This window comes from Ursus maritimus, unplaced genomic scaffold, assembly GCF_017311325.1.
Source record: "Ursus maritimus isolate PB19 unplaced genomic scaffold, ASM1731132v1 scaffold_17, whole genome shotgun sequence".
Classification (NCBI taxonomy): domain Eukaryota; kingdom Metazoa; phylum Chordata; class Mammalia; order Carnivora; family Ursidae; genus Ursus; species Ursus maritimus.
Genome location: NW_024424119.1, coordinates 40898250 through 40967386, shown reverse-complemented (window position 1 = coordinate 40967386; position 69137 = coordinate 40898250). Strand labels below are relative to the sequence as shown.

At 55.4% G+C, this 69137-nt stretch overlaps 3 protein-coding genes across 3 annotated transcripts in view; 2 read left to right on the top strand and 1 right to left on the bottom strand.

The window, feature by feature from the left end:
- The window catches only part of COL27A1 (collagen type XXVII alpha 1 chain), a 131373-nt gene extending 128230 nt beyond the window's left edge, over positions 1-3143 (bottom strand). Inside the window, exons 1-2 of the mRNA XM_040631345.1 lie at positions 2985-3143; positions 869-1019 (exon numbers count right to left, since the gene is read on the bottom strand). Coding sequence (XP_040487279.1) covers positions 869-1019; positions 2985-3143 — 310 coding nt within the window. The remainder of the gene's footprint in view (positions 1-868; positions 1020-2984) is intronic.
- Positions 3144-44975: 41832 nt separating this feature from the next.
- On the top strand, positions 44976-51865 carry KIF12 (kinesin family member 12). The gene is made up of 19 exons (XM_040631343.1): positions 44976-45001; positions 45072-45137; positions 45225-45303; positions 45482-45609; positions 45717-45792; positions 46145-46279; positions 46426-46561; positions 47395-47486; positions 47634-47814; positions 48491-48609; positions 48692-48796; positions 49331-49439; positions 49523-49613; positions 49821-49907; positions 50283-50373; positions 50447-50545; positions 51108-51208; positions 51303-51421; positions 51726-51865. The coding sequence occupies exons 1-19, from the start codon at positions 44976-44978 to the stop codon at positions 51863-51865; spliced, it is 1980 nt and encodes a 659-aa protein (XP_040487277.1).
- Positions 51866-61932: 10067 nt separating this feature from the next.
- LOC103678663 (alpha-1-microglobulin/bikunin precursor) overlaps positions 61933-69137 on the top strand; it is a 12206-nt gene continuing 5001 nt past the window's right edge. Inside the window, exons 1-6 of the mRNA XM_008708054.1 lie at positions 61933-62077; positions 63297-63439; positions 64938-65014; positions 65835-65951; positions 66424-66525; positions 67228-67274. Coding sequence (XP_008706276.1) covers positions 61961-62077; positions 63297-63439; positions 64938-65014; positions 65835-65951; positions 66424-66525; positions 67228-67274 — 603 coding nt within the window. The 5' untranslated portion in view covers positions 61933-61960. The remainder of the gene's footprint in view (positions 62078-63296; positions 63440-64937; positions 65015-65834; positions 65952-66423; positions 66526-67227; positions 67275-69137) is intronic.

The window sequence follows — 69137 nt, the reverse complement described above, 5'->3', positions numbered from 1 at the left end:
AATTTCAGCCCTGAAGGCCTGTTACCAACATATTTGCCCCTCCATTCGTTCACCTTGACAAATGCAACTGACCTCTCCGACCTGAATTCTGTGTGCACTCGACTCACACCCCGCCGAGGTAGGGGTGGGAATATAGAGCAGGAGAAGGTCCTCTGAGATCATCTAGAGGCCAGATTCTAGTCCCATCCCCTCACTGTGGAGATGGGCAACTGAGGTCCAGAGAGGGGAAGTGATTTGTCTAAAGCCACACAGCATGTCAGTGACCCCCATCATCTGACTCAACTACTTAGCAAACAGTCCTTTCCACTTGACTTGTCTCTCGTGGAGAAGAAATTGGACACTTACAGGGACTTCCTATTTGCCAGAGACCAGAGTCCAGCCTTTACCAACAGGAATGGAGATACAGTCCAGGGAGCCAACAAGCCCTCTAAGCAAGCTCCAGGCCTGGAAAGTTGGCTCCCGGAGGGAGGCCCTGCCGGTTCTTTTGCTCCCGTTCCAACGCTGTTTAGGCTACTGCTAATAATGTTTAGTGCCTGTGTTGGCTCAGCACTTTGTTCTTCCCGACTTCTGTTTTCACCACTGACTCGTGGGTCTTGGCTCGGTGAACCCAGGGCTCCAGAATGTCGGGACAACCAGAGCCCAGGGACCACAGCAGGCAGGAGGCAGCTGAGATGACTGCAACCTACGTATGCGTCAGGGAACCTGACCCTGGAGGCACAGCCTGGCCACACAGCCCTCCAGGAAGGGAACCCAGGTGTTCCTACCCCTGAAAAGGGCCCTCTGCCAGCACACCAAATGTGGCTACTGCGGGACCCCTAGGCTGCCAGACTACAGCTGGTATGCTTGGAGTTTCCTTCACCCTGGTTACCTGGGAACACATAGGATCCTAAGACACCCATACCAACTTGAACATCCACCAAGAACTCGGAGCTGAGACCCAGGGCACACACCAGGGAAGCAGCCCTGTGGACTCCAGGCTTGGCTGTGCACTCACGGGACAAGCTGGGCAGGCAGCTGGCCTGAGAACAGCAGAACAGCAAAGGGGGATGGACCTGTCCCACCTGACCAGCCAGGCCACCGTGTGCCCAGACAGCCGCACCCAGGCTCCTCTCTTCACACCTGATACCTCTTCCCTGGGAACACAGACAGGTCATCTGTCTGGACAGGATGCAGCCCAGAATTTTCCAGTTGACTCACACGTCCATTCAAGATGAAGTGAATAATAATACAAATAACAGCGGCCCTTTATTGACCACTTACTACACGCCAGGCACTGTTCTAAGCCCTATACGAGCATGGTCCTCCGTGAGTCCTCACTAAACTTTGCGAGCTGAGAATGAAGCTGCCCGTTTTGTGGATCAGAAAGAAGGGAAGCACAGAGGCAAGGGGCCTGCCCAAGCTCCCACGGCAATCAGGAGTCACACTGATCGCGGGGCTCCCCCCGCCCTCCAACCTGCCGCCCGCCTAGGAGTGCCCTGCCTCCCCCAGAAGTGGTCAGTCCTCCACCACAACGGGTGATGCGCTCCAGTGCACCGGGCCAGGCTGTGGCGTACCGAGAGGATCCCCTGGACACAGAGCGGGGGAAGGAGAATATGCCACCAAAGTAACAGGCAGAATGTGCTCAGGGACGGGGAGTGGGTGACAGAGGGAGGGCAGCCCACCAGCCAGTGCACCCCACCAGGGGAGCTGATGGCCGTGGAGGTGAGACCTGAGGGGCAGCAGGGCACGTGAAAGCACCAGGAAGGGGAGCATCCAAAGGCCAGGGAGGACAGGGAAGGAGCGAAGAGGCCAGCAATGTGCTCCGTAGCATCACGGAGCCTGGTCTGGGAGACGTAAAGAAGAGCAAGGCTGGTAGGCACACCAGGACCGGAGGGCACAGGACCTGGGCAGTGCTGTGGTGAGGGAGGCAGCGAGACAGGACAAGGCAGAGGCTGGGCCTCAAAGTGGCTTGACTGCCCATTTGCCCAAAGCTCGGGCCCCACTGTGGGGTGCTCGCCTGGCACCACTTTTCTGCCCAACCACTGGCATCTGCCTTGCCTGGCACAGGGTCTTCTGGAGAAAATGAGTCAGCAGTGTGCTTACTGGTGCTGTGTGTGTGTGTGTGTGTGTGTGTGTGTGTGTGTGTGTGTTGTGGTGGGGGGTGGGGGAATCTCAGCCAGCCAGCTTTTTCCAAGACATGGGAAAGAAGGGGGGGCATCATCCCCCTAATTCCAGCTCAGAGGGGGCAGGGCATGGTGGCGTAGGGCGGAGCTACAGCCCTGACCAGCGTCTGGGGAATGTCCTCTGCTTCTGGGGGCAGGATGCAAAGGGAGCAAGTTCTGTGCTTCTCTGGGCAGCAAGCATGAGCCACAGTGCCGAGGGCCCTCAGGGCTGCTCCCGTCCTTGCTCACTCCCACACACACCCACACTCAGTGACTCGCTCTTGCACACACTCACTCTTTACAACTACTCCACCAGCCCCTGGGTCCCAGCTCTGCCACAGTCCCTCCTCGGAGATTCCCTGCCCCTCCCTGGCCCCCAGTCTCTGCCTCTGTGCCATGACTTGGTGATCTTCTGGGCCCTTTCTATTCTGACATGCTGGCTCTCACTTTTTCTCTCACACACGAAAAATGACAGGAACTGAGACCTCCCCCCCACCCAAGGCCCCAGAAAAGCAGGGAAACACTGAAAGACGCACAGACCCAAACAGACTGACACACACGCGGAGACTTCCAGAAGCAGGGGACGTGCAAAGCCACACAAACGCTGAGACAGGGGCAGAAGCCGAGACCCGGAGACCTAGACGCTTGCGGATAGTTTAACAAGAACAGACTGACTTACAAGCTCGGGACCTGTAGACACCGACACCGGAACACACCGAGACAGGCAGAAACGGAGCCCCTTCCTCCCCCAAGCATCCCCAAAGCCCCGTCCGCCCCCAACCCGCCGCCCCAGGCGCCACCACCCACCCCCAACCCCGACCCCAGGGCTGGCTCTGCACAGACCCTCCCCAGCGCGGCCCCCGCCCCAACGCGATCGCGGAGCCGGGCCAGCGCGGCAGGGCAGGCAGCGCTCGCCAAGCCTCGCCGGGCCGGGGGCGCAGCCCGCGTTAACCCTTGGCGGCCCGCCTTAAAGGGGCGCAGGAAGGGGCAGGAAGCCGACATTCCGGGGAAGCGTCCGGCGCGGCAGGGAACCCCAGCCCTCCCCCGGGCTGGAGCAGCAGGAAGCTGGGGAGGGGGCGTCCCCGAGCTCGTACTCACCCCCCGCGCGCCGCCGCCGCCGCCGCTGTGCCTCGGGCCCCCCGCGCCGATCCCGCTCCCATGGCGGGCCCCTACTTCATGCTCCCGAGCCCGGGGGGCAAGTGTGGGCGCGCCCCATGGGGCCGCCAGCCCCCCGCCCCGCCGCGCCAGGCCGGCTCAGAGCGCGCGGCCCCCACGCCCCCAGCGCAGCCCCGCGTCCAGGGGCGCCCGAGCAGGCAGGCAGCGGGGCCGGGGCCCCGCGGGCGCCCGCGCCAGGCCCATGGTCCCAGGAGTCCCGGCGCCGCGCTCGCCCCTGCCTCGCTCTTTTTCTGCTTCCACCGAAAAGGAAGAAGAAGCAGGCAAAAAGAGAGATGATCAAACTTTTGGAGGCGGGCTGCTGGCGGTCCCCGGAGGCAGAGCGAGGCCGGGCGAGGGCGCGCGGAAGGCGGTGGAAGCTGCCTCCCCGCCGGCCTGGGGGAGGAGAGGAAAAGGAAGGATTTGGGGGAAATGAAGGCGATTTAAAGTCTCGGCCCGCGGTGGCTCTCCACCTTCTCTCCTCCCCGCGCCGAGCCGCCCTCTGCTGCCCCATGCTGCCCCCTGCCGGCCGCAGCCGGTCACACAGCCTCGGCCGGCCCACCGCAGCCCCGCAGAGACACCCCCACCTCCGCTCCCCCCCCCCGGTAAAAATGGGGAAACTGAGATCCACAAAGAGGAAAGAGACGGCCAAAGCTGCACAGCAGGGCGACCACAGTTCGGAGATTTGGGACTTCTGGCTTGTGAGACTGGGGGGTGGGGGAGTGGGGGGAGGTCCCCGAGCTGGGGGGGGGGCGAGATAGGAGAAAGGGGACAGATACTACTACTGAAAGGAATCCAGTGTTCCGGGGACAGATCTGGGACCAGCACTCAGTATCTAGACTCCGACAACAGCGACAATCAGTGTCCTACCACACATAGACACACACACTCACCCCTTTTCCCAGATTCAGAGCGCCCTGGAGAACAGACTTCCCTGAGCACATAGTGGGTGGACTTGCTAAACGTTGGTCACCCTCTTCCCTTTCCTGTCCATTCAGTAAGAAATGGTAGCTTAACACCCCCTAAACACACACACCCTCAGGAGGCGACCAAAGCCTCCCTCGGATCCCCGGCTGGAGCGCACAACTGCACACACCTTGACCCTGTCGCAAACGCCCAGCAAATTCGCACAACCACAACCCCAGTCCGAGCCCAGGCATTAGAAGTCCCCTCCACCTCCGCCTCCGCGATTTGTTCACTGGTGCATACACATTCCCACACACATCCACCCTTACCCCAAACTCAGACATACACTCACACTCATTCACATGCAAGTTCGGCCACGCACTCCTCCTGAGCTCACACAAACACACCCTGGGGTTTCTGGACTCGAATGCAACTCGGACTCCACACACGCAGACGCATGCACACTGGTACTTACACGCACACAAATGCACACTAGCCTCTCCATATCCCCCCCAACGCACACTCCCACATACACACCTCACACACCCTCACGTTCACACACACCCCACATACACACCCCAAGTGCACACGCGCGGGCGCACCCCTACTTGCACACAGCTCTCCGCTACTGCCCACCGCAAGCGAGCACAAACGCATTCACTCCCCACACGTGCACCCCCCTCCCCGTACGCGCGCAACTTTACGCACACACACCGCTACCCCCAGAGCTCCAGGAGCCCCAAGGCACTTACTGGGTCCCTAGCTGCGAGGCTGGACGGTCGGTCCTTCCTCGGGCGCCTAACGGCATTTGTATTCATGGGTCCCCGCAGCCCCGGGCGCGGGCGCGGGGGCGGGGGTGCGGGGTCCCCTTCCCTAAACTGGGCGCGGGCGCTCGGAGCGCAGCGGCACCGGGAGGGGCATGGGCGCGCGGGGCTGCGCCGCCGGCCCGGTCCGCCTGCGCTCGAACGTCGTCCGCTCTGCGTCCTCGGGCTCCGGCGCGGGCTCCGGGCGCGGGCGCGGGGGGCGGCTCATAGGTGCTGGGGCCGCGGCGCCCGCCGGGCCTTTTGAAGTCTCCGCTGGGGGCGGGGAGGGGGCGCTGAAGGCGGCCTTTTAAACCGTGGCTGCACGCGGGCTCGGTGGAGCAAGGTGTCTGGTTTCAGCAAACTTTAGGAAAAGTCCCAAGCCGGAGCGGAGGGGAGGGGGGGCGGTGGAGGTAGCGGGGGAGCCAAGCCAGAAAGAAAAAGAAGCGGCATAGCTCTGCACTGCTTCCTGCAGGGGGCAGAGCACCCATGGCGGCCAGGAGGGCCTCCCGGCCCGGTGCTGGGGAACCCGCAGATGGCTGGGTGGCGCGTGGAACCTCCCCATTCCCGCACCCCCACGTGGAACTGGAGTTCTTAACCTCCACGTGGACGAGTCCCAGGGGGTGCAGGAACACCCCAAAAGTGCACAGAGGATGCATGTTTGAGCATTCTTCTGGGTGAGAGGGGCCACGGGTTCTCCTCAGGGTTTCGGAAGTCCCTAGCCCGGGAAGGTGGAGAACTCCCAGTTCAATCGCAGCTCGCGGTTTTTGGAGCCGCATACCTTGTGCTAGGTAGATCCTGTTCTTATTGATGGGTTTTGGGGAGGATTTGTTTTGTTTTGTTTTTGATATATTGTTCATGATGGATTTTTTTGCATTCGTTTTGACATTTTAAAAGTATTGCATTATACACAACTAATGAATCGCTGAACACTACATCAAAAACTATATGTTGGCTAATTGAACATAATAAATATATATATATATATATTTTAAGTATTGCATTAAAATATTATGTATCTTGATTAGTTAGGGGTCTTTTGGCACCCCCTTAATTCTAAAACTCTACTACTTAGAGTTATTTGGGGTCCCAAAATCCCAAAAGGATTTTGCAACCTTTCTCACCTCCCCCTAGCCAGGTGCCGCATGTGCTAAGGGTCACCGCTATTGGCAGGCCTGCTATCAACATTTACAGACAAGAAAGCTGAGATTTCTGCCTTCCTGACATCACCAAGCTGGTAGCTAGTGGAGGTGGGATTTGAACCCAGGTGGTCTGATTCCTGTCTTCTGCAGCGAAGCATAATGATCCAAACGTTAGCCTTCAACGGGTTCTGAGCAGACCCTTGTCAGCACCCCCAGCTCCGTGGTCTGGCCCAAAGCCCCAATGTCTCTGATGCCTGGACCCAGGCTCTGGACAAGCTGGGCTACTTCCAGGCCTTGTCCGGGCTGCTTCCTCCCAGGTTCCCTCCCCGCCCCCCTTCGCTGCCTGTCTTTCTAGAGCAGCTCAAGCCCTGCCCCACACCCAAGTTATAGCGCACATCACATGGTGTTGTCATTGTCAGATGCATCTCTGTGTCCCCACACCCAGCATGGAGCCTGGGACACAATAGAGGCTCAAACCATTAATAATTATAAATGAGTTCCTTTAACTTCTCCAGTGTGCAAACCCCTGTACAAAACTGAGGGAAGAGGGTCTGCGGCTCTGGGAGGGAAGACAAAGAACTTGGCACACGATCCCGCTCCCTGGGCTCACACACGTTTGTAACGTGGGCAGAAGGCATGCTCAGCAGCTTGGGGCAGGGACGAGAGCCTGCACGGGAGACGTCAGACACTGCCATGCAGTCACATGAAGATAAGACAAGGGGAATGTGATAATTGCTACCGATGAATTGAATTGTCGAACAGAACTAAGGGATGGAGAGAAACCAGAGAATCCTCCCAGGAGGAGGTGGCCTTTGGCTCCTGAAGGGTATGTTGAATTATCATGGAGCCATGGGGAAAGACAATTCAAATGGAAGAGTTGCCAAAAGGCCAGGAGCGTGGGAATGGATTTCAGGCAGGTTTTGAACGGGGGAGGGGGGTGCAGAGTGGAGAAGTTATCCAACTCCTTCCCCTGCACTGTGTGGGTGTTGTCCCGTGACACACTGGCCACGAAGCCATTTCCAGGCAAGGGGATGCATTTCCTCAAAGGTCAGGCAGGGGGTCAGTGGCTGAGCACCAAGGCCTTTCCAAATCTCACTTCCAAATCCTAGTGTACAATGTTGAGCCCCAGGGACCCCTGCTCCTCGAAGGGCTGCTGCAAAGACCCATGGGAAACCCCTTAGGGCCCATAGAGATTGATAGTATCTTCTTCCACAGCCTCACTCTGTGTGTAAACTTGGTGCATCACACATGATCATCTGCGTGGGTCCTTGAGCTTGTGAGTGTGAGAGTGGTGTTCAACGCTAATCCAATTCGGGAAGTAATTCTTGAGGGCTAACTGTGCTTTGCTAGGTTGGGAGGGAAAGGAGACTCGCGGTCTTCCAGGAGCTCATGGTCAGCTGGAAAGAGAAGTCATAGACATCGATAAGAATTCTTGGGAGGGGACCTTGCTTCCTGCCTCTGCTGCCACGTCACACCCAGTCTCTCTGCCAAGTAGGTTCCCGGCACCACACCAGTGACTGGGGAAACAGTTCTGTTCGAGGTTGGGTCCAGAAGGCACTGAGATATTGCCTAGTCTGTGAACAGGAAAGGGCACTCCCCAGCCAGCCAGAACTGGGTCATCTCTGTGGGGCAGAAGGCAATGAGACTAGGAACTGGGTGGATAGTGACTGCCAGGCCCAGGTGACATTTCAGGCACAAGTAAAGGAATAGGAATTCCTGGCCTGGTGGGGACCCAGGGACCACATAGTCTACCCCCTGCCCAAGCAGGTCAGCCAGGGACCCATTGCTCTCCAAAGCGCATCTGCCTTGAGACAGGCAGCTCAGACCATCTCCGGGCCTTTCTTCCCCAACCTCAGTCTGACTTTATTTCCTCATGCCTGGGCCAGTGGGGGAGGCCAGTGAGATACCCAAATTCCACTTCGTAGTGCTGATACTGACCCACATGTGGGGGGCCCAAAAGAAATTCAAGCCTGGAAGAGCCCCGAGAGCTGCCTAGCCTAAATTCCCCATTTTACAGGTGGGGAAACTGAGGCTCATAGACAGGATGTGCGACTTTCTATGGGGGAGTTGGGGTGAGAAGTCAGGCCTCCCACGTGGATGTCTACCCATGGAGAGTCAAAACTATCTTCTCCTTCAATCCATTCAGCCAACCTTGAAAGAATTAGACCTATTTTCCAGATGTGAGAGCTATGGCAAGTTAAGAGCTCTGGACTCTCCCTGAGAATGTGTCTGGAACCATTGACTTTACCAAACAGGCTACTAGTGACGGGTTCTGGGCCACCCCCGTAGCTGAGAGTGAAAACAAAGCCGCTAACGAGTTCAGAGAGCTCTGGGCCTTCATTCCTGTGACATCCTCTCCCTGGAACGTCCTTCTTCACTGCCCCTCTTGTCTCCCCAGGCTGTATCATGGCCTTCCCCTCCTCCTGCCTGGCACTTAGAGTGCCAGGTCCCATCAGGGTATATATCTATCTGCCTTGTACGCCTACGCAACTGGACCGCCTCAAGGTCATGGCTGTATATTATCTTTGTAGAATCCCCAGGGGCACACTGAGTGCTCGCCCACAGTAGGCTCTCAGTAAGTGTGGGATGAATGAGGAAGGAAAAAAAGGAGGGCCAAGGGAAGGAGGGAAGAAGGGAGGGCGTAGAGGCAGAGCTGAGAGCTGGTCGACCTTCATCCCAGGACATCCCCATGATGTGGCGGACACCGTTGCTTCGTCCTTGCTTCAACCACCATCCAAGCAGCCTCATCCCTCAGTGAAGACTGTGTCCTCCCAAGCCTCAAGGACTGACTCCTGCTTAGACTAAGCCCACCATGAGGGGCTCCTGGCCAGGGAGTGGTTTGGGTGTGGACACAGATACAGACCAGCCACTGAGGCATGAGAGGAATTAGATAAGCTTGGGCCTTCTGGGAAAATTTTGCTCACTTTTTCAAGTAGACACACTCCAGCGATATACCCCATTTTTCTTTCTGAACATTGTGGAGTGAGGACGTGCTGTTGGAGAGGCTGCAGTCATCTTGCCACAATGAGGTGACAATGAGGTCCACGGCCAATGGACTGAGGATGACAGAGAGAAGAGGAACCAGGGCCTTCAAGACATTATTGAGATGCTCGATCACTTGGGGTCCCCCCTTTCTCAAAACGAGAGTGTGTCTCCTTGGCAAGGCCATTTTTAGCCCCTGAAGGTGTCCTAGCTGATGTAGCAGAGGAACAGGAACTCTGGTCTGTACCAGACAAACCAGGGGATGGCAATGACATGACAGCAATAACCCCCTCCTCCCACACAGCCCCAAACAACTCCACTGCTAGTTTCAACACAACAGCCCCATGAGACAGGGCAGATATCTGCACCTCTAGTTTGGAGATGAAGAACCAAATCCCAAAGGGGAAGGGACTTGCCCAAGCTCACCCAGAAGTAAGGACAGAATCAGGGTTACCGCATGGGGGGGGCGGAGTCAGGGGGAGGTCTCTTCCTAGCCCAGGGAGTGGCCAGTCAGAGCCAGCTGGTGAGGGGAACCCCTCCTCCCCCATCCCCCTACCACTCCCTCAACCCCCCACCCCCGCCAAGTCAATTTCAACAAGCTAGAAATTTGTCCAGTCCAACCCCAGTTCCACGATGTCTTCAGGCGGCACACCAGCCATCAGACCCAGACAGCTGTGATGGAGGGTCATCATTTCCCCGCCACCAGCTAAAATCTGCACTCTAAGAGCCTAGCTCTCTCGGTACCCCATGCCCAGACCACGTGATGTGGTCCATTCCTGCTCGCATGTAGTTCCAGGGCAAGTGGGCTAATGCAATATCTTCGGATGATCTTCCTTGTCCCAAAGTGAGGACAGAGGAGCAGCACACACGCACCACTCCCCCGTCCAAAAAAAAAAAAAAAAAAACCAAAAACCAAAAAAAAAAAAAACCCAGTTCTGTAAAGAGCTCTTTACATGTATCTCCAAGGACCATCACGTCAAAGCCCCTTTTATAATGGCTATTGAGAACAACAATTCTGAAGTCAGCTAAAGCCTGACGCTATGGCTGAAATCACTCTGAAAGGAAGAGCCCCACCCCCTAAGGCATCCTTTCTCCAGACTTAGCCGTCTTATTTCCTCTAACCACTGCTCATCTGGTACCTATTTCATATCTTCCAGCATTGTCTTTTCCAAAAGCATTTCAGTTTTTCAGTTACCTAACTCCTGCCAGTGACTGCAGCAAAGCTCAATGGTTCAGGTGGCATCTGACTAGCACAGAGTTAAGCACAACTATCACCTCCCTCCATATATATTCTATGCTCCTGTTAATACAACCTGTGTGCATGTTCACTCTTTCGGCAATTATACCACAATGTTCGCACTAAGCTGATGACCATCAAGAACCTCTAAGATTTTCTCATGTGCCTCCTCCGGGGCAATAAACTTTTTTTCCTACTGAGTGGAGCCCTGGATAAGTATGGTCCATTTTTTCAGCTTATCTGAATTGTTGCTTGTTAGATACGCTTCTCTCGTCTTTGATGAAGGATCTGTGACTGCAGGACATTGACCACTAGTCATACCGATGGCCATAATGATTCGTGGTGTTGCTCTGTACCCGTGGGTCTAAGGCACTTCCGCGTGGTTAGTACCAAACTGTCAGCATTGTTTATGGATAGCAGTGAGTCTAATACCTGGTCTTGGTGAGACCCTCAGAAGGCTCTGCCGTCGGCACTGGTTTCGCAGCAGGAATATGCCTGTGTGACCAACCAGGGATAAGAAAGCCCGGCTAAGTCTCGATTTTGAGCTCCCTGGCTTTGAGGTGTTCTGTGGTCGGTCCCTGATCCGAGAGCAGAAGTGCAGCCTGATATCACCCTTGGAAGAGGTGACAGCTGGAGTTCATAGTTGGCCTCTCCAGATCCCTTGCTTTGAAGCAGCCTTTGGCTGAGAAGAACATTCTTACTTTAGTGAATTCACTCTGTAACCCTGCAGAGAACAGATAGGAGTCCTGTGATTCTTCTTCAGCCATCAAACCCTGTCTAACTGCTGTCATTCGTGCAGGACCCCACTGTAGGCACAGACCTTTGCTCAGGGACAAGGGACACAGTGGTAGTAGTAGGTCTGCTCTAGCGGGTCATCAGAGATGGGTAAGTACCACTCTTCTCTCCTAGGGACACGCAATTTTGTCATGGAGGGTTATTTTTCCATATTTTCTGTAGGTTTTCAATCAGATTCTTATGTGGGGGTCTTGCCTAGCTAGATATCTGGGGATGGTTGAGATTTGATATGAACCCTAGGCCCCCCCAGCACCGGAAGCTGGCTGCACACTGTGGCCATGTTGAAACCCTGGGGCTCGTGTCAGAGCGCTGCCTTATGGTAGCCCTGTGGGACCTCGTGGACTTCCTTTTCCCTTCTGTGAACTCATCTGTGAACTTGGGGGTGATGAGCACGTGCCTCTGTGGTGACGCCCTTTCTCCCGACCGCATCAGTCCTTGTGAGGTGAGCCATCCGGTTAAATTCAGCTGGTCTTGGCTTCATGCTCCCCACAAGCTCATGGGGTGTTCTGCAGTTGCATTGGGCTGCACGAGCCTGCCCCTTCTTTCTTGCTGCCCTTGCTCACAGCAAATTCCAGTTCAAATCCCTAGCTGGGTGGTTTGGGGTATACCAGTTAACCTCTTTGTAACCACTTTTCTTTTTTTTTTTAATTATTTTTTTTAAAGATTTTATTTATTTATTTGACAGAGAGAGAGACAGCCAGCGAGAGAGGGAACACAAGCAGGGGGAGTGGGAGAGAAAGAAGCAGGCTCCCAGCGGAGCAGGGAGCCCGATGTGGGGCTCGATCCCAGGACCCTGGGATCACGCCCTGGGCTGAAGGCAGACGCTTAACAACTGAGCCACCCAGGCGCCCCTGTAACCACTTTTCTCCACCTGCTGCATTGTGATAACAGCAGCATCCTCGTCTTTTATGTTGGTACAAAACTACTACCTACCTTGTGCTTCTGATCTGAGAATTGAATGAACTTATGTGTATAAAGCACTTAGGACAGTATCTGGCACACAGTAAAGGTACAAGCCATGTAAGTTGCATTTATTACTATAATTATTTTTTTATATTCTCAGATAGTTTGGGTGCCAGTGACTTGGTAATAAAACACACTCTTGAAATGAGAAGGATGTGGAACTGTGGCCTCGGGCTTTTCTTTTCCCAGCGCAAGAATCGCTCTGAGAATCGTGTTTGCTGTTGACGCTCTCGTGTCCCAGCGAATTCCGGGAGGTCACCCGGAGGCTTGGATCCCTGTCCCTGCGCACAGAGGACCAGGGCAAAGAGCACCTCGCGATAAGCAGGTTTGGTCTCCCAGGTTGGGAATGTGAGGCCCAGGGAATCAGGCAGCCCCCATCCACGCAGCGAGTCAGGACCAAAATCTCTTCTCCCCGGGGACACATGCGAGCAGCTCCTACCTCCTCCTACTGGCTCGTGAGAGCAGATGGTTCAATTTTCAGGAAATTCTGTGTGCCATTAAGCCATCATTAAGAATTAAATTGCATAAACTTATAATTGAATAAATTATATTGAAAATACAAGTAATAAATACACAAAACTCATCTCTTTCTAGTTATCTTACTCCATGTTACTATTACCTGTGGTCTTGAGGTTATTTATTTCTATTTTAAGTAGGTGGTCGAGGGGCCATACAATGGTGCGTTATGGAACATCTCTCCTCAACTCAGCGTTCAGTAACATCACATAAATAGCTTGCAGTCGGCCATGGTGCTTTGCAACAACGGGGATGGGTCTAGAGGGTATCATGTCAATCAGAGGAAGACAATTACCCTAGGATCTCACTCCTCTGTGGAATTTAAGAAACAAAACAGAGGAACATAGACGAAGGGAGGGAAAACTAAAGCAAGGCGAAATCAGAGAGGGAGACAAACCATAAGAGACTCTAAATCATAGGAAACAAACTGAGGGTTGCTGGAGGGGAGGTGGGTGGGAGGAGGGGGTAACTGGATGATGGACATTAGGAGGGCACTTGAGGTAATGAGCCCTGGGCGTTAGAGAAGACTGATGAATCACTGAACTCTCCCTCTGAAACTGATAATACACTGTATGTTAATTAACTGAATTTAAAGAAATTAAATAAAAAGAGGACATTGGCCGTGGTGGAATATTTGGCAAATGGCTGTACATCAGAGCTCTTACTGCGTAGAGATCCCGTTAGGAAGCATTTACTAGCTCACCATGGCCGTCTCTGGCCTGGTCTGGTAGGCAGGACACTGCAGAAGTAGGGAGCACGGCCATCTTATAGGTCTACAGTCGTGTCCCAGAGCAAAGACCCCGATCTGGCTCCATCTCAGGACACCACGCGGTGCTGCAACTTTCTCTGCCTTCTTGAACCTTCCTTCTCCTGCAACATCTCCCATTCCAGCTACACTCAGCTCCTCGTAGTTCCTTGAAAACAATGCACACCCCCCCCCATTCCTCTGGTGTTTTGCATACTGAGTTTCTTATTTGCAGGGACGTTCTTTCTCTCCTTTTCTAGATTCTTATTCTGGAAAACGCAGAAGGTGTCTCCTCTGGGAAACCTTTCCTGAAGGTCCTCCCACTGCCAGTGCAGGCTGGATATAATGATGTGTTGATAGATATTTAACAACCAGCTCTCAGAAAGGGTGGGGGAAAGCCTTGATTTTTAGTGTCTGCCAGTTACCATGGTGTAAATATTCCCATCACGACCAATGTCAACCGACCAACACGCAGTCCCGAGCAAGAAGCTGGGAAGAGACATGCAAGCCGATAGGAGTCCAGTCCAGCACACCGCCAGCTGGCTGAGATGCTTGCCTTGTCTGTCCACGGCAGCCCACATACATCCCCCAGAACACGGTGCCAAGCCAAGCGATATTGGAGCCCGAGGCAAAAGGAAAAATCACTAATATTGATCCTGGCTTCATTGAAAAGTTTTATCTTTTGTTCGTCCATGCTTTTCTGGCATTAATTTTGAGTTTTAAGAAGTACTGCGATACATTACTAATAATCTTGATAACTGAGTTCTCTTGGCACTGCATTAAATTTTGTTCCCACAGTGCGTACCTCACTCATCCTTCCCTAGTGCCGGCCCTGACGTAATAACCCATACCACACTGCTATAATTACTGTGGGCACGGACGTCTCCTCTACCAGACTGTGAGCCTGGGGCACAGGAATTCATTTCTGTGTTCCTAAAACTTGGCACACCGTGGGTGCTCGATGACTATTGTCCAGCAAGGCCGAGGACGGATAGATGGATAGATCGATCTCTTAGTTCCTTTGCCCACAAAATAAGACAAGAGGATGAAAGACAACTTCTGCTCTTCCCTAGGGGCAGGTTTTGAGTTTTTAAGTTTCCGTTCTCCCCCCTCAATAAAGATGACCCCTACCCTTGACCTGGTGAGCCAGTCCCTGGGCCAGGCATTTCCACCAAGACCAATCTGCAGATGTCTCCAGCCTGGGGCAGCAAGAGAAGGAAGTTGAATCTGAAAAAGCAGAGACTGTACTGAGACCAAGGGTGGGAAGTCAGAGAGAGACAGCTGTCTTAGATCCCAGGAGGGACCTTCTATTGGTTTGTGTCAGCTCCAGAGTTCCTGCCTCTGGACACATCCCAGAAGACTGTCATTTGGCCGGGTCAACAGAAAGGAGATCCAAGCAGTAAATACTTCAGGATGACTTCCAGCTCTACAGTTTGATGGGTCATCTGCCATCTGAGGGCACCAGGGCTTGTTCCCATGCCTAGTCCCTTCCTTACCCCGAGGAGCACCGGAAAGGTTTTCCAGACGTACCCCCACGCTGGCTTCTCAGGCATCTCACTGGACCCCAGTCGGGGTGGAGATGGGAATTAAATGGTTCTATTTCCATAAGATTGGCCATAGCCTTCCGTTTTTTCAGCACTTTATATGTGCTGGGCCCACAACAAGGGGCTTCGTGCACGTGAACACATTGATGACCCACAAACCCCAAAGGCAGGCATCATTCTACCCATTTTACAGGCACAAAACAGAGAGGTTGGCAACCTGCCCAAGGAGACACAATTGGTAAGTGATGGAACTGAAATTTTAACCTAGAACCATCTGATTCTAACAGTCCATGATCTTTTTTTTTTTTAAGATTTTTTATTTATTTATTTGACAGAGAGAGACAGCCAGTGAGAGAGGGAACACAAGCAGGGGGAGTGGGAGAGGAAGAAGCAGGCTCCCTGCGGAGGAGCCCGATGTGGGGCTCGATCCCGCAACGCCGGGATCACGCCCTGAGCCGGAGGCAGACGCTTAACGACTGCGCTACCCAGGCGCCCCTAAGAGTCCATGATCTTAACCACATCCAGGCAAAGAAAGGAAGTTTCTAAGATAGACCCCTTTGGAGCACTGGTGCCTATGAAAGTAAAAAGGTGGGAGGTGGGGGAATGGGCAGTTGTAGCCAGTTTCGTCCTTCCTCTGACCTGGTCTTGTTAGGCTTCAGACATGCTCCCTGATCTTCCAGCCCACCCATCACAGAAGCCCCCATGGCCTTCTACCCACCACCATATCCCCCCTTTCCTCCAGTCTCCAAGGAGGAGCTATGTGTTCCCAAAAGAGGATTCCCCAGCTCAAGGACTCATATATTCACATTTCCACAGGGCAGGAGGGGGCGGGGGGAGTGGAACTAGTGGTGAGCGTCTCTCATCAGGCTCCATACACACATTATCCATTCTTCCCACCCCGCGTCTAGGGGCAGGTGCTTTCCCATCTTCAGTTTTAATGGCCCGCATTGCCCAATATGGCAGTCACTGGCCGCATGTGGCTCTTCAATAAATTTAAGTTCCATAAAATAGAAGATTTATATTCAATTCCTCAGTCATACGAGCCAACTCTCAAGCATTCATGGCCACATGCAGCCGGGGGCTACTGTATTGGACGGGGTGGATATAGAACATTCCCAGCCTCAAAGAAAGTTCTATTGGACAGCACTGTATCGAGGGAAATGGGGACTCTGAGAATGACTCGCTGAAGCCACACAGCGAGTTGTAAACAGAACTGGGATGGGACCCATATTTCTTGCTTCCCAAGCCTCTACTCCCAGAGCCTGGAATATATTTGCCACCGCCTGGCCCCAGAACAAGGAGGATTGTTTGCCTGGGATGGTAGGTCGGCTTGGGAAACCAAATAAGACATCAGAAGACTGTGGGTGAATACCAAAGTGGAGAAAAGGAGCCAGCTGTTCTTGAGGGCTATTTTTATCCTGCCCAGATATCCTGGGGAGCTGCCCCCCCTCCCCTTAAAGCTATTTTTATCTGAGAGCTGGAATCAGAATGCTGTCTCCTTGGATGGATGGAGGGTTCCACTGACACATCAAAATTTCTAGCATCGGGACTTCCCTCTTGCTTGACCATTTCCAAGCAGGGCCATACCCCTTCTCTAATGCCATTCTCATACCAGTTGGGGAGGCCTGCACAACAGACGGCGAGTGCAAGCCCCAAATCACAGATGGGGATAACCGAGGCCTGGATGGGCACAGTGAGCTGTTTCAGCCGCTGTGCATGGGAGAGCTGGGATTTAAACACAGGCAGAGACAGGTCCCTCCTTTTGAGTGGGTGGTGGATTTTACGCGAGGGGTATCTGCTGAGTGAAGGAAAAACAGCCCAAATTTGTTGCTGAACCCCACAACACCCCTTGATGGATGAATGGGCAAGTTGCTCAATGTCTTTGAGCTTCTCTTCCCTGGGCCATGATACAGGGAATCTAATCTTTTTCTTGCCTCCTCCGTGGTCTTGCTGGGAATCTGGCCAATGAGAAAGCTTTTGTTAAATGGGAAAACACCCAGTGCCCAGAAAAGATGATTTATTACCATTATCATCACCAGCAGCAGCAGCAATGAAATCTGTAATTGTGTGCAGCCTCCTTCCCTTCCCCTTCCTTAGGCCTCAGTTTCCCCGCCTTGAAACCTGAGCAGTTTGGCCCGGAGGATGTCCATGGGGCCTTCCTTCCAGCTCCGGCTTGCCATTTCTATGACCCATTCATTCAGTCAACAAGTGTTTATTGAGTTTGAGCAGCCTGACACGGTGGGGAAATGAAGGACTGGCTTCTCCAGAAGGCTCTCTGCCCAGGCTGTGTCAGCCACATACGCAAATTTCCTTGTGTTTTCAAAAGGCAAATTATGGGAAACATGTTATTCACTCTAACACACTCGCCCCATCTCTCAGGGAAAAAAAAAAAAATCCCTCCAACCCCACCAAGAACTAAGCTAACAGAGGACAGAAACCCACCCTTGTTCCTCTGGGCACCTTTCCAGAAGCTCACGTCCCTGTTGAGAAAGGGGAAACTGTATGCGGCCGTGTCTCTCTGGGGCTGCTGCAGGCCTTGTAAACAACCTGTGTTTGCCCCAGCTCCCTCCATCCTAAGAGCATAGCTATAGCCAAGGAAAAAAACAGCCCTGTTCTATGCCTGCCTGTCCCCAGAGTGAGGAAAATTGTCCATAAATATTTTTATCTTCATGGTCACCAAGGGAGCTGAGAGGAAAGCTTTGATTCTTCAAGCCCCGGGACCACTCCCTTCCTCTAGGGACCCCGTGGTCAAAGCTGACTTGGGTGTCCCTCTCCCACCCCCAAATTACAGGCTGCTGCCCATGCTGCCTGCCCCAAGGAGGTGGTGGGATTAGAAGCAGGACCACACTGGACACCATGGCCAGCCCCAGAGCTGTTGGAATCGCCTCTCCCAGCCAGCTGGTTTCCTGCCAGGAGCCGGGCGGTTAAGGCACAGGAAGGCATGGAGGGTGGGGAGAGGGTCCCAGGGCTGGGGCAGAGAGAGGCCCAAGGTTGACATCTGGATTTTCAGTGGCCTTGCTCGTCTCAGGGCTCTTATAGAGGAGGCCCCGCGAGGACCACTGACCTGGGAAGTCGTTTACAGCAAAGTAGATCCTTGGAGGTCAGAGGACTTTAAAGACCCAAAGAAAGAATGGCTAATGGTTGATTTTCAAACTCTGATAGTCACTGACAAAAGACATTCAGGGTCAGGAAGTACAACCCAGAACTCCTAAAAGCATCCCACACAGAAGCCTCCTGTGTTCTGCTGCCTCGCTCTAAAACTCGTTGCCTATCTGAAGCAGAATGCTACCTTCTGGAACTTTCGAAAAGGGAACACTGTACCAGGGAATACATCAGATTCCCTTAAGGGTCTAAGGGTCATCCGAGTGCAAGGTTCTATGATTCTGAGGTTCTAGATCGCCTGAGCCATAAAATGTTGTGCCGAAAGCGCCAGACTTTTAATGTGTTTTGATGCCAGGGCTTGAGGCTCTAAAATCCTGGAATCCTACCTGGCACTGACTTTTGGCTTCTATGATTCTACGTTTCTGAGGCGAGGATTTCTGTGATCCTTCAGTTCTGTGACCTACTTCGGGACACACAAGGACCTCACACAAGGGGCCCTTCATTCCCAGCGGTGATTACATTCCCAACAGTGATGGCCTGTGGGGCGAGCTGACCATTCCTCCATCTGGGAAGGACAGCATTCCATGGCCGGAGCCTCCTGGAGCTTAGCTTGCCTTCTGACCTTTTCCTGACCATATGCTCACTTGGACCCCTCTTCCTCCCACATAGCCCCGCCCAGTCCCTCTCGGTCCCCGTCACCAGGTGCAGGCAAGGATGCTGAGGCCAGGGAGCCCGTACCCTGCTTCCCCATCAGCGCCCACTCCCATAGGTTGAGAGAAAGGGAGGCAGTGAATATGTTTGCTCACGTAGTATGAGCCCCAGGGACTCATAATTGGAGAAACCAGAGAAGGTGGGTTTGTCTCCGGACCCAGTGCGAACCAGCACCAGAGTGGCCATATCTGGGTGACTGAAAATTCCCATCAGCCTCAATATATGGCCTGCCATGGGCTTCCTTTGCTGGAAGGCACATCTGTCGGAGATGTTCCTTTAGCATGAAGGTCTCCTGAAAGACCTCGCTAGCTGGGGGGGCGGGGAGGGAGGCTTGGCTCCTCTCTCATTGTCCTACTCATTTATTCAACATGCACGAAGGCTAAATCTCTGTCCGCAACTCAGGGCATAAGAAAGAGGACCTTCTTTTGTTTTCTTTGAATAAACTAAAACCCAACTTCAAGTCTACGTGCCATCACGTTGGCAGGAAATTCAGTGTTTGTCATTACTGAGGCTCCCTTACATCCCCATGGATCCATGGTTCTGGTCATGCAAAGGTCTTGGGGTCCTATGAAGAATAACACATTCTCTGAGGTCTCTCTGTCCTGCTCTCATCTGTGGCCACTCAGGTACTCATTGTCTCATAGTACCAGATGTCCCTTTACAACCAATGACCTGGTGTCATGCTTTGAACATATGAAGCTGAGACACCAATGTGTTGGGCCCAGCCTCCCTAAAGATACCCTGGAGCAAACCTCTTGGGGGCTTTAGCTGTCTCCCACCAACTTGAGGACTCACTAATACCAACGTTCACCTCCTCCTTGCCTTCAGAGACACTCGCCTCTTCCCTTTCCCTCTGGGGCCCACGGCCTCATCCCCTCTCTAAGCTCACACAGGACTTAACATCAAGCACCTTGGCTTTCAGCTTTTCCAAAACTCCGGCGACCAGAACATCCTGAGGGCCGACCACGCCCTTGAACCGGGGACAGGGGAGGAAGTACACAGACCAGAGCGCAGATTAGCACCTCACAAGCCCGTTGTCCCACACACACTTACTTGTCCCGATCTTGGGAGATTCACTGGAGCAGCTGGCTGACTCTTGGCTGACAAAGCCAAGTAACACCCTGGGGGAACGGGGCACGGCATGGTTATGGCTGTGGGGTCAGTGAGGAAGTTCCCTGTGGGAAGTGAAAGCTGGGTGTGGCAGGTTGGGGGGGTGGGGTTCGGAGAGGAGTACTTGGGGAGGACTGATTGCTTCAGTGCAGTGCTTCCTGGGTCCTGGAAAGGGTCCTGAGAACCTCTGAGGGGAGAGAACAGCTACACCTTACAAGGAGGCATCTGGGAGCCGCGTAAAAAGTACCCGGCTTGGAATCTGGAGCCCTGACCCTGCCCTGGATCTTGTGAGACTTTGAATGAGTCTGTCTACCACCCCTCCACCCACACCTTGGCTCTCCATCGGAAAACATGAGCATTGGTTTTCCCCTCCTGTAGGGCCAGGTCCTGAGTAGCTTGTGCTGATGACTGCGTATCTCCAGCTGGGGGTCCAGAAGCATCCCCGACCTTGGTCTCCATTGAACCCCTCCTGCCATCTTGAATCCAGCTGGCCGAGGGCCGCTATCTAAGTGGAGCCTGGTCTGGGATCACGGCTCCAGGACGGTGGGGGACGGCGTGGGGCACAAGCCCGTTAGAAGCGGCTGCATCTCTGCATACACAACAGAATATTACTTAACAGTGAGAAAGAAGGAAATCCCGCCATTTGTGACCATGTGAATGAATCTGGAGGGCGTTGTGCTGAGTGAAGTAAGTCAGGGAAAGACAATACTGTATTATCTCACTTATACGTAGAAGCCAGCGCTCAGAACTCGTAGAAAGAGAGAACAGATTGGTGGTTGCCAGAGGGGAGAGGGAGGGGGTGGTGGAAATGAGTGCAGGTGGTCAAAAGGTATAAACTTCGAACTAGAAGATGAGTAAGTCTGGGGAGGTCATGTCAGTGCGGAGACTGTAGTTAAAATGCTCTACTGTATATTTGAAAGTTGAAAAGAGTAAATCTTAAGAGTTCTCATCACACACACACGCACACACACACACACACACAAATTGTAGCTGTGGGAGGTGATGAGTATGTTTACTGAGCTTATCGTGGTCATCGATTTGCAACATATACGGACAGCAAATCATGACTCTCTACACCTTAACCTTATAGAACGCTGTGTGTTGATCGTATCTCAGTAAGATTGGGGAAGAAAAAGTGGCTGCATCTCCTGGCTCCTTTTTCCCCCGATGCAAGGGCCAGGCAGTACACCCCTGCTCTCCACACACGCATGCGTGCACACACACACGCGCGCACACACACACACACACACACACGCATCCACACGCACACGTAGCCTGGCCCTCTGGGGGGAACGTGCATGCCTAGCAAGGAGGTCAGCTAAGGAGGCGATGCTCCCGAGCCCAGAAGGCCGGCATCAGGTGTCTTGGCCCCCACGGGCAGCGAGCCCTTGGGAGCCCGATCACCCGTCCCTGCCTGTGCTCCCAGCGGCCGGGCCACGCGGGGTCAGGCCCAGCTGGGGCACTAACGGGAAAGGAGAGAAAGAGGGAGAGAGACCGAGAAATGGAGGCAGAACAAGATAGAGAGAGGCGGAATTCGAGAGATTCTGAGACAGAAAGGAAACCGGAAGCAAGAAGAGAGGCAGAGAGAAGCCAGAGTCAGACAGAAGAAGAGAGAGGAACACGAACAAAGATAGAAAGTGAGCAAGACAGATGGCCCTGAGAGAAAGATGTGCTGGAAGGGGAAGAGAGGGAGAGACCGCAAGAGGAGAGCAAGACGGGGGCACAGAAACTGACACAGGCAGGGAGACTGGAAGGGAAAGGGAGAGAGAGGTGGACAAGGAGAGGCAGGAGGACACAGTCACAGATGGGCACCTACGCACCGTACCGGCCCAGCCGCGTGTGTGCACACACGTGCACACAGTCACGCACGCACCATCACACCCTCGGCTACAAGCGCACAGTCACACCCAGTGACACACACACGCACGTGCACGCACACAGAGCCACGCATACCCAGTCCCACAGTATAGTCACACACACCAAGGACAGGCCAGGAGAGGAGCCAGAAGACGCGGGGACTGAACCTCTAGCCAGGGGCGCCCTTCACACTCACCAAACCCCCGCGGCTCCCAGAAGCCCCTCGGAAGCCCCCAGATGCTGCAGACCCAGGAGGCCCAGATCACCTCACTGCAGTGGGCCCCCATTACCTGCGGCGCAGTCTCAAAGTCACCAAGTCTGCTGGCCTGCTCCAGAGTAGTGCCCTCGGAGGCCAGGGTCTGATATGCGGGTCCCCAAGGCTGCTGGGGGCCGTGCACCCGAGCCGCAGAGCCCACAGCCTCTCACTTCGCCCTCCCTCTCCCACTGCCCTCACGGCCCCGCTCCCCTCCATGCTTTCTCAGTAAACCACACACAGCCACACACCTGACTCTCTCTCTCTCTCTCTCAGACTCCGCCTCTCAAGACCCTGGCCAAAGGCGCTCACCTCTCAGCTTCAGTTCTTTCTGAAAATAGGGATAATCAGACTTACTCCTGAGATTTGTTCTGATAAGTAAATGAAAGGAGATATGCAAATCACTTGATATTTGCCTATCGGGGGCCTGCCTCGTGTGAGCCCTTGATAAATGCTTTTTGTTGTTGCCAGTACCACCATCACCATCACCCACACGGTCACCACCACCATCGCCACCACAGAGGGGTGTGGGGAAGTGGGGAGACAGGCCAGGCGGGTCCCTCTGGCTCCGGCTGTCTCCCACCAACTTCCTGACCGTCTGTGCAACTCCCCGTAGGTCTTCCCAGCTGCCCCAGGGACACCACAAACGCAAGCCGTGCGAAACGGAACTGTCGCCGGCCTTACCCCCACTTACTCCCCTGCCAGTGTTCCTCTCCTACCTCCAGCCCCCACAGAGGAGAAACGTTTTGTCATTTATTGACATTTCTGAGGACGTGGACAGGGCCTGGAGAAGAGGTGATACTCAGTGCATGTGCACTGAATGAATGAATGAATGAATGAATGAATGGAGCACGTACACGGGACACATCAACAAGGAAGGACATAACCTGCCCAAGAACACACCAAACACGGTGAAAAGGAACCCAGACCCAGGCTTCCTTTTCTCCCAGCCTTCCACAGGTAAAGCAGGCAGAAGGAGGGCCGATGGGCCAGCCTCAGGCAGAGTCTCGGGGCCCTTCAGTCTCCTCCTGCCAAGTGCCCAGCCTCCCAGTGATGGAAATAGTGAGCCGCACCAGCGGAGGCCCGTGGACGCTCCCGGGCTCTCCTAGGAAGCTGCTGGGACGTTTCCAGCCACCGCCCGCATAGTCAGCCCCAGCAGGCGTAGGGAGGCTCCCTGCGGGAGGGGAGGCGTCTCCTGCGGTCCTTGGGGCCGCCTGCTGCTGGACCTCACCCTGCTGGGTTCCAGGACTGGGGCTCTGGGCCACTTCCCATGGCGCAGGCGGGAAGACGGGGGCCCATGGGCTCTCCCAAGGTCACCCCATGGGTTGGCGCAGTGCTTGGTCGACCACATGTCCTCAAGTCAGAAATGGGGGCTGCAGTAGCTGCGAATATTCCCTCAGCCCCTTCTCCACCCCCAGCACCGCGCTCGGCCCAGGGAGCCAGTCCTCGGCGGAGGTCTTATGACCGCGATTTTTAATAGAGGGGCCATGGGGCCTAGCCAGGCTGTGCGACTCAGTCAAGGTCACACGGATTCAAGTTCAGGCCGCAGCCCTGCAGAGTTCTGGCATCTCCCGGAGTCAGCTGGGACGCAGGCCCTGCTCCCTGAGGATCTGGCCCTTGCCCTGGGGGGCCCGGGCGCAGGTACCCAGCCCGCACCCACCGGCCCTCAAAGCCCCTTTCATGGGCCTGCTCCACACCCCACTGGGGAGGCCAGACAAAACCGCTAGTGTTGGGATTATTTTTCTATTTCCAGATGGATCTGTTTGCTGGCTCCATCCAGGGCCTCCCATCACTGCGTGGGGGCTGGGGGCCCAGCGCCAGGTTCCTATTAGAATGAGGCAGCAGGAAAAAAAGGCAACCCAGTGCAGCGCCTCACAGAGTTCTGGGCTGTTCTACCAGGGCAGCCTAGGAGGAATATTCCCGGGGCATTTAAGGGGGCCTGGCAGTCAGGCGGGCCACGAGGAAAAAAGAATTCTTTAAAAAAATTTTTTTTCAAGGAAGCTCTTAAATGTCTCATTTTGGGCTGGGGGCCAGCACGGAGTCCCCAGGTGATCTGCGTAGCTGAGCTGGGCTCTCTACTCCTGCTGAGCTGAGGACAATATTTTAAAATTCAATCAGGCAGTCCTTCGTTTCACCCACATTTTCTGAGCACCTACTATTGTCAGATTGTGCCCCGCACCCAGGGGAAACAAAGGTTTTGACGGAGCCCGGGGTCTAGCGGGGAGAAGGGCGTTAGCCAGATAATCACACACGTGAATGGAAACTTAATGCCGTGACAAAGTGCTTTGGAAAAAAAGGCCCAGATACAGACCATGCCAGGCTTTTTTTTTTTTTTAATCACCCAATCTAAACAAACTCATTTTTCAAAAGAAGAAAAATCATTCCAGAGAGGGACAGAGACTCTTGGGTACCCAAAGAAGGTACCAGGGCCAGAGCTGTACCCACCCCCTTTGGCCAGGCCATGGCAGAACAGTATGGATGACAATGGGATTCTGGCAGCCTTGTCCCCGATATTGGGGCGCTCCGTGGAGAAGATCGGAGTGTGAGGGAACTCACCGAACACCGTGATCAAAGCCAAATGTATGAGAGAGTTATCGCCAGAGCTCATTAAGTCTGTCTATCTGTTAATGGGAACGTGACTCATTACTGTTACAAGAAAATCGCAGTCCCATCCCGCTCTTGGTCTCCCATGCCCAGGAACAAAGTCAACAGACGTAGACAAGCCAGTGTATGGCTGGGTGGGATGCTGGGGTGGGGAGACTGCGTAACAGCCCATGTGGTCTGGGTGGCCTCAGGGGAAACTCCCGAGGGAGATTTCAGAGCACACCCAAAAGGAGGTTGTCCAGGTTCAAAAGAGCCAAAGGGTAAAAGCAGCAGGTGGTAAAGAACCAGTTCTGGGGCGGAGGGCACAGGGGAGGGGGGAAGGGGCAGCACAGGCAGAAATCAATGACTCCTTGGCAGAGGCTTGTGGGGAAACTTCTTGGGCCTGTCAGGGGACTGGACCAGAATCCAGGGCCAAATGAGGTCTACAGATGTTGTCACACTCAGGATCCTGGCAGGAGACTGCACGCTAAAGGGGTCAACTGAGAGAGCATTTACTGCCCCAGGCAAAAAAGACCAAGTAGCTTATAAATAATGATACTGCTACTACCGATAATAACCAAGAAGATTAGAACCAAACTTCTCAGTGCAAACGTTCAAAGCAAGGCATCCCCAGAGGAGTAGGCAGGGTTTGGGGAACCGGTCAGGGCTGGAGAAGTCCCTGGGGCTGGGGACAGGGAGAAGCCTCTGCCATCCCAGCCTAAGGGGCTGGGGGAGGGAATGAGTTAGCAGAGCCAGACAGGGCGGGGCGGATAGGGAGCAAACACCCCACTTTCTCTCCCACCCCTGCCCTCCGATCAGCAGGGGCCTCCCACAGACCAAACCCGTTCAGAAGTTAGGGGGCGAGGGAGCCATAATGGAACCATCCAGCCTGTAGAGGTCAGCTGCCTGGGGCAAAGGGCAGGACAAGGAAGGGCAGAGAGTCGATGGAGGACCCAAGATGGAGGGGAGAATAACAAGAGTAGGTGTCTTTTGATTGGTTGTCCAAAGGTGACCACCTTTTTAAAAAAATGCCTAGGGTGTAGGGCATGCAGTCTCCGCTTGGCCCCGCCCAACTGCCTTACAGTTCAGTTGGCCCCAATCCGTCCCCAGCGGACTCCTATGGGCATTTGAGTATGTGACCCCGAAAAGAGGAACTCAGACGTGCCTGCCAAGCCCCCTCTGACTTCTCTTTTCTTAGAAGAAAGTCACTCGTTCAACATGTCCTGAGCCCCAGCTCTGTGTTGGGGCCCTGCTGGGGTCCTGGGGACCCAGTGACTGCGAACGCAGACCTGTTTTTAACCTCAGGGAGCTTACCGTCTTTTTTTTTTTTTTTAAATCTTTGTTTCTTGAGGCTAATTTGGGAGCTTACAGTCTGATGGGGAGACATGAATTTCTGCATTGAATAAATATCTGGGAGGCACGGTTAGCTGTTGGGGATACAGCAGCAAGCCTCGATTCTCTTGACCTCCGGTGGGCTCTCTTTTTGTGACCCATGGCCCACCCTTGACTTGCAGACATCCTTTCGCAGACTCCACTAAGTAAAGTCTTACCGAGGCCTGGACAAGTACACTTTCTCATGAGGGTAAATAGAGCCAGTGCGGAACAGGGTGGCATGTGTTCCCGGGGCGCCTGCTTCTGGGACTGGATAGCCCCCAGGCCTGCACAGCCACCCACCTGGGGCCCAGTCAAAGCTTTCTCTCCTTTGCCGCTGCAGCCGGGGAAGTGGGAGGAGCCCCGGTCCTGCCCTTCAGGAAGGAGCAGGAGAAAACTTGTCTCTGCGCCCCAGGGTCAGCGCCAGCATTCCAGCACACGGCACGGGACCTGGCACATCGAAGATGCTCAGTGAATAACCCCGAGTAAAGGAAAGAAAGAAAGAGTTTCCTCTGTGACGTACAACAAAGATGATGAAAAACACAGGCTCTTGTGTCTCCAGCCTGGTTTTCGAATCTTAGTTTGGCCTGTTACCAATTTACTGCAAGTCAGGCTACGTTTCTGAGCCTCAGCTTCCTCATCTGTAAAATGGGGATCATCGAACCAAGTTCTAGATTAGTGGGAGAGTTAAACAGGATGGTCTCCAGAGAGGGCTGATGCTGATGGTGAGGAAGATGACGGCGGCTGGCACATCTCAGCCCCCAGCACATGCCAGGCACAGCTCTGAGACCCCTCTAAGAATCAGTGTGTTCTGTCCTCACAACGCTAGAGAGCTATTACGGATGAGGCTCCCGAGGCACAGAGAGGTGAGGTAACTCGCCAAAGGTCACACAGTTGATAAGCGGAGCAGCGGGTCCTATGGGGCCTTGCCTGTCCCTGAGAGGCACCCTGCAGAGCCCAGCACGCAGAAAGAACTCATTAATGGGCCAGGGCTCTGTCTGTTGGCAGCAGTCTTCTCTCCCCCACTGCGCAGGGCTTGGCCCGTAGGGGTGTTGCCTGGGCGGGGGTGGCACCCATAATACTGTCACTCTTGTTCTGCCCTTTAATGGTGTAAGAATGCTCTCAAGGTCAGGCTGCCTGGGGTTGAATCCTGGCGCCACCATTTACCGGCCCTGAGCCTCAGTTTCCCTGACAGTCGGTGGGGAGAATTCAGGCTGCACAACGTGAAATAGAGTAGTAGCTGAGAGCTTAGGGATGTTAGCCAGCCTTGTCGTCATCCAGCCGGTTTCCTAATGGGCCCCTGGTTCTGCAGGCACCAGGCCACCCTCCCGGGCAAAGAACAGTTAACCGAGCTCTTTCTAGTGACAGGCAACTTCACTCCCATCTCAGAGGCGCAGAGGCGAATGCCATTGTAGAGGTGAGGCTGGAATGCAAGATGGGCCCTGGGCCACGTGCTCTCCAGCAAAGAGCTTCCCCCAAATTCTTTCTTCTGCTGCCCCTTCCAGAGCAGTGGTTACCGATACGGTGAAACAAGATCGGCCTCCGGTGGGACTGGGGTTGGGAGCGTGTTGGGAGCGGGTGGGTTGAGGGGGTGTAATACAGTCCCTCTCAATGTCCATCCCAGACAACACTGAATGCGCCCTTTGACTTCCCCAGAGGCCCAGAGAGGTTAAGGTCCCAGGCTGGTATCACACAGGTTATCTGGCAGCCAGCTGGACTTTCTGAACCTGGAGGTCCCTAATTCTGAAATTCTGTGACACCCCCGAACCCAGCCCAGCCTGAGGGCCCCTCCTGGGGGAAGCAGGGGCAATGATGGGGGTTCCTGGAGCTTTTCACATGAGTCTTGGACAGGGAGCCAGGCCGGAGCCTCCAGTGTGGGAAGGGTGGGGAGCCATCAGAAAGCAGGATCGAGTACCAGGCCCTGCTCCTTTGGCTCCCTTGGGAGGATCAATCGCTCAGAGGAGGGGAGGAGGACTGGGGTTCCACGGATGGAAGGCACTGGAAAGCCGTTTCCCCAGTGCAGGCCGTGGGCTCTCCCAGCCTCATTCCCCTTTGCTCTCTCTACCTTGCTTCTTGCTGTGGCCCTCTCTGTCTCGCCGCCTCTGTGTCTCTGTCCCTATCTCTGCCTGCCTTGCTCTGCATGGCTCTGTCTCTGTTTCTCTCTCTCTCTCTTGTTCCTTGTGTCTCTATATCTTGTCTCCCTGATTCACCCCCTTTCTTTCCTTTCAGCCTCTCTCCCTGTATCTTTCTGTGTCTGCCCCTCCTTTGCTCTGACTCTGCATCTCTCTATCTCTGTTATGCAAGATCTTGCGCCCCTGTCCTATTTCTCTCTCGTTTCTGTCTCTCCTCCTCTCCCTCCCCTTCTGCCTTCACTGTCTCCCCTCTGCCCTGTCATCCAGTTCACGTGGGTGGAGGTAACAGACCTGGGGGAGGAGAGTGTCACGGCAGGGCTGGCCCTGGGGAGGGGAAGGCAGGGCAATGGACAAGAGGCTACTGCAAAGGTCCAGGCAAGAGTCTGCAAGGTCTGAGCCCCGTGAAAGCTACAGGGTGAGGCGGACAGGATGGCTGTGAGAAAGATGGCAAGGAGGGGCCACGGTAATGTTACAGGGCCTGGGAGAGGGCCAGAGTTCAGGAAAACTTCCGGGAGGGGAGATGAGAAAGGGTGCCTCAGCACAGACATTTGCAAGGGGACTATTTAGGCTGAACTTCGGGCCTGTCCAGGGGAACAGGCCTGTCAGTGGGTGGACAAGAAGGGGCAGATGCTGAGACTTGGAGTTTCAGCTGGGGCCACCTTGGGGAGAGCATTGAATGCCGACCAAGAGTCTGGACTTCAGCTCACGGAGTGCTGGCTTTTTATGTGAATGTGATGAAACTCTGGAACTCTCCCCAGACAAATGTATATGCCCAATGTTTGGCATCCAGGGCAAGGCTTCTGGGGCACTCGGAAGTTTCTCCATGAATCACAAACACCCCGGGATAAGAAGCCGGTTCCAGCCCCTGGGGAGCCATTGAGGGTTTTCGAACTGAAGAGATGGCAGACTTTCATAATGTGAATCTACGGAGGTGTGGCTTTAATTATCAGGCATAGAGACTTCTAGCAGCCTGGCCCCCAGGGTCCGAGGCTTCTCAGAGTGTCCTCTGTTTCCTGGAGACCTTGCAGAGCTGCTTGGACCTAATGCAAAGGAGCAAGTCTGAGCCCTGAGCAAGGGTGGCCACAGCCCTGGATACCCAGCCTCAGGGAGAGGCGCTGAGGCCCTTTCCTCACTGTTCTGAAGGACTGTTGGTCCTAAGCCCCTGGGCCTGACCCAAGAGGACCAGCTAGGCCTTCACGGCCTTTTGGACGATCAGCCTGGGGGCCTGAGACAGTACCCTTGCTCCGCCAGGCTCAGCCCAGCCCAGCCCTTTCCCTCCCACCCATACACTCACCCCCCTCCTGCCCTGTGTGCCCCGTGTTGAGTCTCTACCCCCTCAGACAGTATCTAGCAAGGTGGGGAGCAGCCCCAGGGTGGGTGCTGTCCTTGCCCTGCCAGCTGGGCCCGCCTGGACTTTGCTGCAGTAACCTCAGTCCTCCGGTCCCACACCCACTGTGCAGCTGGGGAATCTGAGTCCTGGAGAGCACCAAGACTTGCCTAATTATTCTCCAGCAAGCTGGTGACCCGGGAAGGCCACCCGACTTCCAGCCTTCCGCTTCCTCTGCCTGTGTTCAAAGGCTGGTCCTCCAGCTCCTGCCCCTCAGCCTGGACCCACTGACCCCAAAGCCTAGGTCCTGTCCCAGCCATGCCCCCCGCTCAGGCTGTCCTAGCCCACTGCAGCAGAAATCACTGGCACTGCTGTAGCTGCCATTCATCGGGTGCCTACCCGGCACCAGACCCTGGATATCAGGCAATCTCCCTGGCGACCTGCCATGTAGGCGACAGTGTCATCTCATTGTGCAGATGAGGACGTTGAGGCTCAGGGAGGTTAAGGAGCTGACCTGTGGTCATCCTGATAGTAACTGACAGAGCCAAGATTGGGACCCAGATGTGGCCAACTGCAGAACCCTGGCCTTTCTTCTGTACTCTATCCCTTTCTCTTCCAGTCACCCAAAAGGGGCAGCAGACTGGCTGGCCTAGAAGCCCAGGAGACCCAGGAATCTGTCCCAGAGGCTAGATGTGCAGGCACACACCTGGCTCCCAGAAGAGCAGCCTGGGAGGCCCGCAGCTGCTCCCTTTCCATTAGCAGAAGGACCAGAGGGGAGCATGAGATGTCCTGGTCTCCAAGGTTTCAGCTCTTCCATTGACTGTGGCCTCCTCGGCTCCCCTCCTTGGCTGTGCCCCTGTCTCCCCCTCTCCACCTGGGGGAGTTGGGCTCAAGGCTCCTGGAGGGCCATGCCAGCCTGAGTGCCCGCGATTCCTTGGCTGAAGGGAGATGTCTCGGTGCCCTCTGGGCAGAAGCCTTGCCAAGCAGAGGGTTTGGCATGCCATCTTTGCCTGCTCTGTTCGAGGGTGACTGTCTTATTCCAGCAAGGAGCCACCCCCCGGGTGGCCCACTCCAAACCCCAGTGACTCACTTACAGAGTGAGGGGCAGGCAGGCGGGAGCTGCCTCTGTGGCTCTTGGCGTCAGCCTGAGCCCACGGGCCCACGAGCCCACGCCGGGCGGGAACTTGTATCAACCACCGGCCCCTATAAATCGCAGGGCTAGGACAAGGTGGGGCTGTAGGCAGCCCTCGGAGAGAAAGCTCAGCCTGTGTGCTCTGGGGAGGTGACCCGGGGGGACCCTGGGCCACTGCTCGGGGCGTTAATGAGAGCTCCAGCTGGTACCACCCTCAACCACTAGCTGACGCTGACACAGCATTTCGGCGGGGAGAGAGAGAGTGTGTGTGTTCCAAGGCTAGCAAGGGCTCAGTTTTTCCGATCCGGAAAAATCCATTCAAAGAAAGGAAAATTAAGGATGAGGAGCCGAAGATAGTCCGATTCATGTTTCCTCAGGCTGCGCCTTGAATGGTTCACAGAAGATGATCTCCCTTGATGTCTAACTGGGGGGACCCAGGCTCAAAGAAGGCCAGGCCCCATGGGCTGGAATAGACATGTGACCTCTCACCTCCCAGGCCCGAGATCTGACCATTCTGCTGTCCTGCACACCTCAACCAGAAGGCAGCTCTGCCTTTGGCCCCAGTGGAATGTGCACCCTGACTCTCTGACCCGGATTTGGGCTCAAGGTCTTCCCATCTGTGAGACCACAGCATTAACAGGTATTTTTACCAGGAGGCACCCCAGATAGGGCACCCACAGCCCTGCCTTCAGTGGGCTTATCATCCTTTTCAGAAGACGGGGCAGTTTGGAAGTGAATCCAGGAAAATGATGCTTGCTTGGTATTTACGATGCCCAAGAGAGGCACAGTCCTGTTCGAAGGGCTTTTCATGGCTTAACTCATTCAATCCTCATGACAACCCATAAAATATTGTCTGGGACTTATTTTACAAAGGAGAAAACCGAGGCACCCAGAGGTTAAGTAACTTCCTCTCAATCCCATAGCTAGAGAGCTGTGTAGAAAGGCAGCCTGGTTCTTGAGTCCACACCACCAAAGAAGACATCGTGTGGCACGTGTGAGTACCTCGTCTGTGCCAGGAACCATCTTCAGCATTGGGGGCCCAGTGATGGAAAGAATAGACATGGGGCTGCCCTCAAGAAACTTGTCATTCTTCCTTCATTCACTCATCTATCCATCCATCCATCCATCCATTCATCCATCCATTCATTCATCCATCCATTCATCCATCCATCACCCATCTATCCATCCATCCATCCATCCATCCATTCATTCATCCATCCATTCATCATTCCATCCATCATCCATCCATCCTCCATCCATCATCATCCATACGTGTTTTGGGGAGGTTTGTAGGTCCATCCATCCATCTGTCCATCAATCCGTCCACCCACCCACCCATCCATCCTCCATCCATCATCCATCCATCCTCCATCCATCCATCCATCCATCATCCATCCATCCTCCATCCATCATCCATCCATCCATCCATCCATCCATCATCTATCCAACCTCCATCCATCATCCATCCATCCTCCATCCATCATCATCCATCCATCATCCATCCATCCATCCATCCATCCATCCATCCATCCATCTCCCATCTAACCACCCATCCATCATCCATCCACCCATCCATCCACTCACCCATCATCCATCAATTGATAAATCAATCATCCATCTATCCATCATCCCTCTGTGTCTATTTTTACTCACTACTGTATCCCCCATGCTCAGCACAGTGCCTGGCACACAACAAATCCTGAACTAATATTTGCTGAAGGACTGAAGAAATGAAGACAGATTGGGGCCCTAAGAGCTCTGAGTTCAAATCCCTTACCCTCTCCCAGTCACGGCGCCATGGGTAATAAACACTGCCCTGCTCACCTCACGGGATTCTTGAGAGGCCCCGATGGTTGAGCAGGCAAATGCTTGCAAACGGTTAGAGGTTGAGCGGACGCAGTCAGCCATCAAGCTGCTGAGCGGCGATGCAGGCACCGAGGCCTCAGAGCTGTGTCTCTCTCGGGTCTGGCTGGTGAGACCTGTCAGACGCTTCCCCTCAGCCTGCCAAGAGGCCCAAAAAGGAAAGGAAATTGACATTTAATGAGCATCCATGATGTGCCAGGGCCTTCACACACTTTAACCCTCTCTACTCTTTTCTTGGACAGATCAAAGGAATGGAAGCCCAGAGAGGGCGGTCATTTGCCCAAGGTCACACAGCCAGCGAGAAGCGGAGCCTAGGTTTGAACCCTGGTCTGTGAGCCCCAAAGGCTGTGCTGGGGACCATACCCAACACCACCTTCCCTTAAAGGGTTGCTGCCGACTTCCTCTTTCCAAATCTCCTCAAGTCCCCACTGTTCAAAGTCGCACAGCAAGCTCCTGGCAGAGCCTTTTAAAAAATGTTTCCATCTAGTTTTTGCATTGATTATTTCCTTTCTGCTTTATAGGAATTTTCCCCCCTTTTTATATGCAAAGAAAAGCCAATGTAAATGTTCTCCCCACACACGAGTTAACCCTCGTCTGACAGAGGCAGGTTCTGCACCGCTGTCTGGGGAGCGAGTGGAAGGTCAGCCGCTCGCTACAGGTTCCTGCAGGCCCTTTTCACAGACCCTTGAGAAGGTTCACACACACGTGTGGCTGTGCGATCTAATGCCATCGGTGGCAAAAGCCCCTGACCCCCCAATTTCCCAGCTTCCTACGACCCTCAGCACAGGCCAGACTTCTAGGACCCAAGCAGAAACCACCCTCCGGCACCGAGAGCCCAGGGAACGGTCTTCCTGGAGCCCCTACCCTTGTGCCACAGGCTGGGACAGAAAAGAAATCCCATAGCCGCTGTTCCTGGGCCACCCACCGAGGGCCTGGCACAGCGCTGGGCACCTCACCGACATCCTCTCGTTGAGTCTTCTCTATGGGAGGGGCTGGTCTTGATGACCCCATTTTACAATGGAAACAGAAGGTGTGGCTCAGAAAGTTAAAGCCACTTGCCTGGGGCTACACAGCTGGCCAGGGGCAAACTGGCTTCAGGCAGGACCCTCGCTTATAAGTTGCTTTCAGTCCAGGGCTAAAAATAAGACATGGTGAATGTGAAACGGACAGGGGGCCTCCTCTGTGCCAGGCGCCATGCTCAGCCCCGGGGCCCTGATCCAACAAGAAAGCGGGAGAGGCAAGTCCCAGTTCTGCTGAAGACTTGGCTGAGTGACCTTGGGGGGTTACTCTCCTTCTCGGAGCACAGCGTTTGTCCTATGTGACATGAGCGGATTGACCATCTCAGTCTTTTGTGCTCTTTCTCATGTGCAGTTTGAGAAACAATTCGCACGACAGAATTTAACAGCTGAGGGGAAGCTGAGCGTTGGGGAACAGCACTGAGTGACTCCTCCTGCTGCAGAGAACCCATTACCAGCCCCCCAAGGGGCCAAACTCCCGGAGGAGTTAGGGTACCCTGCAGCCTTGCTCTGCTCCCGTCCCCCATCACCGAGTTGGGGGCCAAACTGAGGCATCACAAGCTCTGGGCCAGACACCGAGGGAGGAAGGGAGGGCACCAGGCCTTCCGCACTGGTGGACGGGACTCTCTCTGAGCTCCCCTCCCCGGCGGCTCCTCCCCGCTGCCCTTCTCCCTGAGCAGCCCCCGGCCCCACGCCCCAGCGCCCCGTGCCCCCAGCCCCTGCCCCCTCCACGCAGGCTCCTCCTGGACACGGCTCCAGCTCCGGCAGGCCGGCCATCTATAAGGCTCCACCTCACCCCTTTAAATTCTATTTTTTCAAACCACATTCTTGAACTTGGCAGATAACGTGGCAGCCCGACAAGAGCCCTATTTACTCGGAGAGCCGTGAATGGGCCCTTTATAACAAGCTTCATTAATATTTCTACCTATTGGCCAGCTCTGCGTTTCCTCCCCCTATACAAACAGATTCTCCACACAGAAAGACTTTTCAAATGCTCTTGTTGACTTTCCCCAAACAGGGAGGGCAGCCTGGCCGGCTGGGCTGTGTGAGTGCGTGTGAGTGTGTGTGTGTGTGCAGGGGAGGGGGCGGCTGTGGGTGTGCGCCCGCCCGGCCGGGTGCAGGAAGGAAAGAGGCCCGCTATTCACGGGCCGGGGGGGCGGCCGGGTGAGCTCAGGTATGCCGGGCCTCACAAAGGCACACTGAGCCCGGCCTGCGTCGTGAATTCCAGAGTCCTGGCCCAGGGAGGTGGACGTTCCCTTCTCAGCCCCTGCTGCCTGGCCGGGTGACCCTGGGCAAGTCCCTTATTCAAGCCGCGCCTCCCTGGCCTCCTTTGTCCATCGGGTCTACACCTCACGGCTCAAAGTGCGGTCCATGCACCAGCAGCAGCAGCAGCGGCCCCCCAGGGTTGGTGAGAAGCGCAGACTCTCTGCCCAGATCTGTCCTTGAATCTGCATTTGAAGATTCTGGGGGCGATGCGTGTGCGCGAGAAGGTTTCAGAAGTATCCGATGTGCCTCCCGTGCCCCTCCACCGCCATCGGGGCCGTCACAGGCCTCAACCGTCCTCGAGCAGGCAAAACAAGGCTGTGGGGCTCTGTGCTTTGTGACCCCAGGCGCGGCCCGTGGTGGGTGCTCAGGAAGGAAGCGAATAAACAGACAAGTACATTGTCCGAGTCTGCAGGCTCGTGCTAGTGACAGAAATTCGTCCTCTTTGGCCTATGAGACATTGTGAAGAACAGTCCATTCCGTTGTTCAGAAGGTCACAGGGCTTCGGAAGGGAGCTTCTAATGTCGCAATGGATGGGGTGAGCTCCCTGTCCTCTGGAGATAGGCAAGCAGAAACGGGAGGACATGTGAGGACAGCTGGAGAAGGCTCTGAGTGCGTGTGTGAGGGACATGCCTCTGGGCCGAGGAAGAAACTGGAGGGAGCGTGGTGTCATCACTGCGGCCATGGAGGCGCCTTTGGAGCGAGGCAGGGCTGAGTTCCAATGCTGACGGTGCAGTGGGGACGCGGGCGAGTGCCTTCCTTTCCCTTTCATTCGTTCGTGGGATAAACATTTATTCTAGATGTCAGACTCTCTGCTGGAGCTCAGGACATGATGGTCAATAAAAGAGACTTTGCCCTTGACTTCACAGGGGAGAGACACAATCAACAAATACATTTCTAAAAAATACAAAATGCTGGAAAGGAAATAAAGGAGGGTGACAGAGACAAGGTGTATATGGGGGTGGGAGGAACCTATTAGGGGAATCAGGAAAGACATCACTGAAAGGTGACTTTTTAAATTGAAACCTGAGGACAGAGGAGCCAGCCATGTGAGGACCTGAAGGAAGAGTACTCCCAGCAGCAGGAACAGCATGTGCAAAGGTCCTGAGGCAGAAAATACTTGATGCTTTGAAGGGAGGTCAATGTGGCAACAGCATTCTTCATACAAGAGGGAGAGGGGCCTGTGGGGGTGGTAATTTCCACCTTGCACCCGCGGGGAGGGAGGACGGCACAAAGTAGGTGCTCGGAGCATAACGTGTTTGCTCTTACCTGATTTTCAGCCTCCTGCATCAGGCTGCGTCAGGCCCCTATCGGAACAGCTACCTGCTCTTTCTATCTATCTCTCAGGAGCAGCAGGGGTAGTGCCTCAGCCTGGGCCATGGCCCAGGGCAGGGTCAGCTGAGCTGGAGGGGGTTGAATGAGCTGTCTGTGTACATCTTGGCTATCTACCTCATACCTTTTTGGGGAGGGGGTGGCCTGCCCTCTCCTGGGACACTTGCCCGGCTTTGGCTAGCCTAGGTGGCTTGGACAGATCCCTGACCCCCTGCTTAGCTCTCAGCAGCCAAAGGCCAGACCCTTTTGGGAGCACAGAGTCCTCTGGCCAGCCCACACCCCAATCCCTGGCCAGCCTTTAAGTACCAGGCTGGAAATAACCAGTGCTCTCCGCCCCTGGGGGCTGTGGGCTCGCCCACCACAGGGGCCGAGGTGGCTGGGCATAGTGGGGCAGGAGTGCTGTCCCAGAGAGGCCTTTTGGATTCCTACAGCTGGGAGGCCCCTTCGCTCGGGCTGCAGCTGGGGAGGGGGGCATGCCAAATTGGTTCAAATCCTAGATTTGTCACTGACTCCCCAGGAGCCCTTCAAAAGCTGCCTTAGCAATTTGAGCTTCATGTGTTTTTTTATCTATAAAATGGAGTTGGGGCAGCTGGGTGGCCCAGTTGGCTAAGCATCTGACTCTTGATTTCAGCTCCAGTCATGATCTCAGGGTCAAGAGATCAAGCCCCGCGTCGGGGCTCTGCGCTCAGGGGGGAGCCTGCTTAAGATTCTCTCTCTGCCTCTCCCTCTGCCCCTCCTCCTGCTTGTACTCTCTCTCTCTCAAATAAATAAATACAATCTTTAAAAAAATAAAATAAAGTGGAGTCGCTCACCCTGTCCAAGGGTTACTGAGAGAATTAAACAAATTGTAACTGTAAATTTAATGTGTAAAGGACAGTGCACATCGAAGAGTTCGTGGTTGGGGGGAGCAGTTCGTGTTGTACTCCAGGTCATGCAAAGACAGTTCTGGTGGCTGGCCCCTGCTCCACCTCCGGATAGACCACAGCACTTCTGAGAGCCTCAGTTTCCCCACCTGTAATCCGGGTCCTTGTCCCTGCCTCAAAAGGTTGTTAGGATCTAATTGATTCAAACAACATATGTATTGAGCTCCTACTGTGTGCATTGCTTGTGGCATTCTAGACATCTCGCGCGGGTTAGGTGTTCCTTCCTTCTTCGACTTCAGGGAATCTTTTCCTGAGGACTCAAGAGAAGCCAAGGACGTGCTCAGAAAACCAGACAAAGGATAGAGGGGGAGAAGGATTCTGGGTCTCCGGCGTGGGCCCCGTAGTCAGGTTGCTGGTCAAACACCTGCTTCGTTCTCTTCCTGTCCTTACGACTTGGGGCAAGTTACTTAGCTTTCGCAAGCCTCACTGTCTCCAGTGGAGACAAAGACAACCACAGAAGTCTATTGCGATGATTAAACTACACCAAAGGACAGCTCAGTCCTTGGCCCGTTGTAATTTGTAATGTCTGTGGCTATTAGAAGGATCACCCAATAAATACCCGTAGGAAGAGCAGCCGTATAATAGTAGTAGTATAGATGCCAGTAGCAGCCGTAGTAGTGATGGTGGGAGTAGAAGTAATAGGAGGAGTGGTAGTAGAGGGACCACCAGCAGAAGTACTGGCCGTAGTAGTAGTTAGAGGTGCTAGTCCTAGTAGCAGTAGCAGGAGTAACGGTACAACGAATACCAGTGGTGGGGGTGGTAAGAAGTAATAGTAATAGTAGTCGTGGAAGTACCAGCAGTGTTACTAGTAGTAGAAGTACTAGTTGTACTAGTCAGTAGTGGTGACAATAGAAGTACTAGTAGTAGACATACTAGTAGGACGGCAGCGCTAGTATTGCCCAAGTGGGCACACGCACCATGGGCGAGGTAAAGCTGCGAGAATACGGCCCCTTTAAATGCCGGGAAGCAGGGGCAGGGTCCGCTTGTGGAGAGGGGAAAGGAGAGGGGTCCACACAGATGGAGCTGGCAAGAAGAAATGAAGGGGTGCAAAACCCTAGAAACTGGTACAAATCAAATCCTTCTGGTCTTGGTGACAACATGACTGTCTCTGGGACAGTCTTGGGGTTACAGGGGCTGCATTCCCCCGGCCGTACCCAGCTTCCCCCAGGGAGGCAGGGACAGCGTTTGCTCCCAGCTATCCCAGAGCCCTGGAGCAAGCAAGGTCTTGGGTGCCTCGGGTCCCCTGTCCTCCTCACTTACACACAGGGACACTGAGGCTCTGGGGGTGAGTGTGGCGGGGGCAGGGCTGCTGTCGTCCCTGGGTAACAGAACAGGGATGATGACGTACACTTGGGAACTTGCTTTCTTTGCTCCAGCAGGACCAGCTTTGAGGGCTTGGCTTATGTGGAAGCCCCGGCTCCATGGCCCAGCTTCTCAGCTGCCAGAGGGACGAGTCAGCAGCGGGGCCTGGCACCCACCCAGGCCTTGGGAACTCAGTGTCCTCTGTGATGATACAGTGGGTGGGGCTTCCTAGGAAGAGCCCGAAGTATCACAAGAACAGGGCAACGGGGCATCCCCAGGCTGTGCTCGTCCAGAAGAGTGAGTAAAGACAAGTTCATAGCCAGGACTGTTGCCCAGACTTCCATGGAAGCTTCTGTCTTCTGGCAGTTCGGAGTATAATCCTACCAAGCTTCTTGGCCTTCGATTCTAGTAAGCAAGAACTTACTCTTCAACTTGCTCCACCCCGGGCCTTTGCTCATGCCATTCCTTTTGTCTGACATGCTCTTCTTCTCCCTTCTTTCTGCCCCAATTTCTACCCATCTTTTAAAGCTGGTCCCATTGCCACCTCCTCCAGGAAGCCTTCCCAGATTCCCCAGCCCTTGCTTTCTGGTCAGGATTCACTTTCCTTGCCTGTGCTCCCACGCCATTTGGTTCCAGGTGCTGAGTGTTCAGTTTAACAGGCATGCCCTGAGCACCTACTTGGATTCACTGATCAGTCCATGCCCTCAGAAAGCTCTCAAGGTCTCTGACGCAGACAGATGTTGACACCCCAACCCCACCTTAGCCAAATGGGTAAAGGTCATGGGGTTGGTAGGTCTGGGAGGCTGCCTGAGAGAGGACGCAGCCTCTGTGTTCATAACCAAATGACGCTGTGGATTGTTAGCACCTAGTTTGCGACCCAGCACATAGTAGGTGCTTTGGGTATGCTTAGTTAATATTCAAATTGAACATGCAGGTGCTCACACATTGGCTAGCTCCCTGTCACCTGTATGGAAGAAAGGAGGGAGGAAAAGTCTGGAAAACTCTTAATGGATCCCCATAGGCCTTGCAGGCAGGGCCTGTGAGCAGTTCTGCTCTGTTTGGCCTAGGAATTCTCAGTGGATTCCAAGCTAGAAATGAAAAAAGGGAATCTGAGGACCGCAGTGACACGGCTCATCGGGAAGTTTGGTCCCAAGAGAAAGGGTATACCAGAAAAAGCTAACACAAGGTCTCAAAATGCCCATCACCACCCGAGAAAGCACTATCAGTATATAGAGCCCAACACACACGCTAGATGGAATGACTTTGGTCATTGAGAAAAATCCAAAGCAGAGCCGTCGACCCTGCCGTGCATTAGAATAATCTGGGGTGCTCTGAAACCACTGATGCTCGGGGCCCCACCTGCAAACCAATTAATCAGAATCTTGGGGAGGGGGAGGAGGGGGGATTCTTATGCCAGGGGTGGAGCTCCACTGCCTTCAAGTCGCACTCAACACTCCCCAGGGAAGAAGGCAGGGCAGTGTGAAAGCCAATATGGGAGCGTGTTTCCGCAGAGATGATTGAACTAGGGCAAGTTGTGTACTTAAAAGGTCAACTTCAGTTATCCAAGCTAAGCTTTGCAGAACAGCTCACAGAAGGAAGCTGCGGAGAGCAGAGGACAGGACACAGGCTCTGGAGACCAACAGATCCCCACTACACCACTTAGTGGATGTGACCTTGGCAAGTTTCTGAACATCCCCGAGCCTCAGTTTCATCATCTGTAAAATGGGGACATTCCCAGCGGCAGTCCCAGAGGGTTGCTTTCAATTTGAATTATAAAATGAAGTAGAAAAAGTGTCCGGTGCCCAACAAATATTAATCCCAACCCTCTGACCCAGAAGGTTCCAGACACAAAGCATCGTTGTGCAACAGATGGTTCTTAACACCCTCTAACATTCTTACGTATCAACATTACTGTTTTTAGATGAAAACATCCAGCTCATAGGTAAGTCATTCCTGGCTGAAGCTGACTTGGGGCAAGCTGTTTATATTTTTAGGAAGAAGAGCTGAGAACCTGGAAACAGCAGAGTTTCAACAACCCTGGGCCCTTGCATTTCACAACTACCCCTAGGAGCTCATCTTCACCAAAAGACAAAGCTCAGCTTCAGGATGCTTCATCTCCTCTTGCTGGACCCTCGTGTCTTCATCAGACAGACAGTTAGTGGGTGTGTCTCTGTGCCTGGCCCTATGCTGGGCATTGAGATGGGCCCCCTATCCTCACCAAGCTCCTTGTCTAGCAGGAAGCCGGGCACGGCTGCCAGTACCCACCATACCCAGTGAGAGAAGCCATGCGAGGTTTCAGAGGAGAGGAGGCTGGTATTTAAAGGGAGAAAGTAGTGGCCTGGGGGTGCCAGTAGTGTTTCTATGACTCTCTGTACCTCGATCTAAAATCACTGTTCCTCACCGTGCCCGTACCAGCCCCCCTTCGATTTTCCCATCTGTAGATGGGGCAGGGGACCAGATAGAAGTCAATGCAATAATCCCTTAAGGTTCCTGCTTTGGACAATTTTGTGGAATGAGTCCCATGGCCCACATTCACGTTTTAATTAAAGATTACATCAAGCCCTGTTTGGAAAATTTCACAACAAGCCTTGGACCCATCTGGCTTTTCCTCCACTGGGGGGTGAGGGTTACAAGAGGAACAATGAAAGATGAGTGTCATGTGATAAAAGGAGAACTTTCTTCCTCACCATCTTCTTCCTCGTCTCTGTTCCACCTCCATCCTGTGCGAAGCCGTCCTGCAGGGTGTGAGCCCCAGACTGGGCTCGGCCTCTTCCCACCAGGGCCTCAGTCTCTGCACCTGACAAATGGGAACAAGCCCTCCATGAAATGTGTTGGACAGAGCAGAGGGCGTTGGCACTGGGTTTCCAGGGGCCCAGAGGAGACTGTCCCCCACCATCTGGGAATTCTAAACTTGTAGCAGATGGTTGGGTCCGAGAGGCCAGCTTGGCTGGGGCTAAGAGAATGTCACCCAGCTTCTGGGCACATCTGAGAGCAGCTTTGTGGCAGGAGCTGATGATCTCCATGATAAATGGGCCCTAAATGAATCCTTACATCATAAAGTTGAGTGTTTGTGGTTAGTCCTGTGAGGAAGGGAGACAGGGAGGTTAGGGAGGGATGCGGGGGTGCACCCAGCAGCCTGCCCACCAGCATCCCTTCCTCCCTCCCGGCTCCTTCCCTTCCTTCCACCAATATTTGCTGAGCTCCTCCTGTGTGCGGGGCCCTGTGCTGGCTCACAGACCACAGGAATGAAGCTGACATAGTCCCCACCCCCCCAAAAGACAGGAGGCACAATCCAATGTGATCGGTCCTGTAAGAGAGGGAAGCCCAGGAGGCTGGGGACACTGCGACCCCAGCCTGACCTGGGGGGTAGGGGCCAGGGGAAGGCTTTCTACGATACAGCTTGCGGGACAAGCCCACCAGGTAGAAGTAAGCGCTCTGGCAGAGAGAATAGCAGGGGCGAAGGCTTAGAGGAGTCAAAGAGAACCAGAGGGAAGCTTTGGGCTAGAGTACAGGCTGCACAGGTGAAGGGTGGGGGGTAGAGGAGAGGGACAGCCAGAGGGGTCAATAGGAGACAGAGCCCGAATGGCCTTAAGTCCCAGCCTAGGTAGCTCAGACCTTATTCTGAGGCCCCAGGGAGTCAGGGTAGAGCTTAGATGTCTAGGGGGATGTCTAGGGCTGAAGTGGGAGCAGGGATGTGTGGAGGAGGGTCCCTGATGGCTCAACATGGCTTTTATTCACTCCCCCGGGGAGCGCTTCTTGAGGGCCTGCTCGAGCCTCTCCATAGCACCAGGCTGGCTAGTCCCTCCATAGGGCACAGGCTAGGAGAAAACTGTAAGCAAAGAGCCCGGCCTTCCTTGACAAAACTCCTTTGTGATGAGCCCTGGGGCCATGGTGGCGCAGTGCTCTGCTGCCCTCTAGTGAGGTCTGGAGATGCACCCCTACCGGGGCACGCCAGCTTGTAAAATACTGTTTCCTCCGGACACCTTCTTCCCTCCTCCCCTCCCTGGACCACGGGAGTCCCACTGCTCCCGGGGAACAGGTGCAGTTGGGGAATAGAGGACAGGCCCAGGACAGGGTGAGGAGGGGAGGGGGACACAGAGGGACTCAGCCCCACGGGTTGTGTCTTTAACTTTCTCAAGTGAATAGACAGAGATGGTGTTGACTCCTATCTCTATCGTGATGGTCACAGTCATGACGATGGCGGAACGGCGGCAGTGGGGGCAGGGACTGCTATTTCTGTAGCTACTGGTGGTGAGGGTAGAATTGGGGTGATGGTGGTGATGGGATTACAGTGATGGGAATGAGGACAAGGATGGAGGTAGGGACAGTGGTAGTGGGGACAGAGGTGGTGGCTAGTAGGGCTGCTTTCCTTGTCCCTGTCCTTGGAGCGTACATTCAGCTCTCGTAGGCTCGCACCTAGGAAGGGGGAGTTCTGGATCACGGGACAGGCACACGTTTAGCCCTACCAGATAAAGCCAAATCGTTTTCAGAACACGGTTGTCTTTACACTCCTACTTGCAACATGTGGGGGTTCCAGCTGCCCCACATCCCCACAAACACTTAGCATTGTCTGCTTTGTCCACTCCTGTAGCTCTCACATGCCCTCAAGCCTGGCACACAGAGGACGCTTAATAATAAATCTGCTGACAGAATTCACAATTTGAGGGTAGCCGATGTCCTCACTCGCTGTTAAAGAACAGAACCAGAACTTCGCTCTTGCTTGCGGACATCCAGCCATGTACACGTTCTGACCCAGGTTGCCGAAGTCACGCCAGACAGCCCATCACACCCCATCACGCACATACCCCTCGTCTTGGCATTTTTCTCACCCCTTCCGTGTGGCTCATCTCGGTCCAGTTTGAAGAGGGACCTCGATTTGGCTAAACCAAAGCACACAACGATGCGAACGAGTGGTAGTCCTTAACCTTTTTAGGGACATTTAAAGGAGCAACCGGCTCTCTTGCTGGGTCTACAGCTGAAAAAGGCAAGCTGCCGTCACAGACAGCACCCAGACCCGCAGCAGGTCACGGCTCCGGGTTTTATTGAGTTCCGCCACTCACGGCTGCTTTCCCCTTAGACAACCGCCCCTGCCTGCCTCTCTTTCCTTCCATTTTGTCATCTGCAAAACAGGGATAGTAATTCTTGTCCTATCCACCTCAAGGATTTTTTTTTAAACGTAACCGATTAGGGAACTTCACAGTTGAAAGAAATCTTGGAGATCATCTAGGGACATTAATTTTGCTTTCAGATAATTCTTTACAATTTATGAATCCCTTTCAATTTCACGGTCTCATTGAAAGCTCAGGACAACTAGGTGACATCATTCATCTCTTCTTATAGGAAAGAAATAGGTTAAGAGAGGGGGAATGACTTGCCCCAGTGGCAGGGCTGGGGGCAGTGGCTCTTTGCTCTGCCTAACTCTCCCTATAGATTCAGCTAGAAGGCCCTAAGACCAAAAGGGTAACTGGCTCTTGCTTGTACTCCTCCAGTGCACGGGGAGCCCACTGCCACCCATGTTAAGCCTGTCTCTATTTGGGTGGCTCTGATAGTTGGCTCTCATTTGTGGTGGTAGAGAGCACGTTGCACTGAAAGGAGGGGTGATCATTAAGGCTGTCATCCTACTGTGCGTCGGGGAGAGGAGAAAATATTCAGAGAATATACAGAGACAGCCAGAACGGTAATAATAATACCTATCTGATAGTGTCACTTCCCTGTTTGTAACCCTTCCATGGCTTCCTGGTTCCCTGAAGAGGGAGGCCAGACTCCTGTATGTACCCTCCATGAGCTTGGTCCAGTCTCAAACCACCTCTACGTGGCTCACACATTTCCCCACCCCACCCAGCCTTCCTGCAATGTGTTCCCTCTGCCAAGACCACCCATCCCTACCACCCTCACTTCTCTGTTCCTACAGGGCTCTGAACTACGCCCCCGACCCACCCAATCCCTGCACACTAGACTGTTTTTACTTGTGTCCCGAACTAAGACTATGGGATTCCTTTGCCCTGGTGCCCAGCATGGAGCCTGTCCCTGAACGGGTGATTGCCCCACCCCAGCACCTTCGCAGATAGCTCTGCTGCTCCTGATAGCCAGACCAGGAGAGGGTTAAACAACTGCCCCAGCCTTAGATCAGCCTTGGCATTGGAGAAGCAGGTGGCCCAATGTTTAACCAGATTCTTCCTGGGCCTTTTGTCAGCTCAGCTCAGGAACTCAATTCAGCCAGGTCTTCTGAGAGCTGAAACCTGGGCCCCTCTCACCCCTTTAGGCGCACCCCCTTCCTGGGCCCTGGGTTGCCAAGTAGCTGGAGCTGCCAGGGTGGGGAAGCGGGAGTGGGGGGCATGGGGGGGTAAGATTACAAAGCTGGAGGAGGCTTAGGAAGGGTCTGGTCCATGCTCTGCCCAGGCTTGCTGCACGGCCCTGGTTGAGCGTTTCCCATCCCCGCCTCCTTATCCCCATCTGTGTACGGAGGAGGCTGGTCTCGGTGGTCCCTCCTGATAGGAATGGGCAAGAGCTAGGGCTCCTCAGACTCCAGAACCCCCTAGCTAGGGGTCCCTTTGCTGGAGACTTTTTTCCACCAGAGGTGGGGGTGGGTAAATCTTTAACTAGCTCGCCCTGGGGAGGCTGGAGCCTTTCCGGATGGATGGCTGCCTGAGAAGGGGGAAGGGGGTGGGGGATGTAAGGTGTGTATAGCCAGTCCCAGTGTGGTGGAAAAGGGAGGGTAGTGGAGAGAGAAAGGAACGAGACTCGGGCGGAGCTAACTCCGTGTGCAAAGCAGGACATGGAGGAACGCGGGTCTCCCGACGGGTAAGCACACATTCTGGGAGGTTCGAGGAGCCTCTGGGCTCAGGGATGGTAACTCCCGTTCCTGCCACAGGGACCCCGCGCGGAGCCTGGAGCAGGGACCAGAGGGGCCAGAAACGCCCATCCAGGTGGTGCTCAGGTAGGTATAGGTTGGTTGAGGTGGGGGGCAAGGACAGGACCGATGGCGACAACGGGAGGGACCATCCGCCTTCCCAACGGACCCCAGGGTTCGTCCCATGAGCGCCGCCGAGTTGCGTCGAGGGGAACAGAGCGCGCTGCACTGCTCGGGGACCCGGACTCTGCAAGTGAGGAACCCCCCCCCCTCCAACCCCAACTACCCCCCCCAAACCTATCTGGAGGCCCCTCCGTCCCTTTCCCGGGTCAACTTTGTCCCAGGCCCCAGCCTCCCCCACAACCCCCTCAGCCCCGCCCCCAGGCCCCGCTCCCAGCGTGCCCCGCCCCGTCTGCCGCCCCCTCCCCCAGGTGAGCCCCCCGGGCGGCGGCCCTGACGTGGCGTTCCGCTTCGGCGCCGTGCTGGACGGGGCGCGCACGCAGGAGGACGTGTTCCGGGCGTGCGGCGTGCGGCGCCTGGGCGAGCTGGCGCTGCGCGGGTGAGTGAGGCCCCGGTGACGGCCCCCCACCCCGGCCCCCAGCCTGCCCCCTCCCCCCACCCCAGCCGCCCGCCGCCTGCGTCCAGCCGCGCCCCTGCCGCCCGCAGCTTCTCCTGCACTGTTTTCACCTTCGGCCAGACGGGCTCCGGGAAGACCTACACCCTGACCGGGCCTCCTCCGCAGGTGGGCCGGCCGCAGGTGGAGCGCGGCGGGGGTGGGGCGCACACTTCCAGGGGGAGGGGCCTTCGTGCCGCCCAGCCCCAGTTATTTGCAGACAGGGAAACTGAGGACCCGAGAGGTGAAGGCGCCTGCCCGATAGGGAGCCACTTGTAGCCGCTTTACTTAGTAGCTGTCCGTTTCTTCATCTGTAAACGGAAGTGATAGTTCCGACCGAGGAGTACCTGCCATGTTCTACGGGAACTTGGCGCAGTTCCGGCGCGCAGTAGGGCAGACCCCTACAAAGGGTAGTTAGGACTGTTACTTTGTGCTGGCATGATCATGGTCCAGCCCTTGGCTCAGCTGTTTCTGCCCCCAGGGCGAGGGTGTGCCCGTACCCCCCAACCTAGCTGGCATCATGCAGAGGACCTTTACCTGGCTGTTAGACCGGGTGCAGCACCTGGGCGCTCCTGTTACCCTCCGTGCCTCCTATTTGGAGATCTACAACGAGCAGGTGGGGGACTGAGATGAACAGACATTTCTCTCCACGGAGCACGGGTCAAGGGACAGAAGAGGCTGGGGGACTGTTGTCGGTAAGGGCTGGGGGTGGATGGAGCGTGGGCTTAGGGCCCCTTCCCTCACCCACCACCCTTATCTCAGGTTCGAGACCTTCTGAGCGTGGGCTCTCCCCGACCCCTCCCTGTTCGCTGGAACAAGACCCGGGGCTTCTATGTGGAGCAGCTGCGGGTGGTGGAGTTTGGGAGTCTGGGGGCCCTGATGGAACTTCTGCAGATGGGTGCGTGCTACTTCAGGGGTGCTTTGGGGTGTGGGGACGCCCATTCCTTAGCTGTTCACTGACGGTGCACTCGGAGCCCCTGGCTGGAGCTGTGGCTTGAGATACTCTGTGGGAGAAAAGGGCCAGCAAACCAACAATTCAGACATAGCCCAGGGATGGTCACCCCACCCCACCCCATGCCAGGCTTGTAGATTCTGCTGTCCACACTCTTGGAATCCTGATGATGGGGTCATGATTGGGTCGGGTGGGGTCAGGGTCATGGTCTCTCCAGCCCAGGGCCTCTGCCTTGGTCAGGCCCCATCTTTGCCCCCAGAGGAGGTCTCCCCACCTCAAGGCTCTCCCCTTTCAGTCTGTTCCCCTGCATGCAGCGAACCACAACCCTCTTCCTCTCCAGACTCCCAGACCCTTCTAGTTTCTTAAAGGTAAAGGTCAGACCTCTTAGGCTAGCCTGTGATGTCCTTGCATTCCAGCCTCATTCATTCATCAAATATTTATTGAGCACTCCCCTCACGACAGGCATTGGGGACACTGGGACTCTGGGTTCTGGCCCCAAAGTTGTGCCCAGAGTTGAGCTTTCTGAGTTTCTCTCTCTCCCCAGGGCAACAGGAGAGAGGTTCATAAAACATGAATCTGACTGACATCCCTCTGCTCAGTACTCTTCATCTTCCTTTCACATGTCCGTGCAAGAGGCAGACCCAGCCGCCCCTCCTTCCCCTTTCCTGCCTCCGTGCCTTTGCACAGGCTGGCCCCTCTCCCATGAAGCGATTCTTTTACTTTATCGGTGACCACCTGCTCGTCCTATCAGGTCCATCTCCTGCCGTTTTCCCCTCTAGGTCTTAGCCGCCGACGGAGCTCAGCTCACACCCTGAACCAGGCCTCCAGCCGAAGCCATGCCCTGCTCACACTCTACGTCAGCCGTCAAACTGTGAGTGTCCCCACGTGGGGAAGGAGCTGGCCCAGGGCCACCCAGCCAGGGTCTGCCTCTGGATGTAGAAAGCGACTTGGGTCTGTGCCGGAGGTAATGGTGGAAATCGTTGGCTTTGTGACTTTGGTGGGGACAGCCCCTCCCGAGTCCCTGTCGAGCCCTGGTCCCCCTGCCCCACAGATACCTCCAGGGGACTCCGGGGAGCCCCCCGTGGGGGGGAAGCTGTGCTTTGTAGACCTGGCTGGCAGTGAGAAGGTGGCAGCCACGGGATCCCGCGGGGAACTGATGCTTGAGGCGAACAGCATCAACCGGAGCCTGCTGGCCCTGGGTGAGAGTGGGGCCGGCCGCACGGGCTTCCCGTGTCCCTCCCCTGAGCCTGACCCAGAGCTGTCTCCAGTGGGGGAAACCAGAGGAGTTGTAGGGCGGGGAGTCAAGAGCTGTGACCCAGGAGCCACTCGCCTCCTCCTGGCCTCACCGTGCTGTTGACTGGTGCCTCCCTTCTTAGACCTTTACGAGTCTGTAAACACGGAGGGTTTATAAGGGTACGTTTTCATTGGAGAGGTAGAAGCCCTCAAGTGCAGACAGAGAATGAGCCCTCAGACTCTGTCCCATGTGCAGTTGGGAAGACTGAGGCCCAGTGAGGGGAAGGGAGGTGACCTTCTTCCCACCCTCACCCCAGGTCACTGGGCCTTGAGGTCTCTTCCTCTGTGGTGTGTGGGGGGAGATTTTCAGGGAACTCTTCTTTGTATCCTGAGCCCCTGCTGAGTGCGAGGTTCAGGGATGGTCAGCTTCTTTGGTGGCCCTGGGGATCAGGGGTGGACAAGGCCAGCTCTGCCCTCAGGAACCCCAGTCTGGTGGTAGAGACTGGTCTGACCAAGTAACCAGATCTTGTCGAAGAGGGGTCTTCGAGTCACACAGGCCTGGCTGGAGATCTCAGCTCTGCCTGGACCAGCTGGGTGGCCTTGAGCAAGAGCTGTGACCTTGCTGGCCTTGTCCCCACCCAGGTCACTGCATCTCCCTGTTGCTGGACCCACAGCGGAAGCAGAGCCACATCCCCTTCCGGGACAGCAAGCTCACCAAGCTGCTGGCAGACTCGCTGGGGGGACGCGGGGTCACCCTCATGGTACCTGGGAGAGGCTGGCAGGGAGGGATGGCTCCTGATGGTGGGGTCCCAGAGAGGAGCACTCAGGGGCAGTCCTCCCCAGGTGGCCTGCGTGTCCCCTTCAGCCCAGTGCCTTCCTGAGACTCTCAGCACCCTGCGATACGCAAGCCGAGCCCAGCGGGTCACCACTCGGCCACAGGCCCCCAAGGTGAAATGGGGGGACACACAGGCAGAGGGGATAGTTGGGGATCACGCAGTAGTTGGAGCCTGAGTTGGTGTCACAGGAAGTCTGGGACTGAGTCAGAGTTGGGATTAGAGTCAGAGTCCTGGTGATGGGGTCATGGTCAGGGTTAGGGCATGTCTAGGGGTATGATCTGATTTGGGATGTGACTCAGGGTATAGCCAGGGTCCCAACTGGTACCATGATTAAGTCTGAGTTGAGTTGGGGTCTGACGTAGTGTCTCGTTTAGAGTCAGAATCTGGGCCAAGGTTTGAACAGAACAGAATTTAAGGTTGGACTTGGAGCAGGGTCCAGCCTAGAGGAGGCCCTCCAGGCATACAGCTTTGATACCATTAGGATGGGGTGCCTCCTCCAGGCGCATGTAGCCTTGTGCCAGGATGCGAGGCTGGCCATCGAAGCATAGGCTGGGTTTTAGGCTCTACTCACCCACCCCCAGAAGCCCTTGTGCAGTGCACAACGTGTACAGCTGTAAGCAGCAGCCCTGGGCCTCTTTTTCTGCAGTCGCCTTCGCCTATGGCAAAGCAACCCCAGCGTTTGGAGATTGAGATATTGCAGCTCCAGGAGGAGAACCGTTGTCTGCGGTCCCAACTGGGGCAAATAGACCCCAAGGGTATGAGCTTCCTGGAGGCGGGGGTAGGGTAAGGATAGGGTCTGGGGCTCCTGTGGACCCAGCCATCTTCCCTTTCCCTGCAGCCTCAAGGCTCAGTGGGGCTCGGGTGGCCTGGGCCCAGCGGAACCTCTATGGGATGCTACAGGAGTTCATGCTGGAGAATGAGAGGCTCAGGTAGGGCCCGTCTCAGCCAGGGGGACTCTGTGCCCCATCCCTCCCCTCTGGGCTGCTCTGCCAGGCTGCCCTGCTCCCTAGTCTCTGGCTACCCTTCCGTCCCCCCTTGCCTCGTGGGGCTCAGACTCCAGCGCAAAGGGGAGGGCTAACTGATACCCCCCCGGTAGCTCTGCCTCCTGTCACCTGCCTGGGGCCTGCTCTTCCCAGGAAAGGACAGAGCCAGCTGCAGAGTAGCCGGGCCCGGGCCCAGGATGAGCAGCGCGTCCTGGCCCAGCAGGTCCAGGAGCTGGAGCGGTGAGCATGGCTGCCAGCCGGGAGGCAGGCCTCGGGACAGAGGGCAGGTGGGAGAGGGTGGCTCAGTGAAATGGTCAAGAGTCTAACCTCTGGACACAGACCACCTGGGTTCACATGTCAGCTCTGCCACCTACTAGCTGTGTGACCTTGGGTGAGTCATTTTACTTCTCCCTGCCTGGGCTTCCTCTTCTATAAACCGGGGATAACACAGTGCCTACTTTATAGGGCGGTTGTAGAGTTGGGATTGAACGAGTTCGTACGTAAAGCCTTGAGAACAGTACCTGGCACGTAGCAGGTGCTCCCTGAGTGTTTGTTAAGAGGCCAGCCTGGTGTTGGTTTGTGGGCTGTCAGCACAGACCCCACTGTTCTCTCCAGGCGCCTCCTCTGTGCCTGCTACCGTCACCAGCCACACCCTGGCCCAGCCCCACCGTGTCCCTGTGTGATGGCGCCGCCTCCTCCGTGCCACGTGAGTCTCTGCCCAGCCGGGGAGGGTAAGGGGCAGGACCAGCACGACCAGCTTCTGACATGCTCTCTTGCAGGCCCTGCCACCCCTCTGCTCCTGCTGCCACCTGTGCCCCCTGTGCCGAGCGCCACTGGCCCCCTGGGCCTGCGCATGTAGGGAGCTGCACCTGCCCCAGGTAGGAGAGGCGGAGCGGGGGTGAGCAAAGGGGGAAGAGCTGGAGAGTTTGATCCAGGGGGTCAGCAGCCTGGGAGGCTCCAGGGTTCCAGGGTCCCAGGCTGGCTTATGGGGTGAGGGGCTCGCTTTGGGCTCCTGCCCAGGGTTCGGAAAGTCTGGTTCGCTCGCCTCCCCCTCCTCCCCATCCTGCCTTCTTTCAGGAACTCATGGAGCCACTCGCTTATTCATTCGTCCGCTCACACATGACTCATTTATGTCTTCACTTACTCATGTGTTCATTCACTGGCTTGGTGGCGCTCCCCTAAGCTCCCAGCTTTGTGCCAGCCCCTTTCTGGGCGCAGAGAATTCCAACAGAGACCAGACATGGTTCCTGCCCTCAGGGGGGCATTCCAGGGGCTACCTGCTGCCCACAGAAAAAGGGACCAAGACCCTGCGCTTTTATGTCCTCCTGATATTCTTGGTGGCCCGCGGGGGCAGGTGCGGCAGAGATGGTGGTGGCACCAGGAAGGGGGGGGGCACGTAGAGGCAGGATCACCCAGTGTGGGCTCTGGTCTTTCCTGCAGGTGTTTGGCCCTAAGGCCCCAGGGGGCGTGCCCCTGTCTGCCCAGCCCCCACCCTGGGCACCCCCATGCGACCCTGGCTCTGCCAAGTGTCCGAGAGAGAGGTGGGCCGGCCCTGGGGCACCGGGACAGGGGAGGAGGGGGCTGGGCCTGGGACTCGAAGGCTCACTTCCCACTACCCACCTCACCCCGGTCCAGGAGTCCTAGCGACTGGTCTCAGACCCGAGTCCTGGCAGAGATGCTGATGGAGGAGAAGGTGGTACCCTCTGCACCCCCCCTGCCCGTGGGGCCCCCGGACACGTCACCAGTGCTGCGAGGTGAAGGAGAGAGGGAGGGGTTTTTTGTGATCTTGGGCCAGAACCCACCCTCTCCAGGTGTTAGTCTTCCCATCTCTGAAATAGGCTGTGTGTTGAGAGACTCGTAAGATCTTTCCAGGTCCCAAACTCGGAATTCTCTTCCCGGGGCCGCCTGTACATCCCGATGTGCGCAGGAGCCCACGGTGTATGTTGAGGGGGAGGGGGACCACCGAGGCTTCCCCAGAGGGTGTTGGGACACGGATGGGTCTGGGCGGGGAGGGGCCCAAGGGGACGCAGGCCTTGAGACTCACCGTGTGCTCCTCAGGTGGGGCTGCGGTTCCAAACCTGGCCCGGAGACTGGAGGCCCTCAGAGACCAAATTGGCAGCTCCCTGCGTCGCGGCCGGAGCCAGCCACCCCCCAGCGAGGCTACACGGAGCCCCAGCCGAGTCCTCCCTCCCTGCTGAGGGCAAGGCAGAAACCGGGAGGCCACCACGTGACCTTGGTCTGGGCTCTGTGCTCCCGGGCTTCAGTCCCCCCATCTGCTCAACGGGGACAGCAGCTGCCCGCTCCCCTCTGCAGCGGCGCCGGGCACGGGGTAGTTCCTGAGGGCTGCGGGTAGGGCGGGTGGGCAGGTGGGGGGAGCAGAGGGAGGCTGCCGCCCCGGACGGTGAGAGATGAGACTGCATTCGGGAGAAGCCAGGCCGCGGGTGATGAAGTAGACGAATAAAGAGAGGTGTCGGCTCCCAGTGTGGCGGGGCCTGTCTCCGGCGGGCATCAGGCACTTCTGCGCGGAGGCACCCCGGGGACGAGGGGCTCTCGGGGGGGCCCGAGGAGGAGGCCGGGACTCTCGGCGGAGGTGCGTGCCCCCGCTGATCAGGAATAGTCCGGGGTGCCATCTCCTTCGTAGAGGGTACAAGCGTTAACGGAGCAACTACCACACGCACCACGGCAGACGTGGGGGAATCAGCGCGAGCGTCTGGGTGCGGGAGCGGGAGGGAGACTGGTTCCAGCTCGCCGTCTGTGCCCGCTGCAGGGGCCCTGGTGCCGGAGGGGTCGTGAGGTCTGAGTTCTGATGCCACAGGCTTGCCGGGACCTTGGGCAGGCCTTGAACCCTCCCTGGATCACTTCCTCGTATTCAGCCAATTAGATGGAGGTGAGGCTCCTTTCTGTGGGGTTCAAGTGAGGGTCAGGAGGTGAAGAATATCAGGATGCCGGTAGGATGCAGTGGGTCTGCAGTTAGGGGAAGTCCAGATGGGACATGAGAAATTGGGGGTGCCAGTGGGAGGCTCTTGTTAGAGAAGGAGCCACGAGACTCATCTAACTCTTCCATTTTATAGTTAGGGAAACTGAGACCCACAGGGCTCGTTCCTGCCTTTGTTCGCTCATTCGTTCATTCAACACTCCTGGCATCGACGCAAACCAGGGGGGTGAACAGGACTGACAAGGGACACGCTGGCTTTGCCCAGGAAGCTCACACTGGCCGGGTATTGAAAGGCAAGACATGTGACTGAGCATTCGGGGTGTTCAACAGCGGAGACTTAGCAGAAGGAAGCAGAGCCCGGCACGTGGGGTAATGACCAGACGACACAGGCCACCGGGCTCGGCAGGGTGGGCTGTGGTTAGGTCCGCAGACTGAACCACACATGTGCAGATCTCACCTCCTCACTTAACCGTGAGTGATCCTGGGCAAATGACTTCGCTGCTCCGACCCTGAGTCCTCTCCTCTCAGGATGGATACGATAGTAATACCCCTCACTGGCCAGTTGTGGGGATTAAATCCACTTGTAGATGGAAAGAGTGCAGCACAAGGCTTTGCTGGTTGCAGACAAGTTAGCCAAAAGCAACTTTCAGCCAATATGACCATTTGATGAAATCGATGATCTGGGTTCAAAAAAAATTCATTCCACAAATCCCTATGGAGAACCCACTTTGGGCCAGCATTGAACAAAATCTAAGAATCCTTACTGTCCCCAAACACAGACAAAAAAAAAAACAAAAAAACAAAAAAACAAGAAAAAGGGCAGAATAGAGGGAACTCGGTGATAAATGCCATGGAGCAAAATCTAGCAGGGAGGTCCATCTGCCAGGGCGGGTGCAATTCAGAATAGGGGGCATCAGGAAAGGTCTCATGCAGGTGACATTCACGCAGAGACCAGAAGGAGCGGAGGAGGGTGAACCTGGTTATTGCCATAAAGTCGTTTTTTCCTACTCTGAGTAATTGTGGGGCCACCTGGGCTCCGGTGGCTCGGCAGGCTTGAGCCTGGGCCCCTCCCCTCCCCAGAGCCCTTCTCTCTCTTTCACGCTATGGGGGCCCTGCTTGCTGGGTGGTCCCCAGCCCCCGGTGGGAAAGGCCCCTGGCTCTGAGTGTGAGAGCTTTCCTCAGCTGCCTTGGGAGGGTGGACAGGGACCACCCAGGGGGACCCTGGCTATTGCTGGTTCATTTCGTGTTTGGATGATTCCTTCTTCCGCTGGAGCCAGCCACGATTTTCCAGTTTCCTCGTTCCAGCTCAGCAAAACCCCCACTTACTTTCCCAGAGATAGACTCAAGGAGACCAGTCTCTGGCACCCCATCCACTAGGCCATGTGTCCATCTCCGGGTCAACACCCTTGCTCTAGAACTGCCCCTTTCCCAGAATCCTGAAACCCTGGCGGAATTCCAGAGGACCCCAGTAATGTGTCAAGACTTTTCGAGTCCAGTGGTCCTTACTGAAAGCTTGAGGACTCCAGAGGGCACTTCTGGAGCCCTGAAAGCTATAGGGCTTCCGAGGATGCTGGAATCTGGGGGCCGTTCTCTGGCCCCTTGAAGTGGGGTGGTCACCCTCCAGCACTGTCAAGCTTAGAAGGCCTCTGATCAGAATTGAGGGAAGCTCTAGGAAATCCTGGAGCACTGTAGGCATTTTCCAGAATCCCAGATCCTTAAGTGATCTCTCAGAAATTTTAAAACTGTGTGTAGAAATTGGGAAGGATTCTCTGGACTCTCTACCTGGGGAGGGAGATGTTCAGCAGAGCTTGGAAGGCCATCCACGAGTTTCTAGAATGCTGGCAAATCTAGAGATGAATCTAGATGTCGAGAGCCCTGGCTGAATTCTCCAGATCCTTGGGGACCCTCTGCCTCAGCCAGTGCAGGAACAGGAGTATGGCCGGAAGCATCACTGTAGGACACACGCTTGAGGAAGAGCACGCCTGAGTGTCCTTGTCCTTCTTTTGAGGTCTCCTCTGGGCGATCCACCCCAAGATAGACCCCACCAGGTGCAGACAGCGTGAGAGAGTGTGAGGACCCCCATGCCAAGAAGTCTCACTCCCGTCTCTGTCTGCTCTGGCCACACCTGCCTTCTTTCACCTCCCAGACGGGTCCTGCCTTCTCTCGGGGTCTTTCTTCCCTCTGTCTAATGACACATTTGCCCCAGATTCCTATTCGGTTTATACGCAGCAGGTTGATTGCAGCCCCTCTGAGGGATACCCCTCTGTGTTCTTTTAGATGGTGTCTTCTGTCATCGTGTCCTTGTCGAGCTTCCTGACTCCCCTTTATTTTAATGGTGGAGCAGCGTGGTGCGTGTCGAGTGGCGGGGCGGGGGCTTGCTGTGAAGCGAGGAGCAGCAGTCCCCGGAAGGTGTGAGCAGGTGGCACCGTAGTTAGCAGGGGCGGAGTCACGCGCCGGGGCTCGAAGCCTGCCCTGCAGCCCACCGCCTGTGGGAGCCCCTCGAGGCCCGCCCAGGCCGGCCAGCAAGGAAGACCTGTGAAAGTGGGCCAGGGTGTCGGCCTCAGGAGCCTTCACGTAGCCCACGCTGTGACCACACAGTCTCGCACTCATCACCCCTTTACTAGGTCCCTCTGGAAGGCCGGGCCTGCTTTGCTGGCTGTCAGGCTGGAGGTCTGGGTGGTCTCCAGGCTTCGGAACGTTGGGCAGACGCACCCCCTCTCTCGGCCTCAGTCTGTCCCGACTTACGGCTGTGGGAGCCTGTGCGAGGCACTTAACCTCTCTGAACCTCAGGCTCTTCCTCTGTAAAGTGGGGATAAGGTTGGTTTATCCTGTGAGAAGTCAGTGAGCGCTCATAGAGGGTATGAGATGAGGGTTAAAAGTGACTCCACAGGGGCACCTGGGTGGCTCAGTCGTTAAGTGTCTGCCTTAGGCCCGCGGGAAGCCTGCTTCTCTCTCTCCCACTCCCCCTGCTTGTGTTCCCTCTCTCGCTGTCTCTCTCTCTCTGTCAAATAAATAAAATCTTAAAAAAAAAAAAAAGTGACTCCACATAAACCGTTGAAGACACAGCCTGGCCCCTGGTCTGTGCTGCATAAATGCTAATCAGTATTACTGTTGTTATTATGAATAATGGAAGCTCTCAGCACACGCGTGCCATGTGCCTGTCCTTGCAGGAGAGGACCTGTGTCGATACCTGCTCTCCGGTCATTTCAGACCAGATAGCCTCTCTGCCGGCTCCTTCCTACGGTGACTCTTCGAACGTGGATTCTTGCGGGGAGAGAGTGGCCATCCAGGACTGTTGCCCGGTGCAAGAGCCAGGGAAGAGTCCCCGCTGCTCTGCCAGGGCTCATTGAGAGACATTCATTTGTCTCCATTGAAGAAGGGCCCGGGGGGACTTTCCAAAAAGTCTGGCTTGCCTCGAGGTTTTGGAAAAGAGCTATTTTAGTCCATCTAAGGACATTGGGTGATATCAGCTCGGTCAGCCAAGAGTCAGGGCAGGTCCCTGGAGGTCCTGCTTTAATGGACAGATAAGACCAGCCTGCAAAGAGCAGGAAAATGCCTGTGTCCTCTTCCTGGACACAGGCCGGTCTTTGGAAGGTTACTCCTTTGGGAAAACCCCCTCCTTCAGTGGTACGAAGGGAGCCAGACGGGCCACAAGCTCTGTCCCTTGGATCTCAAGGACACTCAGCTCCAGAGTGTCTCGCTTTGCAAGCTGCTTCTCCAGGCCAAGCCTGCCTCTCCCACAGTCGGGAAGCGAGACTGACAACATCCAAGGGCGCTCTTCGCTCCGCTGTCTTCAAGGAGCGAGAACGTGACCTGTCCTTCATCATTTCATTCCTCCACACCCCGTGGGCTCCTCTTAACCCCATTTAACAGAGGGAAGAACTCAGATCCAGAAAGGGGAAGTCACTTAGGATCACATAGGAAGGGGGCACAGCAGTGACTGGTCCCGGGTCTGTCCGGGTGCAAAGTTCAACCGCTTGACCATCACTCTGCTAAATGAAGCTCCAGAGTCCTCCCGGCCATGGCACACGGACTAATTCAAAACTGGGGACACAAGGAAACGCCACCGCCGAGCAATCTCTTTGCTTTTTGGACTGTGTCCTTGAGCGTTCCAATCATGTACTAAGCATTATTTAAGGACTTAGAGCAGTGATTCCAATCTTCCAGCCTCCCTCAGCTGCCTTCTAGTTGGGTGGTCCTTCTCCGGGTCTGACCTACATTCTCCTTCGCAGTTCTAAGTCCATTGGTGTGTGTTCACTGAGCACCTGCTAAATGCCCCGCATACTGCTGGGCCCCAGGGAGGAGGAGATGGGTTAGGTCTTGGTGTGGCAGGCACGGAGCATGCTGTTGGCTGGGGAAGGGAGATGCAGGCACGTGTGAGCCTGGCTCCTGCAGGGAGGAGGCTGGTGGAGGGAAATGACCCGCCCCCTGCTCCAGGTGTCTGAAAGAACAGGGCCCAAGGTCCCGTTTAGGAGGGGACAGGGCCTGGGAGGTCAGCAGAGTGATGCAGGTGTCAGGGAGACCAATCCGAGTTCAAATCACGACTCATTGCCTGGATGACCTTTGACACCTGTTCACTTGAGCTCTTAGCCTCATTTTCCTTATCCGTAATACAGAGCAATCGTAGTAAAGGGATGGAGCCTTAACAGGGGGACTCCGTAAGATGTGCTTATGGGGCGCCCGGCCTGGGGCCCGGCACACAGTAGGAACTGAATCCAGCTTAGTGGCCTAGAGCAGTGGCAGCCAAGTCTGGTTCACTGAGGGAATCTTTCAGGAAACTTTCCAACAGGGCCCCATCTAAGCATCCAGCTCTGTAGCTAGGTGGGGGATAGGCAAAGTAGAGGCGAATGTTCTAGGGAATCCCAGGGGATTTGAAGCAGTCCTGGGGTAAGGAAGGCCGGGTTCTAGCGCTGGTTCTACCACTTCTCTGGGCCTTTGCTCCCGGCCTCGGGCTCCTGGTCTATGTGGAGCCATCTGAGTGAACCTGGACGGTCTTTCTAGAAGTTCTTTGCTGCCCTCTAGTGGACATGGGCACTCTCACCTCCCGGCAGCGTATTTCCTGCCTGTCTGGAGCCCTTACCTGGGACCCCAGGCTACGTGCCTGTGAGGACGCAGGTCTCTCCACTGCATACACTTGGGGAGCACGGAGGACGTTCACAGGTGTCCCTCACTGAGCGCTCATATCAGCCATATCCAGTGAGCTACGTTACCGTCATTTGCAGGCCTACATGAGGAAGGTGAGATCAGGGAAGGAAAAGCCCCCCCCCCCCCCAACGGTCACCCGGCAAATCACAAGGGCTTGGGGCTCAAGGCTGTCGGTGGCCTAGCTCTTTGGGATGGGTGGGGAAGAAGGACAGCCTAGAAACCACTGAGCAGTGAGAAGGTCCCCTCTCCCGGGTGCTGCCCACCTCCTCTCACCCTGAGTGGGCAGGTGACACTCTGAGTCCAGGCGAACTGAGCAGTCAGCTGTCTGGGGCAAGGCCTGGGGCTGGATACCTCCTCGTGGGGAAGGAAGGTCCCCCTGCCATCCCCTTCCATCATTAGCGCAGGAAGGCCTGAACCCTGACCACGCCCTCGGGTCTGAGTCCCACCCAGTGTCCTCCATGTCCCTGTTGGTCCTTCCTTCTTCCTGGAGAACTTTGCAGGGAGTTGCTTTCTGGCCCTCACTTCCATTCCCTCTTCGTGGATCTCTCCCAATTATAAATCTGGCCGGCCATTCCCTTCTGAAAACCCACCAGCACTCCCCATACACTCCAGATTCACGAGCAGAGCCTTCGGCCGGCATCACGGGCCTACCTGCTGGGCCTCGGCCCCCTCCTCAGTGTTGCTCTTGCCACTGGCCTCCCCCTCCGAGCTCCAGCTCCACGGTTTGGATGGTTGGGTGCTTTGGCTGGTTGGGTTTTGCTTTCCAGATGCATCTTTGTGTCTCTGCCTCCTCTGTGGCTCCGCGGGTGCTGTCCCTCGGTCCAGAGCACCCTGTCCTCCCTCCACGGGCCCCCTTGCACTTTTGTCTAGTGAACTCCTCAGCGGGTTAGATTCCCCTCCCCTGGCCTCTGCTCCCCCATCACTGCAGTGACCATCTGTCTTACCATCTTCTCCTCCCCCCCAGCCCCCCTCCCCGGGGAATGAACTCTAGGAGGTCCTTCCTGTGCTCCATCGTACCCCCAGCACCAAGCACAGAGTGCAAGCCTGGTGAATAAATGAGTGAATGAATGAATAAGTGTGGGAGCAAGCCTGGGCCCTAGAGTCAGGCTGATGTGGCCCCCAGCTCAGCTGTAAGCTGGGTGACCTTGAACAAGTCCTGTTCCCTCCCTGAGCACCCATGTGTTCCTCTGAAAATGACCCTCCATTCCTGCTGCTCCTCCTGCATGGGTAGGCCCTCCCCCTCCTCCTGGACTGGTTCCAGAGGTGGCCAGTTCCTGTGGACTCTTGAGCCCTGGGTACCCCCAGGAGGGCAGGGGCCCCAGAGCCTCCACCCTCCCACCCTGATGGCCAGAGGGGAAAGAGGGGTCAGCATCCCCAGACTACGAATGACCTTGCATCCTGTGGTCCAGGGTTAATTTTTTAAAAACAGCTCAAAGTCCAGGTGGGCTTTGGAAGAGTTTGCTCTCTCTGTTTGCCCTGGTTAATCATCTCAGGAGAGCAAACATCCCTGGAGGCAGGCAAAGAGACCAACATCCAGGCGTCTGCCCTCCCCCCAAGAGAGGCCGTGTGGCTGAATGAACATCCTGTCCAAAAGAGGCCAGTATCTGTCTTTACCCCTCTGTGGCCTGGCCTTCCCGTGGGGCCAGTGGGGTTGACAGACCTAGGGCAGAGCTGCGGGGAAGAGCAGAGGAGCCGTCATGGGGCCATGGGCAAGCTTCAGAGGAGGGCTCTATTCCTACTGAGTCATGGTGGGTTTTTCACGCTCATAGCAGCTCGGTTTCTCCAGACAGACCTGGAGTTCATCACCAGATAGGACAGTGGAGAGTTTAGAGAGCACTGACCCACTGCCTCACTTGACCTCTTGGCAGACAGAACAGGGACTGTTATCTTCAGTTTACAGATGAGGAAAGTGGGCTTCAGAGAGGGAAAGTCCTCTGCAAAGTTAGTGGAAAAGAAGTCAGGCCTTCTGGCTCCCAGTTCTCTGAACACCTCAAGTTAGACTTCTTACTACCACCACTAACCAAACCATGGAAGACCGAGAAACCCTGTGAACAGGAGGGAAGGTAATTGTCCCAGAAATCTAAGCCGAAATGGTTGGTGTGATAAAACTTGTAACATGGCTTTGAGCTTCCTGGCGGCCAAAGCAAAAAGGAAATGCTGTCAGTAGCCAAGCTGCTGGTGATGGAGCAAAGGAAACACTCACTTAGGAATAGAGACATATTTGTTCCTGATACTGATGAAAGACGAAGTATCAGGTGGCTCCTACAGAGAGACGTGACGCACATTTGCAGGTGTTGGTGGCGGGAGGGGGGGGACGCCTGGATTCTCACACGAACATGGGTCTTGCTTTTGGAACCCACTATCTGAAGGGGGCATGCCCAGCAGGGGGCCTTCTCTGAGTCTGGAATGTTCCATGTCAAGAACAGGGACGAAGTAAGGACAACGGCTCTGACTGCTGGAAAAGGGAGCTTCATAGAGAGGGCCAACAGTAGCACTGGCAGGATTTTGAGCTTTGGAGACAAACAGAACTAGGTTTTCAAAAATTCTCATGGAAATTGCTTAATGAACAGTATACAGTTTCCTAAGCCTGCCGTTAACGAAGCGTCACAACTGGGAGGCTGAGAACAACAGAAGTGTATTCTCTCACAGTTTTGGAGGTTAGAAGTCCAACACCAGACTGTCCGTGGGCCCACAGTCTTGAAGTTTCTAAAAAAGAACCCTCACTTGCCTCTTCCTACCAGCTTTCCTTGGCGCTCCTCGACTTGTAGCTGACGCCCATCTCTGTGCCGGGCTTCACGTGGCCGTCTTCCCTGTGCGTCCCTCTGCGTCTGTGTGTCCGAGTCTCCCTCCCCTTTCTCTTACTGAGACACCAGGCGTTAGATGTAGGGCCCACCCTCATCCAGTATGACCTCACCGTAGCTCAGAGCCTCTGCAAATGAGGTCACATTGAGGTCCCGGGTGCACACGAATTTTGCGGGGGACACTACGTTCAACCCACCGCAGACACAGTCACCTCTTACCACGTGCCAGACGCTGCCCTAGTGCTTTGCAAAGCGTAGTGCCCGTGACCGCACAACAGCACTGTGAACCAGCAGCCGCTGTCCCCATTCACTGATGAGGAAGCCCAGGCACTGGGAGGAGGCGTCACTCGCCCCAGGCCAGCACGGGATGCAGTCTGGCCCCGGAGTCTGAGTTCTCAGCCGCCACCCACTGCCACCGGTCCCAGCAGCTCTGCTTTCCAGCAGGGAGCCCCCGGGCAAGGCACCCTACCTCTCAGAGACTCAAGTCCCCTGTCTTTATTTTCTATATTTCTCAAAGATTGTATTTATTTACGAGAGTGCGCGCGCAGGAGTTGGGGAAGGGGCAGAGGCAGAGGCAGAAGCAGGCTCTGTGTTGAGCAGGGGCTCGACGCAGGACTTGATCCCAGAGTCCAGGATCATGACCTGAGCCAAAGGCAGGTGCTTCACGGACTGAGGCAGCCCTCAAGTGCCCTGTCTTTAAAGGGGAAAATAGCACCTACTTTCCAGGGTCGTTGTAGGGGCTGGATCCAGTTCTGTGGCGTGTGTAGTGTTGGCACGGAGCCGGCACAGAGCAGGTGCTCGGGGAACAGAAGCTGCTGTGGAAATCATCATTATTATTCCTACTATTATTTGCTAGGGCTACAGAAGCCAGGGGTCAGAGAGGGAAGTCGGGGGACAGGAAGCCCCGGTTCTCTTCTGGGCTGTGCCTTTAGGCCCCCCCTGCGGTCTCTGCGATGTCGTTTTTTCTCCCTGGGCCTCCGTGCTCTCATGTGAGGAAGGGGCCTGATCAGGCTCGGTCTGCTGGCCCCCGGAGTGTGAGGTCCAGGTGGGTGACCCAGCGGGAAAGGTGACAGGCTGCTCATCTCCTCCTGTGGCAGGTGGGCAGTCTGTGGGGAGCCAGTCTGGGGCCTGAACCCAGCCCTGGGCTGCCCCCAGGCCAGCCTATGTTTGGCCAGTGCCGCCCTGACCCTTTGGGACCACTGACCCCGGGCAGGACACCACGAGGGATCGATCAGACCTGGCCTTGGGGCCCTGATTGGTTCAGGCTGAGCAGGACAAATACCAAGGTCACCTACAAGCTGCTGGCCCCCTCCCCAGTCTCAGTTCGCAGCTGCTGCGGGCAGAGAGGTGGTGGCTCCTCTGTCCCCAGACCGGGCCTGTGAGTGACACCCGAGACAGAAGACCCCAGAACCATGTGGCGTCTCAGGGCTGCGTTTCTGCTGCTGACTGCCTGCCTGGCCGTGAGTGCCAGTCCCGTGCTGATACCGCCCGACGACATCCAAACGCAAGAGAACTTCGACATCTCTCGGGTAAGGCTGGCCTCTCTGGCGGCGATGGCCGGCTGTCCGAGCAGCTGGGCCTTGCAGGGGGCAGGTCTCCCAATCTGGAACTCAGGGCTGGGTCCCTCAGGGCCCTTCCTGCTCGGACCATTCAGGGTTTGCTGAAGCTCTGACGCTAAGACCTGCCATTCTGCGGGCCTCTTGTCTGGCCATCTCACGTGTGACCTGCCCTCCTGGGCTGCTGGGGGCTCTATGCCTTCAGTTACAGACTACAGCCCACCCAGGGAATGCTCCTACAGCCCCTTCACAGTGCTTAGCTTCTCGTGACTTCCTGCCTCCCCCTCCCCAGCCCTTCAGCTTTCGGCCACTTCCCTTTCCCCGCAACCCATTACCATCCTGGGTGCTCTGCCCTTGCGGGCCTAGCTGTGGACAGAGCCCCCGGGTGGCACAGGGAAGACATGGAATACTGGGGAGAAGAGAAGCAGGACAGAGATCAGGCTGGTGGGATTAAGAGGGCTGGGCAGGCGATGTGTGGGGGAGCCCCAGCAATACCTTCCAGACCCCGCTCTGTCCCCAGCACCTGGGTGACCTTGAACAGGACCTCGGCCACACGGGGCTCAGTCTCCACATCAGTATGAGGGGCTCTCAGAGCCTTCTAGCTGGGGGTTTTGTTTACGCTTGGAGACAAGCAGGGGTTGTGGGTGGAGGGGCACAGTGGAGGGTCCTGTGGTGGTCTGGGATGGCGAAGGGTCGAGGCTTGCTGGCTCGTTCCTCGGGGTATGAGGGCTTTTTCAACTCTGCCATGTGGCCAGGAGACAGAGGTAGTAGGCTTGTCCTGTGTTAATTCAAGGAGGGAAGATTCTTTCTAGCACGGAGCTAGGGGCTGCGTGCGAGGTACTGAGCTCCCTGTCCCTGGAGGAGTGAGAGACAGCTCTGGGGAGCAGTGGTCGAGGATGACCTTCAACCTTGGGGATCTGGGCCTCATCCCGGCAAGCAGCACAGACCCTGTACCTGGCAGAGTAAGGCCTTCCATGGAGTGGGCTGGGACCCCCATCTGCAACCCCTTCCTAGGCTTGCCGTGATGATGGAAATTCCACCGTTAGGCCCCGTCCGTCCTGGGAGCCGCGTGGCTCCAGTTAGCTATGGGACGTTCCAGCTTCTCGCTGAGAGGAGGGAGGGGAGCAGGTGTCTGCAGATCGTCCCTGCGTCTGAGGCAAATCCAGATCCTGAGCTTGTGGTTGCCTCCTAGATGTATGGGAAATGGTTTCACGTGGCCATGGGCTCCACCTGCCCGTGGCTGAAGAAGTTCATGGACAGGATGTCCATGAGCACGCTGGTGCTGGGCGAGGGGGCGACAGACGGGGAGATCAGCGTGACCAGCACGCAGTGGCGGTGAGTAAGGGGATGGGGTGGGAGGGGCGAGAGAGGCCAGGGCCCGCCTGCCACCCCCGCCGGCTTGGGCCACCGCCCTGTCCTGGAGAGCGGCCATCTCTCCTGCCAGTCCTTGCCGCTGTGCTCAGGTCCCTCGGCCACCCTCCACCAGGGCACGCCTTTTGAACTGTCCCCTCAGCGCCTCCTGGCTAGCGCCCCAACACATGCCTATTTCAAAGCCTGCTCTCGATCCTTGGGTGTCCCTCAGCTCAGTCAGGGCCCTTCTGAGCCCCCGGCCCCAACCTGGAAACCTGGGTGGGAGGCAGGTGCTGAGACTCCTCCCTCTGCTGCCACAGGCCGCTCAATCCGGTGTCAAGCCCTGTCCTTTATAGTCCTAAATCTCTCCACACTGTCCGCTTCTCCCTTCTGTACCATCCCCGCCGCGGCCCGAGCCACCTGCCTCTCTCTCCTGGTGGTCTACAGCAGCCTGTCTACACTTCCCACCTCTAATCTCAAACCTTTTCAGCAAACAAAAGACTTCGTGAAAACTCGACTCTGCTTGAACCTTTCCATAGCTCCCTATGGCCCTTGGGAATAAAATTCCCTTCCGGGCCCCTCCCAGCACTCACCATGTACTCTGTGACCCACACAAGTAGACCTTCTTTCAGTTCCTGGAACCCTCCAGTGTTTCACACCTGATGTTCCTTCTACTGGGAAAATCTCCCGTCATCTCCCTGGGCTAATTCCTATGGAACCTTTAGGACTCAGGTTCTACGTCACTTCTTCCAGGAAGCCCTCCCTGACTACCCGCCCCCCCAACAACCAGGGTTCAGGTTACATGTCTTCCTTTGTGGTCTTGGAGCACCTCAGGCTTTTCCCTGTATGGCAGTTATTGAAGTGACTGCATCCGTCTCTGGCCTGCCCCTGGGCCCCGCTCAGTTGTGAGGTCTGTGAGCAGACAAGAGTCCACCTTGCCCTCCTCTGTATCGTCAGCATGTAGCACAGTGCCTAGCACTTAGGAGTTGTTTGATAAATGTAAATAAGATAATTAACCGTCATTGTAACCACAGCTGGTATGCTCGTAGTGCTTACTGTAAGCTGTTTAATAGCATCTCATTGGATCCTCACAACGACCACGTAAGGCTTCATTATCCCCATTTCACAGATGAGGGAACTGGGGCCAGAGAGACACAGGGTAATAACCGCATCAGAGCATTCACTCATCACCCTCCCCTCCCCGTGCGTCAGTCTGATGTGACTTGGGGAAGGAAGCTGATGTTTAGTGCTGGCTTTGCCAAGGGGATGGCATGGACTAGTCCCTTTTTTCTCTGTCCCTCTGTTCCTTCATATGTGAATGGGTTCCCTAGGACTGGGGTGAGGCTTAAACAAGACATTTGGGAGTGTTACTTTCCAAATTACAAAAAGAAAAAAAAAAGTGGAAAGGACCCTGCAGGAGAGTGGGTGTCAGGACCTCGGTCTCTGCTAGCGGTTACCTTTCTTCTGGTCTGCACATCTCCAGGAGAGGCGCCTGTGAGGAGATCTCCGGGGCTTATGAGAAGACCAGCACCAACGGAAAGTTCCTCTATCATAAACCCAGTGAGTTGAGTTGCAGGTGTTCGCCGCAGTTCTGCCCTTTGCTGAAAAAGACCTTGATGTGTCTTAAGCTCTTTCTTTCTGCCTTGGCGCTCTCTGCCCCTGAAGCCTTCCCTCCCATTTTTGAGATGTCTTCTCAGCTTCCTGTATATTCCTCCTCTTCCTTCTCGTCCTCGTCCTTTGCCCTCTTTCCTCCTCTCTCTCGTGCACTCGTGAGCATCCAGAATGAGAGGGACGTGGCTGAATTCTGAGGATAGCGTCAAGATGTCGTCAGCCCTCGTGGTGGGCATCCGTGATCAGCTGGTGAAAACTCGCTAAGCATCTCCCATGTGCAGCACGCAGGGGGCTAAGTGACAGAGGGACTGGGACGTGAATTCGTTCATTCATCCAGCAGATGTTTATCGAATATGCTCTGTGTGTCAGACAGTTGTATTAGTGTTTGAATATATGAATGTTTGGGTAGATGGGTGGTTGGATAAAAAACAGGGAGAGAAGCAGCAATCGAATGAGTGAATTTACCGTTCATCGGTAAACGAATGTAGGTATGGGTGGAGGTGAGTGAGTGAATCAGTCATCTGATAGATCAGTTGATAGACTGATGGAGGGAGAAAGGAAGGAAGGAAGTGGATGGATTTATGGTTTGATGTATGGAGAGGGTGGGTGGATGGAATGATGGTGGATGAATTAATGATAAATATATGGGGGAGACGGATGGATGGACAGAAGGATGAATAGATGATGTGTGGGGGAACAGATGAAGGACCTCAGGCTAGAAGAGCCTTCTGACCACTGATGCCTTTGGCTTCCTGCATCCCCCATGCAGAATGGAACATGACCATGGAGTTCTATGTGGTCCATACCAACTATGATGAGTACGCCATCTTTCTGACCAGGAAAACCAGCCGCCACCACGGGCCCACCATTACTGCCAAGCTCTATGGTAAAGGCTTGGAGCTAGATAAGCCTGCAGGAGTTGGGGGTGGGAGGGTCTGTGATTTAGGGACAGTGGAGTTTTGCTTAGGAGTTTTGCTTTATCCTTCTGAGAAAACTCCAGTTATGGGAAAGGTGGAAACATTTACTCTCCCTGGTGGAAGAGGTAGAGCTCAGTCTCCCATCTGAGGTACAATCCTTTTGGTCTTTAAAATTCTAGACCCAGAGAATTCCAGAGCTTCCCAGCCCTTAGCAGAACCAGCAGAAAGAGCCATGTGTGGGGATTTGGGGGGACCTGGGTGGGAGCCTGGGAGGGACACCTCTTCCTCGTGTGAGCCAATCTTTCCATAAGTGTTTTGAAGAGATCACACTGAGCTGATAGTTTTCAACATCTTAATGAAAATCCCCTGAGCAAAATAATTCCCGGCCTTGCCAGCCCAGGCACCCACGGTTCTAGGCATTTTCTCTGTTTCCCATTGCAGGGCGACAGCGACAGCTTCGAGAAAGCCTGCTGGAGGAGTTCAGGGAGCTTGCCTTGGGTGTGGGCATCCCTGAGGACTCCATCTTCACTATGGCCGACAAAGGTAAATGCAGCCCCACCCCGCCTCACACTTCTGTCCCCTCCTCATTCTTCACAGCCCTCAGAGAACATCTTCCCAGCCCCATCTGCCTACAACCCTCTGAGATAAGTAGGGTTATAGTCCCCCCCCCTTTACAGAGAAGACAGCTAGGCCCCCATATTTGCTCCAGGTCACACAGCACGTATCTGCAGGACATATGGTGGAACCAATTCCGCGTTCCCCCTAGTGTCACCTGTTTAAGTGAGGTGATACCCAGAATCCATAGGTACCTCTTAGGGGGCCATTCAGTGTTGGTGTTGTGAGTGTGGGCTCCGGAGTTAGCATACTGAGGTGCAAGTGGAGCTGGGGGACTTCCGGCTAGTCCAACTTCCAGAGCCTTGTTCTCCTCATCTGTAAAATGGGGGATGGTAATGCCTCCCTTAGAATTGCTGTGAGGAGTCAATGAAATAAAGCCTTTGAACACGCTAGCGCTGCGCCTAGTGTCCAGTGAGCGCTCCGCACGTTAGCCATCGCCGTTCTTGTGACGGCGCAGCCCCCGCCTGTCCCTTCTCCAGGGAACGGCCTTCAGCAAACCACGGGAGCGGCGCCATTCCCGAGTGGGTTAATGCCCAAGGCCGTTCCCGGCTCGGTGCCCACCTGGCACACATAATTGGCATCGTGAAAGAAAGCAGTGCTCTTACTCGCCTCTCTCCTGTCCTGACCTAGGTGAGTGTGTCCCTGGGGAGCAGGAACCGGAGCCCTCTCCGCACAGGGTGAGCACCGCGTCCCCCCACTTCGTCCCCACCCGCCTGCTGGGTTCTCGCTGCCCTTGCTTAGGTCCTGCTGCGGTGGGGGGGTGGGGTCACTGAGAGAGGTCGAGAGAAGGCAGTGACAGGCGCGGGGCCTTGACGCCAGACTCCCCCCCCCGCCCAGGGCTCAATCCCAGATCTACTTGCTGTTCCATCCAGACTTGCCTTTCCTCCTCTGTGCGACGAGGTAGTTACCCTCACCTTCCATGCACCAGAATTCAGGGACGTGTTGGCAAAGTTCTTAGCACGGTACTGCCTACAACCAGTGGACTACTGAGTGATGAATGACGATACTCAGTACTCAATGAAAAAAAAGATAACGTCAGCTGACCTCTAAAAAAACAGTAAAGCGAGAGCAAGAGGCCTCAGCCAGCTCGCCTCTCCCTATCCTGCCTTTTGATTTTTTAGGCTTCCTCGCTCTTGGTTTGTCTGCCTTTACCGTATCGATGAAGCTTCCTTCGTTTTCTTCGGTGATAATCTGGAAGCTATGTATCCTAATAGAGCCCGCTCTTGTAGGGCACACAACCAAGTGGTGTTTCCAGGGAGGGTTCTGGGGGTTTCAGTCCCTGAATTCTTCCCTGTTTGGGAGAGCTCTCCTTCGCACTGAGTGGCATTTCGCTTGGGCGTCAGAGTCCTGGGCCGGGCTGCCTTCCCCTCAGAATGTCGTCTGCGCAGCTCCATTGTTCTTCAGCACTAATCCGGCTCTGGGAAAGCCCGAGGCCAGTCTGGTATTTCTCCTTGTAAGCAATTTGTTTCTTGTGCCCAGATGCCTGGACAGACTTTATCCTTGAAGATATCTTCTTTTCTATTTTTTTTTTTTTTTAAGTAGGCTCTAAGCCCGACGTGGGGCTTGAACTCACGACCCTGAGATCACGAATAGCCTGCTCTGCCGACTGGGCCAGCCCGGCACCCTGCAGTCGGCATCCTAACTAGGACATGTCTTGGTGTTGAGAATTCCGTATCCGAGTTTTCTGGGATACAGGGCGCTCCTTCCATCCACAGACTACATTCTTCCTGTTTTAGGGGACTCTCTCGCACTCTGTGGAATTCATCTTGCATTCCCTTTTTGGGGTTTGCTACGTCGGGAACACCTGCTCTCTCATCCCGGAGCGTCTCTGTCTTCCACGCACGCTCGGCGCTCTCACGTTGCTCTCGCCTGTACTCACGGGGGTTGTCACTTGCCGGCCTTGTGGGCCGGCCATTCCATTTAGCAGCTTCGATTCTGTTCCGTGGTATTTCTGACTTGCTCACTCGCTCTGAATGTACGTTGTCTTGGTTCCCAATTTGTTTCTCAGGCCTGAGTTCTCGCTTGTGTTGTCTACCAGTTTTGTCTTGGAGTCTTGTTTTAGAAATACCCGTTTTAAGTAATTCTACAGCTCGAGGCCGCTGAGGAGTTGCCTTCTGCTTGTTGAGTTACAGTCTCTTCTAGGTGATGTCATGGGTGGGGATTCCTAGAGCCACACCTGTGGAAGGGAAGGGGCGAAGGGAGGGTTGAGCAGAAGCAGCAGAGCTGTGATGTGGCCACGATGCCTCAGCCAACCCTGTGGACACTCTAGAACCGGGAGGGCCCTTTGGAGTTGTGCCATGAGGGCACCAAGGGGTGGGGCCTTTACACCCTTACCTCGATCAGTCTGGGGAGGAAGCATGACCTCGAGTGAGAGGGGTCCCATTAGCTGAGGCGGTCTCCAACAGGGGCGGACAGCTCCGGCTGGGAATGTAAGTCCATTCCTGAGGGGACATCTAGGCAGTTCATGACAGGGGACACCATAGTCAGGTTGTCTCTGGTTCAGGCTATGTACTCCTTCATTTCAGAATGGGTCTGGACAG

What these genes read in the sequence shown, in the direction of transcription:
- KIF12 (XM_040631343.1), top strand. Translation starts at nt 44,976, where the DNA reads ATGGAGGAACGCGGGTCTCCCGACGG. An exon ending in GGGAGCTGCACCTGCCCCAG is followed by an intron (nt 50,546 to 51,107) that starts GTAGGAGAGGCG and finishes TCTTTCCTGCAG; the next exon opens with GTGTTTGGCCCTAAGGCCCC. An exon ending in GCCAAGTGTCCGAGAGAGAG is followed by an intron (nt 51,209 to 51,302) that starts GTGGGCCGGCCC and finishes ACCCCGGTCCAG; the next exon opens with GAGTCCTAGCGACTGGTCTC.